The 61356-nt window shown below is 38.1% G+C and overlaps 3 protein-coding genes across 4 annotated transcripts; 1 reads left to right on the top strand and 2 right to left on the bottom strand.

Annotated features, from left to right (window-relative positions):
* Positions 1–8283: 8283 nt before the first annotated feature.
* On the top strand, positions 8284–30066 carry LOC122533683 (probable family 17 glucosidase SCW11). Its single transcript, XM_043663624.1, has 3 exons — positions 8284–8463; positions 24041–25151; positions 29778–30066. Exons 1-3 carry the CDS (start codon positions 8445–8447, stop codon positions 29806–29808), a joined length of 1161 nt encoding a protein of 386 aa, XP_043519559.1. The 5' UTR covers positions 8284–8444; the 3' UTR covers positions 29809–30066.
* A 21391-nt stretch (positions 30067–51457) lies between these two features.
* LOC122533480 lies at positions 51458–52639 on the bottom strand. The gene has a single exon (XM_043663235.1). It carries the CDS (start codon positions 52594–52596, stop codon positions 51739–51741), a length of 858 nt encoding a protein of 285 aa, XP_043519170.1. The 5' UTR covers positions 52597–52639; the 3' UTR covers positions 51458–51738.
* A 47-nt stretch (positions 52640–52686) lies between these two features.
* On the bottom strand, positions 52687–56897 carry LOC122533485. Of its 2 annotated transcripts, none has more exons than XM_043663275.1 (2): positions 56717–56897; positions 52687–53234 (listed from the first exon to the last, which is right to left on the bottom strand). In XM_043663275.1, exon 2 carries the CDS (start codon positions 53212–53214, stop codon positions 52936–52938), a length of 279 nt encoding a protein of 92 aa, XP_043519210.1. In that variant the 5' UTR covers positions 53215–53234; positions 56717–56897; the 3' UTR covers positions 52687–52935. The 2 variants fall into 2 exon arrangements, with proteins under 2 accessions (XP_043519210.1, XP_043519201.1); XM_043663266.1 differs by having other exon boundaries at positions 52688–53234; positions 56573–56886.
* Positions 56898–61356: the final 4459 nt, after the last annotated feature.

Raw genomic sequence — 61356 nt, forward strand, 5'->3', positions numbered from 1 at the left:
AGACCCACCACGTGGAGGTGACTACGCACGGGTCTCATTATAATGTATTGTAAATCAGTACTGTTTCATATATTTCTCACATAAGTTTCAACTTGTATTGAATTTAAGTAAAGAATTCGTAAAGTAAGGCATAATTGTTTGATCGATATTGTGTTTATTTAAAATATTGAATTATTGTTTGAATAATAGTAAAGAACTATTCTAATTAATAGTAAAGAACTAAATTATTTTCCAAATTTTAGATTCAAAGAAAAATTCTGATAACGTATTTCACGGTAATTGTTATAGAATGGTAACTAATAAGGTGTATCTTATACGATATAAGTTATGAAAATTGGACTCGTATTCAGGTTCAAATAATCATGATCAAATATTATCCCAACACCAAAGAAACCAAACAATGTAACTTACCAATCGTTGAAGTCGGAGTTGTAGATTGAGGTTTGGTTGCACACATATTATTTAAAACTCACTCCTAAATTTTAGTCGATGTGCACACGACGAAAGTTCAATTGATAATGAATCTCTGAACCGCTGAAGGTTAATTTATTGTTTCGATCATCAGTAACCCGGAATTGTTGATAATTTTTTTTCAGTACTTCGAAACGGTTTCTCTATTATACCAATGAATAGTTTTTAGATTTCTTTCGCAAGGTTGCACTTTCACAAATATCTTCAAAAGTCAAATGTAATAATTTATCAGTTTTTTAATGTGTAACTGACCAATACTAAATTTACACTTTCATGCTATTAATTTCTAAGTTATAACTGCATTGATGTATATTAAGTAGAAATTTATGTAGAGAAAAGTTATATAGTCAAAAATTGAATTAAGCAGTGATCGTCGTTTCAGAGTAATCGCGCAACATATAAAAATTTTCACTCATTTATTGTTTCAAATTGCAAGGAATATATGTATCAGGTAACTGTCTTTTCCGTTATTTGTAAATAATATAATTTAATTATTATAAATGAATTGTTCAAACTATGAAATAATGCTTGGAAATTCAATCACTGATTGAATTGTTATAAATAAATGGTTAATTCGTTAAATAATATACAAAAATATCATCGAAATGCATTATTACAATTTGAATAATTCATTTGAAACAATTGAATTTTTAATAATTAAATTATTTTATTTCCACAATATTTCTAGACGCTATTTTATAATTTTCACAATTTTTATATTACGATTAAATAATTAAATTAATTATTTCACTCAATAAGTCAACGTCATTTCTCTTAAGTACATTGTTCAAGATTTTTATAAATTATTAGTTAAATATTTTAAATAACACTTGGAAATATTACAGAATTTATTGTATAATTGTTGCAAATTATTGGAAATATTAGATAATGTTTAAACAATTAGAATATTCAGAAATATTATTTAAAATCTCACTCCTAAATTTTAATCGATGTGTACACGACGAAAGTTTAATTGGTAATGAGCCTCCGTACCGCTGAAGGTTAATTTATTGTTTCGATCATCAGTGACCCGGAACTGTTGACAATTTTCTTTCAGTACTTCAAAACGGTTTTTCTATTATACTAATGAATAGTTTTTAGATTTCTTTCGCAAGGTTGCACTTTCACAAATATGTTCAAATGTCAAATGTAGTAATTTATCAATTTTTTAATCTGTAACTGACCAATACTAAATTTACACTTTCATGCTATTAATTTCTAACTTATAACTGCATTGATGTATATTAAGTAGAAATTTATGTAGAGAAAAGTTATGTAGTCAAAAATCGAGTTAAGCAGTGATCGTCGCTTCAGAGTAATCGCGCAACATATAAAAATTTTCACTCGTTTATTGTTTCAAATTGCAAGGAATATATGTATCAGATAACTGTCTTTTCCGTTATTGTAAATAATATAATTTAATTATTATAAATGAATTGTTCAAACTATGAAATAACGCTTGGAAATTCAATCACTGACTGAATTGTTATAAATAAATGGTTAATTCGTTAAGTAATATACAAAATATCATCAAAATGCATTATTACAATTTGAATAATTCATTTGAAACAATTGAATTTTTAATAATTAAATTATTTTATTTCCACAATATTTCTAGACGCTATTTTATAATTTTCACAATTTTTATATTACGATTAAATAATTAAATTAATTATTTCACTCAATAAGTCAACGTCATTTCTCTTAAGTACATTGTTCAAGATTTTTATAAATTATTAGTTAAATATTTTAAATAACACTTGGAAATATTACAGAATTTATTGTATAATTGTTGCAAATTATTGGAAATATTAGATAATGTTTAAACAATTAGAATATTCAGAAATATTATTTAAAAACTCACTCGTAAATTTTAATCGATGTGTACACGACGAAAGTTCAATTGGTAATGAGCCTCTGTACCGCTGAAGGTTAATTTATTGTTTCGATCGTCAGTGACCCGGAATTGTTGATAATTTTTTTTCAGTACTTCGAAACGGTTTCTCTATTATACCAATGAATAGTTTTTAGATTTCTTTCGCAAGGTTGCACTTTCACAAATATCTTCAAAAGTCAAATGTAATAATTTATCAGTTTTTTAATCTGTAACTGACCAATACTAAATTTACACTTTCATGCTATTAATTTCTAAGTTATAACTGCATTGATGTATATTAAATAGAAATTTATGTAGAGAAAAGTTATATAGTCAAAAATCGAATTAAGCAGTGATCGTCGCTTCAGAGTAATCGCGCAACATATAAAAATTTTCACTCGTTTATTGTTTCAAATTGCAAGGAATATATTATCAGGTAACTGTCTTTTCCGTTATTGTAAATAATATAATTTAATTATTATAAATGAATTGTTCAAACTATGAAATAATGCTTGGAAATTCAATCACTGATTGAATTGTTATAAATAAATGGTTAATTCGTTAAATAATATACAAAAATATCATCGAAATGCATTATTACATTTTGAATAATTCATTTGAAACAATTGAATTTTTAATAATTAAATTATTTTATTTTCACAATATTTCTAGACGCTATTTTATAATTTTCACAATTTTTATATTACGATTAAATAATTAAATTAATTATTTCACTAAGTACATTGTTCAAGTTTCTTATAAATTATTAGTTAATATTTTAAGTAACACTTGGAAATATTACAGAATTTATTGTTTAAAATTATTGGAAATATTGGATAATGTTTAAACAATTAGAATATTCAGAAATATTATTTAAAAACTCACTCCTAAATTTTAATCGATGTGTACACGACGAAAGTTCAATTGGTAATGAGCCTCCGTACCGCTGAAGGTTAATTTATTGTTTCGATCGTCGGTGACCCGGAACTGTTGATAATTTTCTTTCAGTACTTCAAAATGGTTTCTCTATTATACTATTGAATAGTTTTTAGATTTCTGTCGCAAGGTTGCACTTTCACAAATATGTTCAAACGTCAAATGTAATAATTTATCAATTTTTTAATCTATAACTGACCAATACTAAATTTACACTTTCATGTAAATTTTTTCGGTGACCTTTGACCCGCTTATATTTCTCTAAGGTTAAAGTAGAAGATAGAGATATAAAATTTGAAGGCTTAACTTCAACTTTCTCCAGGGAGACCTTCTTCTTCCTTTTTTTATCTCGCATAATTGGAAATACGTTTTGGACGTGTGATTCGGAGAAGCAAGAGAAAAGTCCCTCCATGGAAAACACATTTCAAAGAACCGCTGTCTGTCGGAAAGGATTCAATCCGGCGTTGAGCGATACAAAAAAACGGTTCTTTCACGGGGAAACATCAAAGCATTTGGGGGTGGTCGCAAGTCTGGTGACTGCTGCAGACTCTCGATGGAAGTTGAAATTGTACTGTTGAATGCAAAAAGGGTTCCAGAACAGGTTTCCGAGTAAAATACTTAATTAGATTCTTTTCTATATTCTTTTCTATTCTCTGTGGTCGTTCTATTCTCTGCAATCTCGTCGCTGTTATCTTCAAAATTGACGGAGTTTTCAACAAGATTTTTTACGTTAATATTGACCGATTTTCAACTAAAATATAGTCTTGTGTATGTGTATAAAATACATTCAAATATTGATCAATCTGAATGTAGTACAATTTAGTGTAGTAATACAGATATAGTACAAAATATTCAAGTATTCAGTCGGTTATGTGCTCTTTCAGTTTTGCAATTATAAATTTATCATATAATGGTTCAGAAGAATGAAATATTTGGGAAATATTTGAATCAAAGATACTAGAATATTTACATCGTTTTGATGCTGTATAAAGCAAACATTAACTAGGTAAATATTAAATGAATAATACGAAATAATGTCGTTCGTATTGTAAACTTACTTCATTCATTGACATGATATACAACTCGTCAATAAAATTATAAAGAGGGAGTATCAAATTTTTTGACATTATACTTCCGTAGCAACTTCACCGCGTATAAAAAATATTTCGCTTTTAAATACTCGGAGAGCATTCTCCTCGAAACTAACCTTGCATCCAACAGATGCGTCGAAAACCTCGTTGTCTTTTACCCAAAATTGAATCAACGGTGCAACGTAATTCTGCGACGGTCTCTGTGCACAGATTGCAAAATATTCAATCAGAAGTCGAACACGTAAAATAGAAAAAGAGAAAAAGGAGGGAGAAATGTAACGCAGACCATTCGTTCGAGGTTCTCAATTTTCAACTTCTCCATCGAGCAGGAAGAATGTCGACCTTCGTGACGATCTTCGAGAATCGCGAGATATCGACCATCGAGACGCAGACGGTAATCAATTCGTCGATTTCCCGTCGTCTGCCGATGTCAAAGATGTCAGACATTTACTGCGCCGAGCAGATCAAGATTCCGCCGACGTTCCCGCACATTTTGAAACAGTACGCGAAAGCCGCCATCCGAACGCAGCCGTACGATCTTCTGCAATGGAGCTGCGCTTATTTTCGTGCTCTCGTCAAATGCGACGTCCCCCCTGTCAAAGTAAATGCCACCGGTCGCCAACCGTGTTCGCTCGAGACGCACGTCTCTCCGTAAAAGGAGAAGACGTTTTGTTGTGGGTAAAGGATGACGATGATAGCTACGAAATAGGATAAGATAGTCGCGTGGAAAATTCGCCACGGCCGAGGTTTAATCTCGCTCGGTTTGTTTCGCTGTCTTCGTACAGCGTAGCATGTCGCTGACGTGTATCTTTTTCGCATCCCTATTATCTCGCAGAAAGGGGGATGATTAAACTACTCGCTACTGACGGACGTGTTCGTTCTTCCTCGAGTGGCACTCGCTCGCTCTCTCGAGTGGCTTTTGTCGAGTCGTAATCTTTCTCATTGCCTTTCGTCTCGTGCACCGACGTGAACGCAGCGTCGTCGATTTGTATCGCGTAATTAAGTGGGATAGACGAGTAAATCAATCCGCCGCGGCTGAATTTAATTATTCAAGCTCGGTTAATGGCGTTTCGTTTGGCTTGCATCGCCGAGTCCGTTTAATCCGCTCTCTTTCTCTCTCTCTCTCTCTCTCTCTCTCTCTCTCTCTCTCTCTCCAGGCCAACCAAGAAACGCGTAGCACCGCGTCAGTCGAATTAGATTTTCCGAAGCAATTAAGTATTTCGTGCGGTGCACGATTAATTTATATCGATCCTCGAGCACGGTAATTGACACAGTCGGTCTGTCTCTCTGCGATGGTGCAAGCGATTCTTTGTGAAAAAGTGAGCCGGGAATTTGGAACGAAGGTTCGAGAGGGAAAGTAGAGGGATATTAACCTGTAACTTTCGATTCGATGGCTTTACGAGATGAAAGACTGCGCTTTAGGAATGAGGTCTGAGAATTCTCTCGGAAAAAAAAAAAATCCAAATAATACGATAATAGGTGGGAAATCAGAGCGAAGACTTTTGCAAAAGAATGCGCGTAATCTTACGAAAAATTTTACGTACATAAATATATTCGACTGTGTACCCAATACATGTAGCTTTTTTTCTTTATATTCTACAATCGTTTTTATGAAATCGCTCGGACCAAGTAGGACTTTTACATGAAATTCAGTAATGAGAAAAGATATTACTACTTTGAAAAGATATTACTTCCATCTGTTTTTTATGAAATCATTCCGAGGAAATACAGTGGAAAAGACGGGTCGTCCAGTCCAGATGAAAAGGACGGTTTTTGCATATGCAAAAATTTTATTTCGCATTGTTCTTCTTTTCTTTTTCTCCTTTTTTTTTTTTTTTTTTAACCAGGATCGCAGAGAGACCCAGTGTACATCAAGATTCTAAATGAAAGCATTTAAATTGAAATATCGATCGATTCAGGCACCATTGAGGATCGCCGCACCGTGCAATTCTTTTCTCGTCGATAGGATTTCCCACGGATTTTGTCAATTGGTTCGGCTAGAGTCTAAATTTCCCAGATTTAATCGCAGTCGATTCGCTTAACGAGCCGGGCTAAGGAAAATCGATTAACTCGGTTAATCGAAACCGATCGCTATAAATTAATCCGCCCCGATCGAGAACGCCGGTCGTTTATTGGCCAGCCGCGACAGCCGATCGAACAGCTCTCTGTTTCCAGGACTCTTTTTCTCTTTTAACGCTGATGCATTATAGACGACGTCCATGACCGGACGCGAATAGAATTCAGTTATGGGGACTCGAGGAGCCTTGAACTATCGGATTCTCCTATTTTCCTAGTTGAATCTCTCTCTCTCTCTCTGTCTCTCTCTCTCTCTCTCTCTCTCTTAGGATTTTTTGTTCGCGGAGAAGCGACACGACGCGGGACTAACCTCGATCTGGCATAAAAGCGCCGATGTCCGTGACCCGAAACAATACTCGGAGGATTACGATCCGGCCGAGACATTGCTCGCCAATATTTTTATATATTATTATATACGGAGCGTTCCATTTAAAGCTTCGGCGGCTTGTGAAATAAATGTAACATCGACTCGAAATAACTAATCGATTAAAAATAATCCTCGCTCTCGGAATGGTGTGACAAACGTGACAATTGCCGAGTTATTGAATATTTGTTACTGTCACGCGTAGTAAATGTTATTCAGTTCTATTTTGCATTCTGTCATTTGCATCGTCCGCGATTGAGATTAGCGAAAAAAAAAAAAGAAAAAAAGAAACCGAATGAAATTAAATTGAAAATTCCCAGAGTAACTAATTTAAAGTTCTAAATTGTTTCCAGCGTCCAATGATACCAGTTAAGAGTTGACTTAACTGAGATATTATTTCGTTTCGAGGGAGGAGCATGACGCTGAATCTTATTTAGGCGGTCGCGCCCGTAAGATTCCGAAATGATCTTGATGCTTTTGTACAATGGAATTGTACGCTTCCATTTGGATAGACATGCAGTCTATTACATCTCTCTTTTTGTTTTTATTAAACATTATTTTGTTAGTAAGTTTTCTGTATTCAAGGAATACGAAGAGTTTGAACGAGATTTCATCCATGAAGAATCAAACAATAATTTATCTTAATATTAACATTTTACGAGATAATAAAAGAGACGAGATTAACTGTATTGTTAATTGAACATTTAGAAATTGTTTCCAAATTTCTTAAAAAAAAAGATAATCTCACACATTAAAAAGACAGAGAAGCATCTCAAAATTTCAGTGACGCGTCCACTTGGATAAAATTTATGAACGTCGCGAGAAACGTCTGCCTCGAGACAAATTAAATTTTACTGGATACATTTCTTGAGACAATGAATACGCTGTTCAGCAGATAGTTAATGTTTCAGGAACCTGGAACGAAATTTATGAACGTCGCTTCTCGTCGCATCTCTCTCGAAACAAACCGACCTTTGCTTGAAACATACTTCGAGATAGAAGACAGTTTACGCAAAACTTTAAACGCAATACTCTTGTATTTGTATTGCAATCATTCGTGATCCAGATTCTCGCCTCTCGTGCCCTCTCTTATCTCGTCGAACGAACGTTAAAAATATAAGCGGTTGTTAACCATCTCGGCAAAAGAACAATTTTCACTTTCGATACCGATCTCTCGTTTATTTCTGAGTAGAGTGTCACGCGATCTTGCCGACGGCCTGTGAACCCACGCCCTTTCTTCCGCTTGCGTAAAGACAGATCGATTTGTCGACGCGACGACTGGCCGGTCGCTACTCCACTCCGCCGCGCGTTTGTCAACGTTACGAGCGTTTGTCCGTGACCTGAGCGTAACATCATTCCGTGCGACCGGTGACCGTGAATCGTTAGCCTTGTGGTATTTTTCTTAGGAACGATTGGAGTACCCTCCCTTCAGTCATCCGTCAGGTATCACGCCTGGCTACCTGAAGACCCTTTTGAACGTGTTCGGTCACGTGGAGCGAGCGTGCGTGAAAAGCTTGCTGGAAAGCTGGCAGGGTGTCGCTTTGCCCGAAACCACGCTCTTCCGAATTCTGCTGATAGGGAAATTCTTGTCGGTGAAAGAGTGCGACTTCTACGGATTCCTGGCGATCGCATGCGGATTCCTCGGCAAGGTAAGCCGCCGTCTGGCCTGAAAATAGCGTTCTCGCTACGAGTTGTATACTTAAAATAGAGCGAAACCATCTATCAAACCACTTTCATCCCTCGCGTGTTGATCTTTATCGTTTTCTCCTAAAAATAGTGGTTTCTTTTTCCTTTTTTATACGAGTTGTTATAGATCGATTCGAATCGTAGATCTCGAGGGAAGAAAAGCTTTTGTGCAAGGGTACTTGCACTAGGAATAGATTTAGGTCTATTACTGACTAGGGGTAGATCAGAGTCAGCGATGGTGTCGGTACGATTTTATTTTTAATTTTTAATTTGGTACAGATACAAGTAGGTATTAGGAATCACGAATGCCTGTTTGATATTTACGCAGTGAATAATAATCTTTATTTAGCCGCGTGAATAATTAATACACGGTAATTGAAAAATAACGTAATCGTAACCTAATTAAATTCAAATCAGTATTGATGATGATAATTGTCTAATTATAGATAATTAATATTCAAATGTTGACACGTTAGATTAAAATTTATTTGTACTATTCTTCGACTAACTGCAAAAGTACACCGCGTTGAACTTTGTTCAACGTGAGTTCAATAGAGAAAATTGTTCAATAAATAAAAATTATTTACATAGCCTTTGTATTACATAGATTTTATTGCTGTATTTGGACACTCACGTGGAAATACCCATATTAATATCGGTTGACGTTGGTATCGGCTTGCCATTTTAAAATTTATATTGCCGGAGCAAGCTGCGCGTAGATTTGCGCGTACGAAATTGTATTTGCATAGATTTCGTTTGTTTCCATGCCAGAGGAATATGTGTATCCGCATTCGCGACATTAATCTCGTGCAAAATTGCCCTTCGATTCGATTTCAAGGAAAATGTTCAATTTCCTTAATCCCTAATACCTCCGAGATAGCAAAACCTTTTCACTTTTGGTTTTCTCCTTAATAAAAATTTCATTAACATATTGATGAAATTTTCTTAATTAAAGTAAGACGAAACACGGTGTCGTTATGAAGCTTAATGGGCAACATTGATCGGGTTTGCGAGTCTTCTATCGTCGCTTGACGGAACATAAAGAACTTGGAGCGTCAGACAGATATCGGATAATCTTGTGGAAAATTCACCTCTGGCGAGAAATTTTCGATCGGGTGCGAAAAATATTCGAACATATATAAAAGAAAAACATCAAAATCATTGAAGTATAAACCGATATGTTGTGTTTATTTAAATTACAATTCAATTCGCGAAGTGAATCAAACAAATTCCGACGTCGATTCAAGGAGAATCGGTATCCGCGATTGATATCGAATGTGCCCAAAATTTTCGACGCGTATCGATGTCTTCTGGTTGGGTGTTTCACTATCAAATTGATTGAATATCATCGATCCTAGTCACTATCTAGTAAGCTGACGTAACTACGTACATGTAATACATTTCTTTTTTTTCGTTTTTCACCCCGTTCACCCGATCAATCGTTCGCGCGAGGTCAGCTCTTACCGCAAGCCCGTTTATTAGTCTAAAATATAACCTCTCTCTCTCTCTCTCTCTCTCTCTCTCTCTCTCTCTCTCTCTCTCTCTCTCTCTCTCTCTCTCTGTGGAAAAGGAAGAACGGAATTCAATCGTTGGAAGCGTAACAAATGGGGACAGGTCGAGTCTTTGTTACACAGAACGTCACCATTTATCGGAACAATTTACAACGAGCCACGCTCAACGACGAAACATTCCGAGACACGCTAATGAAATTTTTCTCCAACCATGGAAAAGTGCACCTCCGGGGGCATACGCGTTTGATCGTATCAAACGATCGGTCCAAGATACACAAAGTTCCTTCGCCGATGTAACTCATTCACGGAGCTTAATGCGAATCGATGAATCATCGTTACCGGCTGAATGAAATTAATCACCGGCCATTGTTGCTGGCCTGCAGTCTCTCGCGTCCAATTCACCTACACGCCCCTTTGTGACTTGCCCTCCCGCAGAATCTGCTCGAAACGATGATATACGTGTGCGAATTGCTGACGGAGGAGCCAGAAGGCGGCTCGGCCATGATACCAGTGCGAACCTTCGTTCGCCTGTACGAGTATCTGGCGACGCTCGATTGCAGCGGCGAATCTCCCTACGCGATAATGGACGACGACGAGACGAAGGAGATTTCTCTCCCTAGCGAACTCCCTTCTACGTTCGATTCGAAACTGTATCTCTGGCCGTCCGCCGTGGAAGAGGTAAAAAGAAGAATTTATATCAACGATGTCCGTGAGTAATGTCGTCTGTTTTTTTTTCTTTTTCTCTCGAATTTAACAAACACTGCCATCTGGTGGCAATAATTTAAAAACAAAATAAAATAAAATTTTGTATAATATCAAAAAACGACGTTACTTATGGCCATCCCTATTATAATATATACATACGTTTACGCGTTCTACGTGTTTTCCATTTTGGGAATGATTTACACTGGCAACGGCTGGAGGAATTATTTATTACGTCAACGGACCATTTTAATCATAATGTTTTACGACTATTTACTTCAAACTTAATACCAGACAGATGCAGACGCGCATTTGTGGAAAATTTGAACGTGCAGAAATGTGAAAAATGCTCAAAATAAAGTGATTAGAACGTTCGATTAGATACATCTTTACGAAGATTTCGTTTCTTTTTTGTAAATTGCATGGAAACCCGCGGGGTTTCTGTTTATCACTAGCATTTCACCGCGCTTGGATCGTTCGTTCAATTCATCAAGAGGGCAGAGACTTTCTTTCTTTTTCTTTCTTTTCATCATATTTTGCAAAATCGTAAAAACTTTATAACGCTTCCGCATCAGGGCGGATGAGAACAATCTTTGTACCTTCGTCGTGCAAAATATAGTAAATTCGCCTTAAATCCTGTTTTTCATCGCAGCCGTGAAACGTCGCGCGTTTCAATTCGTTGCGTCGCGCGAGGTATACACCGTTCAACAGCGAGGAAAAAAAAAAACGTTATACACCTGCGAGTACGCGCGCGCTCCGTGACGTGTCCAATGGACAATTTCCAGTTTGGTTGGAGGATTATTGACTGTGGTCCAGTCCGGTGGCTCATTCGGCGGCCAGAGCCAGACCGAAATAATTTTGTTTTTTTTTTCCCCAGCCGCTGCGGGTCGCAGAACGGGTGAATGGGAACGGAAAAGGTTTACGCGAGAGCGTGCAACCGGACGAGTTGGCGAACTCTCGAAACTGGCGAGCACTCTCTCGCCGATGGCCAAATATAATTTCGTTAATAACAGACCGATGCGGATGGAGTTGGGTGCGCGGATCGAGAACGCCGGGACCGCCGGTATATAATAATTACTTGATGTGTCGAGCCGGATGTTTACAGCGCGTTTCAGCGGACCCTCCGTAAACGGGCGAGTCCTGAATGCCTGGCGCAAATTTGCAGAACGTCGTTCCGATTGTAGCATAGTTTAGCGGAAGCCACCCCCTCCCCCGCAGCCGGTTTTCCGCGGCCGTGAGTTGAGTCAACTCAGTCGGAATCGATCGAGTCCGGAGGGCGCAGGATATCGACACATGTTCAATTAACCCTTTCGCGAGATATCTCGTCCGCGATTATGTTAATTGGCCCCGGCGACGACGGCCATTTTTGCGCCATTCTGCAACGCCGTCGAAAAATCGTAGATAACACAATTTTTTAAACTAAGTCGGACTCTTTGATCTAACTCTGACTAACTTTTGTCAACTATAGACATTTTAGATAGGAGTGTGGTAATACGTCGATTTGAATTCTTCAATCGTAGATGTCAAAATGGTACTGGAATATAAAAATGGTATTGATTGGTACGAATAGAAGGAGAAGAATAATTCAAGATGGATGAGAATTTATTTGAGTAAGAGTACTTGTTCCATATTGGGATTTTTAGAACAATTGATATGTAACACATGCTAAACGTTTCTAAGAACTTTATGAAACGTTAGTGAAATGATTAACAATGATCGAGGAACATTCTTTCCATTGTAAGAATGGAAAATTGCACCAACTCGTACATTTCGTGTATGCAACTATTAATATGTCAAAAGACTTTTTGTTATATAAAGCACTTATTGTTTTAAAACGATATAATATATCCTCTTCGGTATTTATAACTAAATTGAGATATTTATTCCCTTATTCGGAATAAAATTCCTTTGGCCAGTAAAGAAAATGGGGATGCTTAAGATGAGAATATTGATTAGACTCAAAAATTTCAGTTCCCTAGCTTTCAATAATTTTACTTACTTCTGGTCAATGTATCATATTTTCAATTTCAAAGGAAACTAGAACGTGGCCGAATTTTTGAAAATATATCAGAAAGACGGAGGAGGAACACGATAGGATTAATCAATCAAAGCAACGTCATACTGTTTAGTATTAATTTAACGTTCGTGCCAGTCAGTTTACGTTAATATAACGTAACGTAACGTCTGTCTCGCTCTTAGTTTTAAACTGCAATTTTCGCGGACCAGCTTGTCGTGTGTAGCAACCGTAGCCGAACGATTAAAACGCCGTGAATTATTAACGTTAGCGACAGTGGCGATGAAATCGCTGATTTAACGCTGATACAGAAGTTTACATGAGTAACGACGACGGTCCATTGTCGTGAGTAATGAAATAACTCAACGCAATGTCAACATAATGCTTATATTGTGAATAAACGGGGTGCAGAATTCGTCGACGCGAGTCGACATTGTCAAGCGAGGTATCTCATCCCCTCATGCACATGTTCCGCAAACCGATGCAATGGCGTTCGTGGGTTAGCGAGAGGGTCAACAGCCTTCGCCAACTGTATTTCTCTTCTTTCCTTTTCCTCTCGGACCGAGCCAGTGTCACTTTTTTAATCGAACTCCCATCAGGAAGAAGATGCAGGCAAGCTGGATGTGTGCGGGCTTACTCCCAGCGAAAGTCGATCTTCCGACACCCTGCAGGTTTTGAAGGATTACTGCGGTGACGTACAGAGTCCCGAAGTTGACGAAATACACAGCCAGGGGCCGCCGATTTCGGTGGGAAAGGGCGCGGCCGACGTCGGATCGAACCAAGAAAAATTACAGGAGAAAGAGGTTCGTGAATGTGGTACAGTGGCTCACGAAAGTGATTCGAACACTTCACGGGAGAACTTTTACATATATGTGTGTGTGTGTGTGTGTGTTTTACATATATGTATATATATTACGCGCGTTATGTAAAATACTTTGAAATTTCGTTAACGTTGAGAGGTGGTTATCATGACTGATAAAATTTGAAATCAATCTGGAAATGTGTAGAGAGGTTAAAAAATATTTATCTATAATAACTATATTTAGACTACGGATTTTTATATATTTTCGAACGTTCAAAGAGATAATTAAAGGAATAGAGTCGAATTTGTTTCAAAGACAGAATTAAAGAAGCTAAATAGAAATTTGATTCTTCCACTAAAATATTATAACAAATACCAATTTGGATGTTTCATACAATTTTGCATATTATGCGCATTGTATGCCTAGTTTATGCATTCTCAAACGCGTAAAGATAGTCCATAGTCTAGTAATAAATCGATATACAAATTGAATTGTATAAGCCATCTGAAGCATGAGTATTGAAAATGATCCTACTGAATATTAAGGATTAATTGTTTAAATGCTTTCGTGTGATAACAACAGTCAATAATAATAATAAAAATAAAACGGATAGTTGGTTGTATATCCGTAATTTCTATGTTTACGTATTTTCAGAATTGCTTCAAACTTAGACAATGTAATCACGACAGTCGAGTCTCGTAAAAAACGTCGACGAAATTTCAAAATGCCTCGCGCAACGCCAGTGACATATTCCTATAAATGTTCCTATGGGTCAATACTTTCGTGAGCGGCTGCGAATAAAATAAAAGAAAAAAAACGGGATGTCGGCAGCGGGTCACATGAAAAACGCAGGCTGTGAATAAAAAGCACCCGGCATGTTTAATTATGCCACGGTAACGAATGCTAAACCGCGCGAATCGGATAGCTGATTTTCTAGCTCGGACGGACGGTTGGAAAAACCGTGTGTCCCTTTGATTTCACTTCGGGGAAACGAGTTTGCTGTTTGCTCATCGTTCGTTAAACGTTACGATTTTTCAGCGGCGGCAGAGCAAATGGTAATCTTGAAATCGTTGCCCCCGGGGGCCCACGTGTGTTTGCTTTCAGGCCGCGGACAAATTAATCGCGGTTCAGCGCCTGATTTTTCCTACCGGGCTTTCATAAGGTTCATAAGGTTAGGCCCAGCGCGTTTCCCGGCGAATGTGTTTACGCACCCAATTATTTTTGCAACGCGCGTTAATTCGTTGCCACGGGCTGTATTTTCGGGGACGATCGTATAATTTTTGAAAGCAGGTTTCTTTACCTTTTCCCCGGGATAAAAGCGATGTTTGCGAGAAGGATTTTCGAGGCTGAAAATTTTGTGAAACGCGTTCTATCGTTCATCATCGCGTGACGCAACGTTCAAACAAAAAAAAAAAAAAAAAAATCAAACAGTTCTTTAGCACACACTAAATCTCTCGCAGAAAATCTCGACTTTAGTCAGCTATGTCAGTTGGGAATTTTATTCCTCGACGAAATTAAATATCCCTAACATTGAAATCGAAACAATATCAGGCACAAATTTTTCTCACGATATTCTCTCCGCGTAAACTAGTTCTCTCGAACACGTCAGCGACGTGTTTCCGCTTAACCTCTTGCGCTGAAATATTTCGCCCAAAATTGCAGTATTTTCTCAGTTTTAAGTATATTGAAACATAACAAACAGGCAAAACAAACAATAAATTTACTACTTCCTAGTAATTTCTGTCCAGTGATGTACCGATGAATTCAAATAGGAGGCGAATTATTGTGTACGGTTTGGTCACTCGTTACGGTCCGTGAACCAGTTACTAGCGCAAGAGATTGAGCAGAGTGTAGATCTTTTTTCTTTCGGCAGCAGGTCGGCGAACTGAAAAGTGGCAATGAAGTTGAAGTTGACAGTGGTCGCGATCAAGCCATTTCCGACTTCCATTTCGTGGACGCGGATTATAGCGCTTACGACGACGACGACGACGACGACGCGTATTATGGAGAGGAGGAGGGCGAGAAAACGGCGACGTACGAGGAAATCGACGACTATTTACCCCTCGGCCTCGAAAATATCCTTCAAGGTATTTGCGAGTGTCTGGAGCCAGTTCGCGAGACGGAACGCGTCCCGACGCCTCCGCCGCCAGACCCCTTCGACGAGTTTCTAGAAAGAATGAAACAGCAGGTCGAGGAAGACCGTCTCGAGATGTGTTTTCGAGTGGATGGAATCGGCCCGACCGTCTCGGCAAATCGCATTACAGCCGTGAATCTGTGGCTGGCAGACTGTGCTCGTCGCCAGGATGGGCTGGTCGGTCCGCGAAATATCCGACACTTTCTTTGTCCGGATCTCGAGGATCGTAATTTTGACGAGAACGCGGATTGAATGCGATCGATAATCTTCCACGCAGGGGAATGTGATCTCTCTGTCGTGCAAATAATCGTGATCGAAATCTTTGATGATCGTGAATTATATATAATCTTGTATACCTAATTATATATGTGTGTGTACGTATATGTAGTTGGACGATCATAATGGCCCGCGAAAATATTTGAACGTTTGTTACAAGAAATTTTTGATAATCGTGAATTATAATATGATCTAAAAAATATAACTCTTGTATAATAATATAACTCTTATCTAATATATGTATGTGTACGTAATTGAATGATCATAATATGTACAACGATTTAATGACTCACGAGGGTATTCGAACACTTGTTAAAAATTTTAACGAATGTAGAAGAAATGTATTTGACACTACGGTTAGGTGATCATAATATGTTAATCTGGTATCATTGAAATTCTTGTTCGGTATTATGAGATACAGTGGATCACGAAAGTGTCTGTTTGGACACGCAGAAGAGAAAGTTTTCATGAATATAAATATATATATATATATATATATTTTATGAATATAAACTTTTGGATTGATATTGGAGTAATTTAATAATAATAGACGTGTTAGTATTAAATTATGTTAGTAAAGTTTGCAACCCATTTGAGAATGCATATAGAAGTTACAAAATATTAATTAGTAGACAGTGCGAGTACTGGTCTTAAACATATAATTGATCTCAAACATGGTTTCATTAAATATTGTAGTTTATTAAATACCGATCGAGTGTGTAATATAGCGATTGACTGATCAAATATTTTGGTGATTTTCGCGAAATGTAAATTGTAATTTCAGACTCGCTCCGAATTATCAACAATACAATCACGATGACATACGTTGAAGTTGATGAAGTTTCTAAAAAATATTCGAATATTTTCTTCAGCCCATGATTGAAAGTTCATTTTAGAAAATCACTTTTGAGACAGGATACGAGGATACGTATGAAATTTCATGTAATGATTATAAAATACGAAATGTACAGGGCTGAACGATAAAAATTGAAAAGTGAAGCTGAATGTATTTAAATACTTCTCGTAGCCACGTTAATATCGATGAAAATTCGTTTCTAAAAACGTGACGTATGAAGGAACATGTGCAGACCTCTCTGCACATTCGCCATTTGAACCAACGAATAATTCACGTGCCAGAGATCATTAAAACATATACACGGTCCTGTACGAAAATCATACGTAGCTGCAGAGTAAAACATCGGCGTGCCTCGGCCCGCGCGTTTTATTTTGCGCCACGCCGCGAGAGATAATAACCATCGCGAAACGCACGCAAACGTGCGCTGTTTACCTTTTAACTTGTCGCATAAATTACCGCCGGGGCAGCAACGGTTGAATTTGTTCGTGATGCTGAATTCTTGTCTTTGGCTCTGCCGGGATTCGTCGAAATTCGACGTGTTGATCGTTCGTTTGCAAGCTTGTTTCTCCGCCGTTTCGACGTTTCGCCGGCTCGGTTCCGCGTAATTTCCACGATTAGAAAACTGGGTCGTGAAAGGGTGGGGAAAACGCTTTCTCAAATAAGCCTGAGGAACAGCTAAGTGAACTCTTGTTCCCCGAACACCGCCGGAAGGAACCGCTTTTTGCCTCGCTTCTCGACATTTTTCCAAAGAAGCCCGCCGCTCTCGGAATCCTTAGACCTCCACCTTCTCTTCTCTCTCTCTCTCTCTTTGCCTCGAGATTGTCGTCTGTTCTCTTTTTCTCTACGTCTACTCCTCTCTGTTCACGCACGAGAGATCGAGAGCTTTTAGAGAAGTCGATCCGTTTTCTGGCAACGAGATAAAGTCGAATTTAGACTTTTACGCTTTTGACACGCGTGTCGCGAATGATTCGTTCACGTTGAAAGGCATTGGGCATTATTTTCATTTGAAACGAACATCGATCGAATAATTCGTAACGAAAATTTTAAACTTGTACGTAATTCAAATAATTTAAATCTCTTCAGTGCAGAGATTTATCGTAAATTTTATTTTTATTTTTCTTATCTATTAGGGAAAAGTCTCCACTTTTCCATTGTATAATTCATTCACAGTGAGAGGTATCGAGATTGTTTTCATTTATATTTCATCCGGAATGAATATATAAACTGACTGGTGAACAGAACGCAGTAAATTTTGACGATTTCGAATGGACGTTCGATGAAAAGTCTAAACTCGTTCGGCAGATGCAGAGAATGAAAGATGCAGAGATTTCACTTGCAGTTTCTTCGAAATGAACGCTTCTATATTTGGTGAATGATGAACGAATGATTCATACATCTAGTGGAAGGTCCTGTAGCATGTCTAAAATTTGAAGATGTGAAAATGACAACTGGAGTATCTGTTGTAATGTTGTAATAGACGAAACAAATTTATTTAATTACGTTTCTAAAAACACGGAAATGCATAAAATGCATAAAACGCAGCTACGATAAATGCGCGAATACATTGTGGCTTCATAAAGAAACAACGACACGGTTCCATTACAACGATAAACAAATTTAAAATGTTGGAAATAATACGTGTAATTTAAAAGATTTATACACCACCGAATGGTGATCTGTCCAAGATTATGTCAAATCAGCAAACACGCAATGTAGATATTCGGCTCATTCGTTACGAGCTTATCATCCACATTCCTACATTTCTCTCCAACAGCAGCAAACAACAACGATAAAACGACAAGAGCGAACGAACGAAACGACTTATGTCCGAAACGAAAATAGAACGAAAACAGATTGCTACCGAACTCGGGATATGTGTCCCGACTTAATCGAGGCTCGTGGCTGCAAATACGGCTTGCATAATTCCGCCTACTATACCAAGTTCCACCCTTCCCATTTTTTTTTCTTTCCTTCCTCTTTTTCCCTCGACTTCTTTCGTTCTCTCCACCGCTCTTGTCGGAGTTCTTTTTAGCGCGAAGCCCGCGGCACCAGCCAAAGAGAGGAAGAGAGAAGAGTTTCTTTTCCGGCGCGGTCGTGTCTCGAGGTAGCCGCTTTAAATTAGTTCTTCTTCCTCGGAGCGATGCTTTTCCTCGCCGGCGAGGGATGGGCGCGCGAGACTCTCCATCGCCGTTGGTTTCCCGTTGGTTGTAACGCGTTAACGCGCGGGTCGTTGAACGATTCAACTTTTATTGTGGCGCGCGTGCTGCGTTTCTGAGCGGTGGATTAACGATCGTGGCACGGTAATGCCCGGTTCGCGTGAACGCCCACGCGCGGACGAAATTTTTGCCTGTACGAATGTCCAGGCTTCGGTGAGAAATTGCGCGCGATTAGGCGTAACGCCGCGGCGCGAGTTGTAGGCGTGCCTTGGGCCGGCTGCTACCTCGTATGAATCACTCGACGTTGAATATCGAACGCGGCCGGTCGAGTCAAGATCAGAGGCCCTCGCGTTGAACGCCCGAACTTGCGCCGTTGCACGCGCCGGTCTATCGCTTGCGAAATTCTCCGCGGTAAATGGGGAATTTCCTGCCTCGAGCAGCCATCTCGGATCCTGATTTAACTCTCCGCTCATATTGCATTATTGGCCGTTATTAAATTACCCGATTACGGGATCTTTTATTCAATCGAAATTAGCCTCTTTATCAGTCCGTGACGTGTAAAGTAAAATAAAATCAAATATCTCGGGTTTCAGCTATTTGCTGAAATTTTCGTAGTTGTCCGCGACCCAACGATGTTGTCCGATACATTTTCTCCAATTTACGTGGAATGTCTGTGGACGAAAGTATAAAATCCTTAATAGTTGAAGCTTCATTTGTTTTTTTTTTTTTTTTTTCAATTATTGCGAGAAAAATTCGTCACGCTGTTAATGAAGCAACGTGCACGTACGCACGATGAAGTTTAAAAAACGACGTCAATCATCTCGTGTAGCAGAACCTGCTGGCAGTGTTTACGTGAAAATAAATATCGCACCCTATCAAACCCTTACGACACGACCGTGAAACGTTGACGAGCCAGATAAACGAATCCTTTTTACGGTTTTCTCTCTCTCTTTCGAGGGGAAGGGGGGAGGAGGGTGTAAGTTGAAAAAAGGAAATTACACGGTGAAAGAGCGAGGCAACGAGTAACGCGAAAGATAAGCTGGCCAGAGTTGAATTGGCCTCACCTTTCCACGCGTTTTCCTCCATTTTACAACAAGAGAGGAGGGTGTGCGGGCAGCTGGCGCTTAGTGGAGGATTTCCCCGGAAATTTATGTCCGGATCGAGCGCAGCCGCGCTACCCGCCACGAGCCACGCCATACCATGCCACCCTTGTGCCACGCCACGCCTCGCCGCCGCCTCGCCGATTTACAACTTGTGCTCTCACCTGTGTGTGCGAGCCGCTTTCCAACGCGCGTAATCGAGCAGTTACGCGGAACTTTGTTTCAGCCCGGCGAAATTTCCCCGAACTTGCGCTTTATCGGGACTGTCCCCGTGACTCTCGATCAGCCTGGCGAAACGAATCTCTCGATTTATCGAAACGACGCCGCTCCTACCGATGGTAGAAAGCGGTGGTGGAAAGAGCTGGCGAAAATTCTGAAACTTTTAAACTGGTACTCGCGGACGGGGTAGAGCGGCTATATCAAACTTTGTTTTATTCCTTTTTTTTTCTTTAGACGAAAGAAAGGGGGCGCTTTAGAGAAACGAATCTCGTGTCGTTTGAAACGGGAATCTGTAGAGAGAATAATTTCTGCGTGCAGCTCGGTATCCTGTGTGTGAAAAGGTATTAACTCGTGTATGTAATTCGCTAAATTATTATTAAAGTTAATAGTTACAATTAAAGTCACATGTTACGCGAAAGAGAATGATTAAGCACTTCGTCTCTCGTATAATTTTACGGAATCAAAAGTTAAAATGCTTCCTGAACTAATTATTGTCCGACACGCATGAAATTAATGGTATCTACTTTTTTTAATTAGAGAATGTCAAGCTGTAGAGAATGAAAACGTTATGTAAACTAAAATAAATAGTTATCGTATTGTCTACTGTACGACACTATATTTGTACATAATTCGTAAATTAAAAATAAAACGAAACAATTCAATTTTGACCAATCTTTTGCAAGTAAGGATCACTGTACTGTCCAATAGCCAGATACAACGTTATTATCTGTGTCTATACTGTGCAGTTAGGAAAATAACATCGTTTCGAGGAAAATCGTTGATATTTCTACACGACTTTCCACTCGAACTTTTATCTGGGAAAATCTTTATCGGAACACGAGAGTTTCGAGAGTCGAGGAAGAAACAGAGAGAGAGAGAGAGAGAGAGAGAGAGAGAGATTCCCTCGTGTAATAAGCCGGACACAGTGAGGGATCGAACGAAACGATGTTCCTAGTTGGTGGACTCGCGGAGTCGAAAGTGCTTGGCCGTGTTCATTTCTATGTTAATTTAACGCGGCCTATAAATTCACGGGATTACTTACTTTTAATACAAACACTCGGCGCTGTAGCCGGAGATTTATTAAGAAGTTAAGGAAAACGCCCGAGTGGATCCTATGAAATTAATTTCAGCTGGTTATATCACCCGTTAAACATACCTGCGTGCGTGCGTGGATTTTGATGAAACTCACCCGGGTATCTAGATTGCATAATGAAGGATATCTGTTTAAAATGTTTCGAAGTATTTGGAGAAAGGAGAAACACGACATTTGAAGATCACAGAGGGAAAACGTGAAAATTAATTTTGGCGCGCGTGCGTATGTACGTTTCGCGTGCATTTTGATGAAACTCTTTGGCTAGCCAGATTACATAATGACAGATATCTGTTTAAAGTGTTTTTCACCGTGTGTGTTTGGGGAAAAACGACGATAAATCTCCATTTGAAGATCGGACAGAGAGAAAATATGAAATTAATTCTGCATCGTTCATAAGCGGAACGTTCGTATCTGTCGTGGTATTGTATATGGATTTTGATGAAATTCTTTGGGCATTTAGATTACGTAATGAGGAATATCTGTTCGAAGTGCTTTGAAATGTTTGAAATTCACGTGAGAAAAGCTCGGTCACACGCCGGAACGTATGAAATCAATTTTGGCTCGTTGTAAGCTGAACGCGTATGTGGAATCGCATTTGCGCATTTCGATAAAACTTTTTAGGTATTTAGATTGTATAATGTATTTGAAGATGGCAGGAGGAAGATACGATAGGTCTCTATTTGAGAAGAGTATGTACAGAGGAGAAACATGATAACTTCATTTTTATCGATTCTCTTCCTTCGATGTCGTTCAGTGGATAAAAGGAAGTATGTTAGGAACGATCTTTTGAACATATTAAATTTTCCAGTAAACAAATTGATTCTAATAACCAATATTAGTTTGCTCAACTGATGTTATCAATATTTTTCAAGTGTTCAGAAAAGTTTTCAAATGTTCGAAAAGACGCTTATTCAATTTCAAAATCAAATGAAAGATGGCACTGATTGACAATGATTGACGACATATTGACTTTTAAAATTGATCTGTACAAGACGTGAAATCTGTTGTATGCTTTTTATGCAGGGTAATTTGGTCTCTCTATCGCTCGATAATTAATAAAGAGCATTTTAATACGAATAACGATCTAATTTCTACGAAACCCACACTAAACCCACAAAATAACTAACGTTAGAATGAATCGATATTCATAAATGTCTGTGAAATAGTCAAGATAGAAAGCGCACATATTCAATCTTCCAGTCGAATAAAAATATCGTCTAGGTAATATGAAACTAGTTGATAGGATATTGAATTTTAAAATTGCTTTTCAATAAAAGAGACTGGACGAGAGAGTTGTCGTGTTTCTCTTCTGTTATTTTCAATTTCAGTTTCTACATAAATGGAATAGACAAAGTATTTTGTAAAACACAACACAGGAACACGATGAAAAGATTTTCGTAATTATATTATTTGCCAATTTAATTTACATATATATAGAGATACAATTCGATAAAAGAAGTACTAACATGCGTGGGTCGGAATGGAATATTCATCATATGTATTTAATAATACATTATATTTATATTATATAAATTTTGATAACGATTGTTCGAGGTTCTCTTTTCGAGATAAACATGTCATTTGTATTTAACATTAATATTATTCATTTATATCCATCACGTGTACCTAAAATTAAATCTGAATTAATTTCACAGCTGATTATCATAATCATTTAACAATAAGTCGATCTTCCGTCGTTATAAAAGTTTTCGCACGCTCTCTCGTCGAATTACAAAAAACAAGTGCCTTGTAAACTACACCTGAACGCGTACAAGTTATAAAGTTTACAATTTGTGAAACTTTTGTCATGTACTCGACAGCGGCACGGTGCTTTCGAGAGTTCAAATTACGCGACTCGGCTCAAATTCACGAAAATTTCGACTTGCGCCACTATAATTTTCAGCTTGTCACGCGTGACGGTGCAGCGGACGTGTTGGAGAATATGAAAAATAGCGATACGTGTTTCAGACACGAGTTTAATCGAAAGTGATAGCCTATGTAGACAACTTATTCGATAGGAAGCACTCTTCGTGAAGTTTGCGAGTGGGTGGGTTGTCCTCGATCGAGTGGTTGTCTTTCGATCTCTGATCCAAAGTATGTAGTCCTCCAAGAACATTTTTCTCTCCGTTTCTACCACATTCTCAAACATTTATTCGCACGTGTTCTTAATCGTCGTGTTCCTTCTTCTTACTCCTGACCCGTTAAACGGATTATAATCGTGTAATATTTTATCGTCTTAATAATCGCTTGGCCTCGTTCCTGTTCAAAGTTATCAGTAATCTTGTTAATTGCCCTCGATTATATATCTTATTGTCTCACAGTCGTGTAGTTTATAATTTTCAACGGGTGTTACGTGCCAGGGTGTGTACTTATGCTAATAACGTCTCGGATCTTTTATCAGGTATCTTTTTGTTGGATCTGTACGAATTGTGGTTCGTTTAGACATGAAAATAAGGAAAGCAAATTGCAGTCCTATTCAGATTTAAATTGAAAGATTAACAAGCACGCAAGAATACTTTTACATCCGACAATTACAATAATTACAATAATTTCCTGAGAAGACGAAAGAAAAGATCGTAAGACAAATGCTCGATATAATTACTTGTATTTCCTTGCATCGCATAGGGATGATTAAACTTGTATAGTACTAACGAGTAAATATAAATTTGATTTCAGACGTGGCGGCGTCGGTGGAGGTTCACTTCGAGAACAAGGACGGCGGATTTTTCCTGAAACACATACCGAGGCAGTACTATCCGGTCCGTGGTGACACAATCTCAGCGATATCACCGTCAACGGGAACACTGTCCAATGGGATGCCGTCTCCGCCTCCAGGCTCCGTCCTCTCCAGAGACAAATTCACAGTTTTTCAAACCAGCGAGCCAGTGTCCGTTCGAGCGACCTACGGCCCATTTAGCACCAAGCAGACCGTGCCAGCTCGCTATATAGTCCCAGACCCGTTGGACGCTTTACCTGGCCCGGAAACCAGGCGAAACCTAACAGCGGCGACGATACTGGACGCGCAGGAGCTCGGCGCGCGTCATCTGGACATGTCCGCTCATCTGGTTGGGAACAGCGTGCCTCGTGACTCGCCGGTGCTCAGAGTGCTCTTTCACGCCGGAAGCGAGGCAGGCGGAAGGCGTCAGTTGCTGCTCGCTCGACACCAGCGAGTCTGCGTGGTGTTGCACGCGAGCCTGGCTGCTCCGTCGAGAAGCACCGCTGCTAGCAGAAGCAACAGCAACAACAACAACGGCAGATCCTACTCCTCTTCCTCGTCGTCGTCTTCTTCTTCTTCTTCTTCCTCCTCTTCCTCCTCTTCCTCGTCTTCGTCCGCTTCCGCGCTGACAGCCGCGTGCAGCCCCGACGGGGAGAACGGCGTCTGTTTGGCGCAGATCACCATACCTGCCGATTGGTGGGCACCGTTACCTCCACCGGACGCTTCCGGCCGGGTCAAGGTCACCAAGAGCCTGCCAAGGCTCGTGCAGGTCGCTTACTCGGTGCTCGAGCCACGAACAGAGGAGACTGGTGGCTCCGCTGACAACACTGGGGCTGGCTTCTGCAGGCCGAGAGTCCAGATTCAGCCCGTCACGCCGCTCGGTCAGGTGCCTCTGGCACCGAATCGGGCCGATTACAAGGAGCTGAAGGCCGATGATTCGCTTACTCTACTGGTTCCTCATGGACCTCTTTACCCGAGGTCTCGGCTACACGTTCCAGCATTCTTGCATCCGTCCAAGGTTACCGATCCTAGGCAGGATAGGCCGCCCGTCGTCATTGCTGTCTATCTCAGGTGAGAGAATGGAATTGTTATTGGCGTTTGGAGTTGTCGATTTGATTAAGAAATTTGTCGCGAAAGTTCAGAAAATTCAATCAAATAATGGAAATATAAAGCGTACGATATTGCAGTGTACGTTTTACTCAGAATGAAAGATATCAAGTGCTTCTAATTCGAGACCGTACGTGCTTTTTGCTGAAATTGGGCTGAGATTTGGTAAAATAAAAATTTTAAAAAAAGGGCTCACGCTTTAAATGCCTTTCGTGTCGTAAATGGAGATTGCTTCTGCGAGATTTGGTAGCAAAGATTGACAATTCGCAAAAGTTGTATTTTTCGTAGTGAATTATCGAGTTAATAAATTTGTAATGGAACAATTTTATTAAAAATTTATTTTTTCAAAATAAAAACATATTAGTATATTAGTAAATTGATCGCGTATATTTATGCGAGCTCGTATCTTTATGCGGATAATTAAAACAAAATTTATCCTCGCTTTAGTGAATATTCCAGTTACCGCTACATACTTCGAATATTTTCTATATTTTTGCATATTACGTGCACGCGTTACGTGTTTACGTGCAAGGTACACCTCCACTCGAAAGTTTGAAGCACCCTCTGTTTTTTTCTGTAAATGCAATAAATATATTCACACATCCTTCCAAAAAATAAAAATATCGCAATTATAATTCAAGATAATAATGTCATAAATGGAATATGTATTTACGTAAAGAAATCATTATTTGATATGCTCTACGTTTCGAATGGGAGTGTATATTTAACCCTCAGTAAGCAGAATTTCCACAGGAGAACAGGATTCTAGAGAAAAGATTAGTTAATTGCGACTCTATATATTACTCCAAAATCTAGAAACTAATAACTGTTATATCGATGGAGCAACAACTATATAAAATAAAATTCCAATTGTCAAGTTACGTGAGTGTTATACACATAAAAAAATAAAAAAAAAATAAAAAAAATACGTTTCACATGTCGGAAAATCAGCGAAAATTAAGCAAACGATATATTCACAGAACGCAGGTACGTAGAACTACATGTATTTGTACTCTACATCTTCCCCCATCCCGCTATACCAAGAAGTCTCTGCAAGATACATTGCAAAGCGGTTAAAAATATTTTAAACGCTTGAATGTATCTCACGGCGGAACGCAGCAGTTTTCCCTCGTCCCCGATGGAACGAGGGGTGGAACTTAGTTACATAATAGCGAATTAGCGATAACGGCGGTGGCCGACTGCTTTTACCGGGGTCGTGCACCGCTCGAATTCGTTGCGCTTCTTTTTGGACGTAATTACGAGCCGTTGGAAAAGTAATTACGAAAAAGACGAAGCACTTTTCGCAACCGGGGAAACTTGCCAGACAACGAGCGTACTGGACATTGAGCTCCCGCAGGGAGTCAAATGTTTGCAGGGGCAGGTTTTTTCGTTTTTTCGTTTCTCTCTCTCTCTCTCTCTCTGTCTCTCTGTTTCAAGTTCAAGATAGTCGCCGCTGGTACGTACATACTTGTCGCCAACATCCATTTCGTTTTTTGTTAATACGCTCACGGAAAACACACCGATGAAATATACGGCCAAAGAGCCGCGCTGAAACCGGTTACTGAAATTCACTTTGCTCGCTCGTTCGTTCGTTTCTTGTTTTATTGCGCGAGCGCAAGTACGAGCGAACGTACTCGAAAACTGTTTTAATGCACCCTTGGGAAGACAGTTAGAGGGAATCTGACGAAAAAAAGAGAGAGAGAGAGAGAGAGAAGAAGGGAAGAAAGGGAACTGGAACGAAGAGGAGGAGAAACGGGACAAAAATTTTCTAATTGGATGAATTGTCAAGCACCCCGCGTAAAGTTACAACTTTTCCAACTGTTAGTAAACTCTCCAACAGTTTCCTGCTCCTTGTCCATGACGTTCCGTTCGTGCATAAACGATTCACCAGCCACGACACGGCCATCGGTTCCGAACCACTTTCTACAATTTCATTCCGACTCTTTCTTTCCGTTTTTCTTTTTTTTTTTTTTCGAGTTAACGTTGTTATTCGATAATTGCTATCAGACTTGGGTTCTTGGGTCAGTTAGTTTTCGACGACTCGGGTTTATGAACAGAAAAAACTTTCGTCTTTTTTTAATACACAGACCAGAATATATAATACGTACCTGCGAGACGAAATATTTAATCCTTAATTGGCATTAGGTTCTATATGAATTAATTTTTGAACTTTTAATTTGATTCGGTTTTTTATTATTAATCTTCGTCGGAGGGGACGTTGAATAAAATATTTTGCACTTCAGTAATCTATCGTAAATTAGCAGTACTTTTAACCCAATGATAGTATTTGAGGGTTAGTTTAAATAGAGTTTGGATTTTTGTGTATTTATGCAGAAATTGGAAAAAAATACATAGAATGCATATAATGTATAAAAATATATACATGTGAATGGAATGTTTATTAAAATAGATGAAACAAAATTCTATTTAGTTGTCAAAATTTTAAATTGTACAAAAGTCCACGCGTATCTTTCATTTTAGTATTACTCATTTATTTATATTATTTCTATCTTTCTTTTTTATCATTAATCATTTAAAAATATAAATAGAAGTAGAGATACCACAGTGAACGTGTATCAGTTTTAATTTAACAGTTTTGAAATTTAAGTTTAATCTGTGTCAAATTGATGGATAGTAGCAAACTTTTCTCCGCAGTATTAGGGACAATAATAATGGTCAACAGACAGTGATATTAAAACAGTTATTAATTTAGCAATACAATTAATAATGTAATAATACATGTGACATATTAATTAACAATATAATAATAGATGTTCACAGACAAATAATTACGTCAATTATTAATTTAAAATTACACGGTCCACTTAAAGGGAAAAGGGACGTATGTGTAAATACACATATAATACACTTCTTGTTGCACTTGCGAAACGCATGTATTTACACACTTTTCTTGACCGGAATTCTGTAATATCTGGAATATCGAGATATCCAAGAACCTCCGAGGATCCTGGAAATCCATCGCCTAAATCGAATCAATTTCCCCGGGGCAATTTTTTTCGTTTCGAAATCTCCTAGTTTTCAGAAAACCCCGTATCGTATTCAAACGAAGCGTGGTACCAACCGATCGGCGCAAGAACAGAAATTAGATCGTATCGGAACTAGTTTCTGCGAGACGATTTGCACTCGAGTTGGGGATTAGCCTACCCCCTTAACGAGAAATCAAGAACCCTATCTTGGCTCTCGCTTAGAAATTCGATTACTGCGGGGGAAGTTTACACGCGCGTTCCTCGGGAGGTAAGAAAGGATTTCTCGTCGTGTCTTATCGTGAGAAACGTCGATTTATTTTATGTATCGCGGCCTCGACACTCTCCCAGAAGAATCTCAAATTTTATTTTTACAAGTATCAGCCAAGAATTTTATATAATCGGTTGCGGTTACACGTTTACAGCTGTTCACCGACCGCGATATCTGCAAAATCCCCGCGTTGGTTATCGCGTACAGTTGCTCACGAAAGTGTACGACCATTTATAGAAACTTTTTTTTTATGGATATACTTGAAATTTAACACTGCAGTCGGACTGGATTATATCGATCAAATTTGAAACAAATGTAGAAATATACAGAAATTATGAGAGACACTCGACACAAGTATATAATTCATACAGACTTAAAACAACTACAGATTTAAAAATATTGTATCATATAACACATTTATTACATTCTTAGATATTCATGCCAATGAATAGCTTGCAACTTCTATGTACATTTTCAGATTGGTGCTAAGTTTTGCCAATATTCATGAAACGTCAGTTACACGCGTAATATATACGCGACAGTTTTCCTCTGATAAGAATCCAAATAATTTCGCGAGTCGCTGTACATATATTTTCCTTCATACACGTGAGTGTGTACTTTGCCACGTCGCTAGGAACGAAGGACCAAATACAACTTCATAACGACGACACATTAAAAAGTGTAATCAGCGAGTTTCATCGAGATACACTCTTAATACACTGCACGAAACGTTCTTTGACGAACGAAATTGTAGCTACTTTTTTTAATTTCACCTCACATGCGACATGCAACGGAGACTCAGTTTCTGTCATAATTATCGGCGGAATTATCAGTGACAGGTTGATGCTTAATCGAGCGAGCGTACCTCGCGGCGTGCCGGTTACGCAATCGACCGGGACGTCGTTTCGTTTCGGCATCGATCGCGAGCTACGAGTACCAGTCATTGAATAAATTGTGGCCGTTGCCCGACACCGGTCGTTCGTCAACGCGATCCGGAATGCTTCCTCCACCCTTCTACCCCCGGTTGCCTGTCCAGATCGGCCCGATATCAGCCGCTTTGCACGTCGCCGATTTGTATGTAAATGCCAGTCGATGGCCTCGCGGAAATAACTTGATTCGAACTTGTAATTGCATCGACCGAACGCTTACTGTCGCGTTCTGAGTCCAGGAGGGTTGCTTTTGCGAACCAAGCGCGCCGCCGCCGCCGCCGCTCTCTTTTGCGTGGACGGTTCTTTTCAAAAGTCAATTCTTGTCTCACCCTAATGGTGGTACAGGGTGATTCACGCTACCTTGACGAACCATATTTATATTTTTTTCTCCCTTTCTTGTTTTTAGAGAGGAGGTTGAAATCACAGCAAGAAGATGAATGGTTCAAGATACTTGTAACTTAAAATTATCGATGGAAAAATCAATTCTCTGTCACTTTCAGTAATTTTACAAGCGTTTCTTCTTGTTGAGAAAGATGAATGGATTCGAGAACAAATAAATCTGTACGCATCATCTAGAGATGAAAATGGAAATTTTTGCCATACATGCTATATTAACTAATCAGTATGCGAATGTAGCTCTTCAACGTTCTTTCGATATCGTGGCGTACGTTAGCAGTGTGTTTCTTTCTTTATTTTTGTCGTTGCGTTCGTCGTTCTGCATAATAATAAATATTATTATTACATTCTCCGTGCACGCACAACAGTTCCCATGGAAACCTCGTGCTGTTTCTGAACACACCGAGTCTTAAAAGATATTAGAGTTACACGGTTGAAATTAATAAATTTAGAAAATATTTTCATTGTACGAAAGACAAGGTATATCTTTCCCTGTCTCTCGCAAAGTTGGTCTTACAAAGTTAAAATTTAAAGCATCTTTCAAACCAAATTTCATGCAAAGGAGAGGAACGTTTTCGCAAATTGAACAGTGCAACTACAAACTGCACATTCATTATTGCACTTATTAAAAAACTCATCAATGTATCTCATCTCCTCCCTGCAAAATCCTCCCCCAACTTCAACCAAAAAAAGAAAAAAAAAAAAAAAAAGGAAAAATCTATATCGGTGAATCACCCTGTATGTAGCAGCGTTTGCTCTTTCCCTCCATTTTCGTCAGCCTTTTCTCTCGCGTGAATATCGCGACGAAATTACCTTTCGGTAACCCTAATTCGCAGCTAACGCGAGGTTGACTTAACTTAATTAACTCGGAGGGGTTGGTTTGCTTCGAACAATCTCCCCTTTCCCCCCCTCGGGCAGGTGTAATTCGATTTGAAGGAGAAAAAAAGAAAAAAAAAAAAAAGAAGAAAAGAAAGACGAGCCGGTGTTCTCGTTCCCCTTGACCAAGCTGGAAAAGTCGCTATCGATCCTCCATAGCTAGGTCGTTGCACGGGAACCCGGTGGTGAACGAGGCCGATGCGGAAGACTTACTCGGTCGCCGGGGGTCCCGCAAATCGAATCTACCGCTTGTTTTGCATCGTCCATCGAATTAAGGGCCGTTTTGCCGCCCCCTCCCCACCCACCCCTCGCGCTTGCATCGTAGCAGCCGCTAGATTCTATTTGCACCGGGGATAGACAGTCTCTCGATAATTCACGCTCGGCGATTGTCCGCGATCGTGTACGCCGGTGTGCCGCGGGTATCGATCTCGGTGGTAGTCGGGCCAGCAATTGATTTCTTACGTAATCGTTTGCCGAATGTAATTCGATCGTAATCACCGTGACCGTTGGGCTGGATTTTTCCGTATTAATCCCTTGCGCTGGCAACTGGTTCGCGGACCATAACGAGTGACCCAACCGTGTACAATAATTCGTCGTTTTTCTTTTTCTTTCGAACTCGTCGGTACGATATCGCTGGATAGAAATTATTCAGGAGTAATCGATTTATTATTCGTTTTGCTCGGGCTACGTTTGTAATATACTTGAAACTGAGAAGCGGTTGCAGTTTGGGACAAAAAATTCTCGTCATTCCGGCGCAAGAGGTTAATGGGAAATTGAAATATTCAGATGCGCGCCGTGAAGGAATCACCCGATCGATGATATCCGGGCTTGTTTCATTTTTGCAGATCCCTCGTCTGCATTCTTCAACGGCGTGATTGAATCGTCAATCAGGAACTCGATGACTCTGAATTGCTTGACTAGACTCAAGAGCATTCATTGATATTCGTCTTGCACCCGTCACGATAAATTCATAGAAATCTATCATTCGTACGATATTTTTCCTTTACTTTCTAATTATAAATACAGGTTTATCGTAGGACCATTAACTTTTATATGCATACTATATGTATTAAATCAGATTTACCATTCTTGATTAAGAGTTTGATTACCCATTGTACTCGTTAATCGCGATTAATCACCTAGTTTCGTGTTAATGACAATAACGTCGATCATTAATCGGGCTGTGTTTCGCCGGAGAACGACCGAGGTTTTCCTGTGTATCGAAAATATAATACAATGGTACGTGGGAAACGTTACGGGGGGGCGCAGCGCGTCGGAAAAATGATTCGTTCCAATTACGCTCGCGTGCAACAGTGAAGAAAGGGCAAAATGAGAAAAGAAACGGGGATATTACCTGACCCCAAAGCGGAGAATAACGACGCAGAACAAATGTTGAAAATGTAGCTGCGCATTTTTGCCCCCGGCCGGCCCCGACGAAAGAGAATAAAACGAGAAAAAACAACCCGCGGTCACGTAAAATTCTTCTCGTTTCCTGCGTCTCGTCGAATTCGCGGAAATTCGCTGTCGACACTCCTGGTTACCAGCGGGATAATTCGTTTGTGTTCCCTTTTCCGCCTACGGGGAGACCTCAGGGGCAAGGATTTCGGTAGAAAAACATACGTGCCTCTGGTATGACGTAGTAACACCGCCGTCATGGGTGGTTCTACGTACGAAAATAAGCTGAGAACGTGGAGTGAAATACTTTCTTTTTTTTTCATATGTCGCCTCGTCCCGGGGAAAATCGAGTTTGAAAATTCGCCGAGTGTACTTGGTTAATTCCGAACTGGACAGGAGTGAATAATCGAGAGAGAGAGAGAGAGAGAGAATGTTATTCCGCGTGTGAAAATAAGTGGGATATGTAGAATCGAATTTTTTTTTTTATTCGCGAGACATTTCCGTTTCTGGGAAAATTGAGGTTGAAAATTTGTCAAGTACACGCGTGCTAGATCAATTTTGAAATGGCATTGGCAAGTATTTTCTTGTCTCTGCCTCTCTCCTTTTTTTCGAAACGAGGTCATAGATTCTTTTTACATTACTTATCTGTCAATTTGATTTTTCTTGGATACTGAGTCGCGGACAATGGAATTTCATTCCATATTTTAGAATAAAAGTATCTCCCTAGTCGATAGTTACACACATTGTTGTGTAGAACATCCTTTTCACGAGAAAGAAACGTGGCAAATACACTTTATGAGGAAAATGGAATATTTTAATATAAAATAGCTAAAATATACAGCGATATAGAATAACCAAGGGTTAATGAAACTTTGTTGAAGCCAAAAATATGAAGTATAAAAAGTATATATATTTGCACAAATTGTGTAACATTTACATTGCCTGTGTAACACACAAATTAAATCTACGTGTATCTGGATCGTGGCTGGCAAAATTGTGATACGTAAAATTTGACGAAAAATCATTAGACAAGTCACACTTTAATTTTAATTGTTATACAGTAGCTCACAAAGGTATTCGAACTCTTGTTGTAGAAGAATTATCATGTGAAAACACGTAAAATATTTATCGTAAAAATTTAATATACATTATGAGTAGCGAATAGTCTGCGAAATATTATGTATATAAATTCTATTAAGTATCGTGTATATACTTGTATATATTTATATACTTGGAGCTTCAAACTTCAGTCTCATTACAATGTCAGTGAAATTTCCAAATATTTTACAATATTTATGCAGGTAATTATATTCGTAAATATTCGAATACTTTCGCGAGCAACTACCTACGTCTAAAATCGAATGAAACGATCATTTTAGAACTATTTTCTTGTACACGTCAAGCTTTTGTTATACCAAAAATTATAGAAATTATCGTGTTTCTGTCGCAACGATCGGTCAGGTAGGGTCAAACTAGCAGCGCCAATCGAGGCTTCGTTTCCCGCGCGAACCTCCTCGAACGAATCGCGAGCCGATACTCGATTGATAGCGCGAAGGCGAATCGCTGACGAGGAGAGAGGAGAGGAGAAGTGCATAGATATTTATCCGACGTGGCGTCGGATAGGCGGCAGTTATCCTCGCGCATCGTAACTTGCACGTAACGCCGACCCCGTGACCCGGTCACGTAACTGGAGCGTGAATTCTCGGGTGCAAAGACTCAGAGAGAGAGAGAGAGAGAGAGAGAGAAAGAAAGAGAGAAATGAGCGTAGGCGGGCTGGCGTCTCGACGCCAGGCAAATGTCCTCTCGAGTGACGACGAGCGACGAACGACGAACGTTTTTTTCCCATCTCGTCTCGACGTTTGACACGTTCGCTCCCGTGTCTTATCTTCCTCCTTCTTTATTCGTTTGCAATACATATACGTATGTCTTGTGTGAATTTTCGATCACGTTGTCGTCGAACGGCGTTGGAAATTTATATGTTCGTACATCAGACGTTGTACGATCATTTAACTCCGTCGAGGGCGACATTTCGTTTTGCAAATTTTTTTTAGCCGATCTCTTTACCATCGGGACTGCGAAAAGAAATTCCGAAAATTCATTCTCGTCATTGTGTCTCGCGTAATTTTGTAGTTTAAAGAAATATTTGTAATGATCTAACTTCTAATTATTAAAATCGAAGCGTGCTGAGAAATGATGATTTTCTTAGTAGGGGATTTTATTTACGATATTGATATTTTCAAGCACCGAAGTTAATTATATTCAAACTGCGAATATTCGCGAAACATTAGATTTCCATAAAGACGACGACATTTCAAACACATTAGTGCGGAAGTACGACACGAGTTCGTAGAAATGTCTCGAAAATCTCTGTAACTTCCTATTTCTATAACTCAAATTCAATGAAGCTCAATCTCTCGGTGCTGCAAGTGTAAATATATAATTTATACCAACAGTAAGCGAAACACTCGTGCTAGTCGATATTAAAATATTCGGTGGAAAGCGCACAATGTGTAAAAATAAAAATTCGTAAAATATTTCTGCGCGAAACGAAGATCCTTGTCTCGTGAGAATGAGCTTCCCTTTGACGACCCTTGGTTGCGTTTAATTACGACGCAGATTAATTTTTTTCGTCTCTTTTCGAACAAGGTGGATTAGACGGTGGCGCACGTGATCCGCGCGTAACACGTCGCGCTCTCCTCTAATTAAAACGCATTAGTGGACCGGTTCGCAGCCGCGTACTCTCGTTAATCCATGTTTTCGGGGCGTTTTAATTACACAACCGCTGTCGATGCACTGCGTAGATTTCTCATTATTAACGTCTCGATATTGCGCGTCTCCAGTCTTCTCAGAGTCCAATCATTCAAGTTACAATCTTGCAACGCGACGATCGCTGTATTTCAGACGAACGCAAAGATTGGTCTTCTGTCGTATGCATTATATATACTCAAAATGATCTGGTACAGTCTTTTAATTCGATTTAATTTAATTTGTTGGTTATTGGTATTAATTGGTTATCTTGGTATTAATATTATATTAGCTATTTTTGAAAGAACAAAATTTAGCGTCGTCGATAATGCTTTAACATACGAACAGAATATTTGCTAGTAACAGCATGCCCTTGCTTCTAATAATTCGGTAACTCATTCCTCGAGTTGATTTTATGAAGCCTGTTCGGAATTTCGAGTTGGAAAATATTTAAAATAATTTTCGGTCAATAGGAAATTTTTATTGCACATTTTATAGAATAACAAAGACATTAGAATATACACATATATAGAAAAATTGTATTAGAGAGATAGATGAAAATGCAAGAGATAGGAAAATGTCTACGAATATACGAAAAATCAGTCAGATATCTAAAGAACGGAGTGTTGTAAATTACAAAATTACAAATCGATCATTTTGGCTAGTCTGGCTAGTTCTAGCATTAAAGGAAAGATCTACTTTAATACACTCCACTGCATATATCTCAATCTATCAGTCAGAGAGAAACCAAAAGTCAATCCGATTGCAAATACCATTTTTACTATTTATAACGCGCTCGAGTAAAGCATCGATACGAGATAGGCTAGATATTTTTTTCACAATGTGATTTCCCAAAAACCGTGCGAGGGAAACGCGATCGCCACGAATCGTTCTCGCGATTTAAATTCCTTTGATTAATTTTTTTTTATCGAATTCTCTCTCTCTCTCTCTCTCTCTCTCTCCCTTTCCCCCTCTCCCCCATCTGGATTTCTGTATTATTGATATTCACCGCGGCGTCACGTTCGATATATGTCTTTGTTATCGCGTCGTGTTGGCGCTTTTGCACAGGATGACCCTCGACCGAGTAATCGAATCGGACGAGCGAAAAATATTTTTCAAACATACAAATAGGAACAGGCCAGAGATTTTGCTCTGCGAAGAGGGCGGAGGGGGGAAGGGGAGGGTGGGAGCGGGGAGGGCCGCGGACCACTCGCGTTTCGAGAGGCACGTCGAAAGGGATGATCGACGTGGGAGGGAGACGCGGCTGTGTAGGCTGCCGTTCCGAGGCGAACGATTTGTCTAAACGAAACCTTCGCTGGGCCATATTTCATCGTGCACGGAGGGAAAATTCAATTTCCAATCCGGTACTTTGTAATCGAGAGGATAAGGGACGCCGCGACGCGGCAACGAACGACGAGACTGGAGGATTCCAGTCTGTATTTCCATTTACGTGCCAACGCTGGAGAAATCCTTTTCCTTTTTTTTTTTTTTTTTTTTTTTTTTTCTTTTTCTGCTTTGACTTCGTCATTTTTTCTTACTGTATGTAAATTGCGCAAAATCTATTGTACACGAACAGACCGACTAGGACTACTCGGTCAATTATTCTTCGTCGTGTATCCCTTCACTTGAGATTATTGTTACGTTATACATAGATTAAAATCAAATACACGTAGATAGATTCGTGTATTCCCAGTATTTTTAACATTGTTTATTGCTGATTGCTATAACGCACATTTCATCCGAAAAACTGGCCAAAAAAATATTTTTGTTTAAGTGATACATTTTAATGTTTTATTTTACGATATCTGAGCGATTGAAGCTTCAATTTCTTACTGAATTTCATTGTTCTCGAGAGAAAGATATTTTTAGATTACTTACATACACACTTGGCAACATAGGGACAACATATCATTCGATTTAACCCTTCCCCCTTCCCTCCATAAAAAAGAAGAAAAGAATTCCCCAATAGAATGCCCCACTGTGACGTTTCTATCTCTAGAAACATTTTAGAAGAACTAAAATGAAATACAAGATGTCATTCAAAATCAAAGAATTTTAAGTAACGTAAATAATTGGACGATGTATTATAAAATGAAAGATGCATTTTCCTCGCACTTTGTTGTAATATAATACATTATGCAAGTTAAATATTTTGTCCCGTAGACAAAACGCGGCGGTCAACGTGTTTCAAGCGATTTCACACCTGTCGTCGGCAGGTAAAGTCTTCGCGTTGGATTTTCAAAGAGTGTGGAAATCGTAGAGAACGTTTATCCGTTCGAAAAACGTGCTACGTGGATATTAACGTTTAGGTACCGTTGCATTCATACGTGCTCGATTTTCGGTGTGCAATTCGACACGCGTTGCACGTTGTGGTGCTTTTACGCAACGTGGAAGGATTTGGTAATCGAATGCCTATCGCGTCGATATTTCACACTTTCGAGAAGTCCTCGAACTGGAAATAAGATTCGTTTAGGCTCGTTTGGATTTGATGACGTGGTATCTTCTCATTTAGAAGACAAAGGAGTACTCGTTATGCTCTTAAATCTATACGTGAAAGGAATGAATAAATCATAAATGTATTCAGCATAATAACAACTCTTATTACAGTGAGAGTGTAATGAGAATTTCTGCGTATATTTAAACTTTCACGAGCATTATTGAAGAAATGGAACTTAAACAGAAAATTGCTTATTTTACATATTCTTCGTACATGATCAATTTCTGAATATTTTTGGATCTTTAGGTAATCTTTGGATATTTTATATATTTTTGAACACTTTCTTGGGTATTTTTACACTTATATATTTTTATATATTCATGAGTATTGTTGAAGAAATGGGATCTAAACAGAGAATTATTTCTTTCACATACTGTTATCAATCAATTTTCGAATATTTTTGGATATTTAGTAATCTTTGGCAATAGTTTCAAACATTATATGCACTTTTGCATCATCAAACTTTGCATAATTGCACTAAAAATCCGCAGTCCAGTAATAACTGATGCTCCTCTCATTCTTGGAGCATCCTGTATTTCCGTTTTCACGCGATATCACGGAAACGCGCATGAATGAAACGAGATAAGATACATTTGCATTTCTCATTCACGCTACGAGCAACAGATCTCTCGTACGACCAGATTACTTTAAATAATCTGTCGTAGAAAAGTTTTCAAGTTAAAAGTAAAGTTAGTCCTTTTGATTACGATATATCGATACATACCATGCATCACAGAATAATTATTCGTTTACTTTTCGAAATACACTAGCTCTTTATTTCTTAACAAATACTTTCATCAATCTCCTAGCTTTCACTTCAAACGAAACTATTATAACTTTTTCCTCAACCTTTATCAAACTGCCTGTCAATTCGCCTCGGCACATTTCCCTCAGGTTTTACTTTTTTCTTGTCAATATTAGAAAAATTAAAATTTATAGCATTGATCTGATAAGATTTAAATATCGTATGAAGCGTGAACGCTCCAGTGTCAAGCTCTCCTATTTGATGTACCGATAGAATTCAATTTTAAATCCTGCAAAATTCAGGGTTTTACGGGATTTAAATCTTAATGAAAGTGGGTAACTCGCGTGCAAGCTCGCGTTGTGCAGAATTTATATGAATAATTTATAATATCACCGTGAAAATCACAGTTTGTATTCAAGAGTTTGCATCTCTGAATTGTACGAAAAAAGAAGAGGAAAGCTCGCGTTGGTTCCATTTTTCACTCTTACTCGTCTTCGGGGACTCGTTTGCTATTTAACTTTTAGCCCATGCTTTCTTTCAAACTCCTGCTCCACAGAGAAAGAAGTATTTATGACAACGGGGGATCATGCATGCAGTTTTCATTCCTCGGTAAAGGCTTGGCATTTATTTCGTTCGTATTGAAACACAGACTCGACAAGAGTCTTTGCGTGAAAGCCACGTGAAAGTGTACTGAAATACGCGAAAATGTACAAATCTCTGCGGATCTATCTTTACAAATTGCATGTATGTCTCTGGTTATCTTTAAAAATAACGTACACATATAGCATAGGATCTCGCCTCGTCTGGAAACTTCCGCGCGTTCGCAATGTACGCGTGTAAACTACAAGGAAAACCGTATTCGTAAAACGAAAAAACGGAGAAGAAAGAAAATAGATTGCTAGGAAAATGGATAGATAGGATTCGTGGAATAGCTTCTTCGAAACGTCGCCGATCATTGCGTCGTGGTGCAGTGAACACGTTTCGAATGATACGACCGAAGAATGCGATCTCTGTTAAATGCAGCAAGAAAAGCTGGCAGGAATTTCATAGGTATGGATGTTGTAGATCGTAGACGGTAGACCGTAGATCGCAGAAAACGCAACAGGTTGGCCAGTCGAACTTTCAGAGGATCCAGTTTCGATGTAATTAAGCTGTAATAAAAGAGATTGTACTACGCGCGGACGGGTCCATTCTATCGCGTTCGCGTTACGATCACTTCCGCAAATTTTACGAGAGGATCGTCAACGATAATCGTTCCGTTTCATTGCGATCTTCCGCAGATTTTACGATTGTTCGGTTTCGTCGTTACGTCTTCCGCAAGTTTCGCGTGACGTGAGCGTTGTTCCGCTTCAATCGGTTCCCAATCCCGTCAAAACGATTGGGGGCCTTGAATTTACGTAAAACGTAATAAAATAATGCGCTCCTTTTTTTATATTACTCGGATATGAAGGATTAATTTTAATCGAGCCAACCGGTAATGGTTGATGGGTCTTCGTCGGTACCGGGAGAGTAATTCTGCCTTGCGTAAATGAATAAAAACTGGTTACTTTGGTATAATGTGTTTCTAGTTCACATATTTTATTTATGTATTAACTAATTGTCTTGTAATTTATGATAAAACACGTAACAGTTGTATTAATACATATACATTATATAAAGTTATATTTTATATATTTATATATATTACATATTTTATATATTTATGTATATTACATATTTTATATATTTATATATATTACATATTTTATATATTTATATATATTACATATTTTATATATTTATATATATTACATATTTTATATATTTATGTATATTACATATTTTATATATTTATATATATTACATATTTTATATATTTATATATATTACATATTTTATATATTTATATATATTACATATTTTATATATTTATGTATATTACATATTTTATATATTTATATATATTACATANTACATATTTTATATATTTATGTATATTACATATTTTATATATTTATGTATATTACATATTTTATATATTTATATATATTACATATTTTATATATTTTATTATACGTTATATATATTTAATACAATACATAAATATATGTACAATTATATTGTAATAATATATATACAATGTTATAATATAATTGTATATATTGTAATAAATTATATTGTACATATAATAAATATATATTGTATATATTTATATATTTTTATATATTTATAAAAATTTTATTTTTAGAGAATTTTATATATTTATATATATTACATATTTTACATATTTTATTATACGTTATATATATTTAATACAATACATAAATATATATACAATTATACTGTACTAATATGTATACAATGTTATAATATAATTGTATATATTGTAATAAATTATATTGTACATATAATAAATATATATTGTATATATTGTAATTAATTATATTGTATATATAATAAATATATATATTACAATAAATATAATAATCCAATATAAATTATATAAATTAATTATAATATAATACATATTATATAATAAATTGTGGTAAATCACAATGAATATAATTATACGAAATTGTATAATAATAATATATACTGTATTATTATATATACTGTATATATACAGTATATATTAAAATAATACATACTGTAATAATTATATATACAATAAATAATATAAATTAATGTAACATAACACAATAAATAATAACAGACGATTTATGATAAATCATATACTGGTTATATAGATTTATAATAAACGAAATTGTGGTAAATCACGATGAATGTAATTGTGCGAATGGAAAGTTCTACAGAATTACTCGAAGCTAAACTGAATATTGCGATTCACATATGTACAGATATTTATTCAGGTTGATGAAAGAAGGATATTCATTTTGCTCGACAATGGCACCCAATGCTCGTGACTTTTACCGGATGCACAAATAGATGATTGACCGTGTCTGCCGCAATACGAATGATTTCCACGACAGAAATTCGTTTCGAATGTGTTACGAATCTACAACAGAACGAACAATTTCGATGTGCTGTTTCGCTTCGCGGTTACGCGTCGCGATTCGACACGTTCCGGGTGTTCAAACAGCATGCTTTAATTCGCCGAGTTGGCGACACTAATGCAATCTCTAATGCAAATTTTATACTTTCGTCCCGGTACAAATTTTATACTTTATTGTTAACATTGAGTTGAACTCTAACGTAGTATTGATAGCAAGTGGTAACGCAATTGACCAAAAAAAAAAAAAAAGAAAATACGTCTTCGAAAGTGAAAAAATATATATTCGTAAAATGTCATTTCAATTCTTTCGTTTGTTTTAGTTCATCAAAATTGAGAAGGGGAGGAAAGAGTTGGAAGAAAGTGAGAAACGATTTAGCATAATTAGTATATCTTGTTTCATTTCGTCAAAGTTGTTCGATTACTCGAGAAAAAAACTCTGTCATTCGAAGAAGCATCATTCACATGTTACACTCAATTAATTCTAAGTTGAGAGGGGGGAGGAAAGAGAGAAGGTAGAAGAAGAAAGTGAGAAGGTTTTCTCTGCGATCGATTTGTCTGATTAGTACGTCGCGTTTCACGGATCATTCAAATGCTTTTCAAGCTGCTCTGCCAACCTTGAAATCGATCGTTAACGTCGCGACTGTTCTCCTCATTCCCAGACATTCATTCCGAGACTGTCAAATCGTGAAAGTTACAACTCGGAGAGTTACGCTCTTGCCAGCTCAGTTTAAAAACTGAAAGAAAGAAAGTTTGCAACGGTTGTTGCGACTCGTGCTTTTAAAATCGTGTGCACGTATGTATATACAGGGTGGAAAGAAAAGTTTGCCCGTGGCTATCACACCTTGAATGAATTTTTTTTTTTTTTGCATTTATATTCTGCTCATTATAAAAGTAAAACTTTTCCAAGCAACCATAGGACGCAAATTAATAGTTTTCTTACTAAATGTTTCTTCGTTTAACACTGTCCGTGCTAACAGCGACTTTATGATTCTGGACGCGTAGATATTTACGTAATGTTTACATTTCGAATAATGTTAACAGTTAGTTTTATCGTTTGATTATTTAGACTCGCACTGATGCTGCAATTAAAAATAAATATAAATCGAATGTTGGTGAAACCCAATAGGACAATTACGTAAAATAGGCATTCACGCGTCCAGAACCATAAAGTCGCTGTTAGAACCTTTTTTGTCATTTTTCAAGAGAAATTAAGTTCCTTCGTGATGAGTAGAATACAATGCAAAAAAAAAAAGCTTTTCATCTCCATCAAATTGAAGGTTTAAAATTCATCTGTGACAGCCACGGACAAACTTTTCTTTCCACCCTGTATATACGTGCAACTCGAGTAACGACGACGAAATTAAAATTCGCGTATCGAAAGAGAAATCCACTCGGGATGGAGTGAATGCTCTTTTGTTGCACAGCAACGGTTTGTGTCTCAGTTCGAAGCGGACGATTCTGCTGAAAAGTGCACGCAACGATTCGTGTGTACAATTAGAAGGAGAAACGATCGCGACGGGGAAGCAGTTTCTATCAATCGTATCTGAGATCTGCCTCGAGTTCTCAATTCCAATTTCCTCACGTTACTCATTCAGTCAGATAAGGCCGAATCTTCGAAGAACTCGCAATTAGCCTTGTAATTGGATAATGAGGATTGTTCGAATGTAAGAGGAGAAAGTGATTGGCGGTAACGAGAAGAGTAAGATTGAAAGATGTTTATCTTTTGAAATCGAGGGAAAGACGAGCGAACACAATTCAGCTTTCAAATTTCAAATATCAAGACCTTAATCGTCAAACGGTGATTTTTAACGAAGTAATTTCGTAATACGTGTCGTTTATAAAAGTAGAGCGTATCTTTTGTAAAGATGGTAGATCAATTAGAAACACCGAGTAATAAAATAATTATTATCTTTGTCCTACTGAAAATTAATCGAGCAACTGTCAATTTATGTGTACGTAAGAAGTTATTCTTTGTAATCAGAGACGATCGATAATCATTCTTTTGTCAACGTGGAACGCGTTGTTAGAATTTACAATACGTCTACGAATTTTATCGTTACACGCTTCCTGCTGTGACTCGTGTAATTACTCGAAGACGCGAGGAGTAAGCAGGGGAAGAAGAAAAAAGATCGATCGGGATCGAAGCATGCGGGAAGCGATTGCGAGAAATCGTGGTAAGCTCGTAACGAGGCCATTGCCGGTGTATTTTCTCAGTTATCTAGGAAACACGGTTTCATCCGTTCATGGCATGGTGTTTTTTCATCGTTCTGTTCCTGCAGTGTGCGCTACATAACAAACTCGACGAGACAGCTAAAAGTCGAGCACGATCGCTTTGCAGGAATACTTTTCAGGCTAGCCGATGACCCGAGCTATTTCCCTTCTACAAACGGTAAACTTGGAGATATAAACCGTACTGGAGATATAACTCGAGCTATAAATGTAATCGTAAAATCTATAAATCAGTCAAATTTTTTTTTAATTTTTTTTTTACTACTACTGCATACCATATTTCTTCTCTGTACTTTTCTGTTCTGATATTTGATGCAACATCTTGCGAATTAAAGTTTGATTGTCGTAAGAAGAATGTTACTCATGATGTAAAAATGATGTTGCTCGTGATATACGATAAAAGAATACAAAATACAAGTCAAATAATTCTTTTCCTGATTTTTATTCAACGTTTTCTCTTGTGCTTTTGTTCTATTTAAGTTTGATTATCGTAACAAGAATATTATTCTTGATAGAAGAATACAATACATAAATCTATAAATTAGTAAAATAACCCTCTAATTTTCTTAATTTTTATTTGATACACTGTTGAATACAATGTTTCTTCTCGTACTTATCTTCATAAGTTTTTTCTGATATTTTTAATTTTTATTTTTATTTTTATTTTTATTTTTATTTAACATCCTGCAAATGAAGTTTGATCATCGCAGGAAAAACATTGCTCACGATAGAAGAATTGTAATTGATAGTAGTTTATCACTTTAAATAATACGTTTGCTTTGAAGCACACAAGTATAATATAGCAATCGTGTCAGCAACATTATTTAAATAATCGAATCAACGGAATGCATGTCTCAGCAGTCGGTTATTCTTCGCGTTATCCTCGAATGAAGCATTCTTCTAATATCTACTTACAAACAACTAGGCATTCTTCGATTCTCGAACTTAATATCGTATTATTCCTCAAACAAAATCAATTCCATACGAAACGATTAATCAGAAAATTATTGATCTTCTCATGGTGATATACATATAATGGATTTATCATTAATGATCAGCGCATTACATCTCACATTCTTCTAACACTTGCAAACAACTAGATATTCTTCAATTTTCAAACTTAATATCGTATCATTCCTCAAACAAAATCATTTCCATACGAAACGATCAATCAGAAGATTGTTACTCTTCTCAAAATCAATTCCATACAAAACGATCAACCAGAAAATTGTTAATCTTCTCATGACGTATAATGGATTTATCATTGACGATCGGCGCAGGTAGTGTTTCTTCGTCCTCCACGTATATACATACCCGAATAAGAAACAGTTTGAGGCTACTGGTACGCATTTCCTGCACCTGTCGTAACACCATGTTGACCATGGGCATGGATACGTAAAACGATGCACGCGCGCGCGCGCGCGCATTGCCGGACGTCTTGCATAATTGCTCGAGAGAGCAGTACGGTGTGATTTTTCGCGCCTGATCGCTTACCTTGTATCGTGCCATTACACTTCCTCTTTTTCGTTCACCGCTGGTTTTTCCTAGTGAAATGCAGCTTGCGCCTCGCGCATAATTTTCAATGTAAATTGATACTCTGGAAAACGTACGTATACGAGCTGCATCGTGTCATTACGTCGCACCGTAACGTGCATCTTGGAAGTCCGGTTTTTGTTTTTATCTTTGAAGTATGCTCTGTCAATGTAGAAGCAAACTTTCTTCGCTTTTGTACGAAAACTTTTCGTACAAACTTGAACTGTATTTTTTTAATTTTTGAAAGTTTTCGTACAAACTTGACCTGTATTTTTTTAATTTTTGAAAGTTTTCGTACAAACTTGAACTGTATTTTTTTAATTTTGAAAAGTTTTCGTACAAACTTGAACTGTATTTTTTTAATTTTTGAAAGTTTTCGTACAAACTTGAATTGTATTTTTTTAATTTTTGAAAGTTTTCGTACAAACTTGACCTGTATTTTTTTAATTTTGAAAAGTTTTCGTACAAACTTGAACTGTATTTTTTTAATTTTTGAATGTTTTCGTACAAACTTGAACTGTATTTTTTTAATTTTTGAAAGTTTTCGTACAAACTTGAACTGTATTTTTTTAATTTTTGAAAGTTTTCGTACAAACTTGAACTGTATTTTTTTAATTTTTGAAAGTTTTCGTACAAACTTGAACTGTATTTTTTTAATTTTTGAAAGTTTTCGTACAAACTTGAACTGTATTTTTTTAATTTTTGAAAGTTTTCGTACAAACTTGAACTGTATTTTTTTAATTTTTGAAAGTTTTCGTACAAACTTGAACTGTATTTTTTTAACTTTTTTTTTTTAAGGTGTCGAACATGTACTTCTTTTCTCTTTTTTTTAAGGTATTGAATATGTATTTTTTCTTTTCTTTTTTTTTAATATAGGAAATTCTACTTTCCGATTATTTGATCGAAAATTATTTGTTCGCTGCGTTGTTCTCTAGTTCTTGCGATAGCAACAGAACTATTTATTGTAATAATTCCGCGAACATTCGTGTTCGAGGCGCATTTCCGTACAATTAAAAACGTTACGTTGATATGCCGCACACGTTCACGGACATTGCCTCTTTTAGCCGTGCTCGTCGCTATTTGCATTCGAATGTAAATTAGGTTGACTAATACCTCTCGACGGAACGTCTTGAAACCTTTATCGAAGTCATTCCGTGACTTATCGCGTGTTCTGGTAAAAAAAAAAAAAAGAGAAGGGATGTAGGATTGTTAGGCAAATTTAAATATATAATACACGATTGTCATTTAAATACAATATAATCAATTGTTCAATTGAATGAACTGAAATAAAAAGACTTATTTTCCAAGCAAAGTCGAGCATTCTATTTCAGTTGGCGATAAATTTCCTAGCTGTTTAAATTTAAAAGTGTTTAAACTTAATGAACTGATTATATTCATTCATACATATACAGTGAAGAGCATAAATGAACATCGATGACAACGATGACAAATTGTTGATAGTTCAAACTATTTGCAACTTTGTAAAAAAGAATTGTACAACAATCTACCTGGTCTCGTTTTAAAGCGTAAAGCTTCTATTTTAACCATTCAAAGTTTCTTGTTTCTAAAGATGTTTTTATAAGAGTACTTTTACTCCAAAATTGTAAACATTTAAACATTTCCAAAAATATTGAAAGATATTTAAAAAATCGTGGTCTTAACGATTGAAATTTTCTCTTTACAATCATGTTGTATAATTTTCTTTTTTTTTTTTAATTTTATTAAACTTTAAATGACGAAACGTTGGGATTTTTCGACTGATTTAATTCTAATGTTCAAAGTTCAATAAACTAACGAATAAAAATCTTATAGCAAGAGTTTTTTGAAGGGTCTCGTTGTGGAGGGAAAACTTCAATCTTTAAGACTACGATGGATTTAGTCGTGAATAAAATTTTTCAGTGCTGTTGCATACGTTTGAATTGTTACCACATTTTTTTTTTTTTTTTTTAAGAAAGAACATTTTTCTTGGAAAAGAAAAAAAACGAATTCAAAACAGTCAAAACGAACTGTTTTACGTTCCAACCAACTATATTATCGATAATTTTTCATTTACATTAATTGCGAAGCAAAACTGACTCCACGGAAACAGTGACTATGATACATAGTAATAGAATTTTCCCGGAGAATCTAGAATATTCTACAAAATATTCTTTTCTATTTTTCAAGTATTCTGCATGCAAATACTTGATAAAATATTATCTTCTCGATATTAAAATTCCACACGAGTTTTGCTCGTCATTTCGCTCGTTAATTGTCCTCAGCAATTAAGCTAAGTTTCACAGCTAATTCTGGGAAATGCTACGTCGACTGTAATTTCACACCTTTATTAAAATTCAAGGCTCGATTAGTTTTCAAAGGCGTCGGATTATAGTCGATTATTGTCTGAACAAAGCGAGCGATCAGATTGTTCTCGTGCGAAAACGAAGGTCGTGAACGAGTCTTCAATTAGCATTAGAGCAAACCGACGATTAAAACAGAAAATGTTCATTAGAGACGTTAAAGTAAAAAAAAAAAAAAAAAATAGAACAACTTTATAATACAATGGAGTACACTAAGCTTCTATTTATACATTTTACAAGAAATTGTTTAAATAATCTAGGACCTACAAAATCTAGAAAATTTCTAACAAAAATCACATATTGGCCATTTTGACCATTTTTGTAGTTCTAGTGTTGAAAGGGGGCAGTTACTATTCTGTTACTATTGCTTAATTTAATTGGCCTCGCGAAAAACGATCTGTAGAAGCAAAAGTAGCGCTTTGGACGACATTCGAGGGCGTCGAGCCCTCTTGTCCTCTGAATGAAATAAGCGAGCGAATTTTCTGAATCCGCTTGCGTCCGCGAAGTGTCTAGGCGCTATCCGTGCACCAATTTGCATTAACCGTTGCCTCAGATGTCCGTTAGTAAATCATTAATTTCAATGCCGACTGCGAAACGGTTTTCGCTGGAAAATAGAACGTTGCGTTCAACGATGCGAATTTTTACGCGGATTCGTTTATTTGCGGCGAGCGGGCACGTAGAATCGGAGCGAACGATACAATCGAAGTAATTGGATCTCGCGCTCTTTTCTTTTTTTTTTTTTTTTTTTTTTTTTTTCCAATTTTCTTTTTTTTTTTCTTCTTCCAAGTATCGTGTTTGTTATCTGTTGCAGCGAGACGAAACGTTTCGTTGAGAGAGAAAGAGATTAGGTACATTGCTCGTTACACTGTGCAGTATTATATTCGATGATACAGAATCCTCAATACGGATCTTACCTTGGTGTTGGTAAATTTTCTTAGCAGGTCGTGACAACCGAAGACAAATTTAACTGAAATTTAATTTATTTTAGTAAGAAATTTAATTTAATATGGATCATTGGACGATGAATTTTATCACATCTCGATTAAAATCGATTTATACGGATTATCCATGTGTCGAAAGATTAATTAACGATACGGTGAGGATAATATACAGGGTGATTCACGTAACTTGGTACACCTGAAATGACTTTTAAATCACGCGTCTAATGAAAAATTGTTGAATACGAAAGTTGTATGGTTTTAAGGGAGGAAAAATATGGCGTGTCAATTTTTTATGGATTTCGGAAGTTTCAAGGTCATTTTCATTTTTTTTTTTTAGTTGGACCATATATCTTTCTAACGTAAAAAATTGGGAATTTCGAAAATCACTTCATTTCGAAAAAATATTTGATACGCCATATTTTGCTTCCCTCAAAACCATACTTGTATATAACAATTTTTCATTAGACGCATAATTTAAAAATTATTTCAGATGTGCAAGTTACGTGAATCAACCTGTAATACGTGCATAGTTTGTATTGACTTTAATCGAGACCTCGACACTTCATGGACACCGATGATCTAACATCGCAATCGTTTCATTAGAAATTCACACTTGATTCGAATGACAGGAATTTATACGAGTGTACGCGTGTTCCTGTAACAAAACGACGAGAACGATGTATCAATTTCTGTCCGTGTATGAAATTCAAGACAATGTAAAAAGAGCACAGTAGAAATGTGACAGCCACGATCTGTATAAAAATATTTCGTGAACGAGCAGAACAATATCGCAATTCACGGAAGCATAAGTGATATCTTATCGGGCGAAAATGACTGCAGCGAGATGAAGATAATACAAATTTTTTGCATTCGGAGACGAGAGATCGAATTTCTGTTACAAATATCGGTAAAAAACCCGCGTTTTAAATTTATTTATCTATTATTCTATTATAATCTATTCTATTATTCTGTTATATTAATGGAAACTAAATTCTTCGAATATCATTGGTATGATGTCATTGAAACCAGGTTATATCAGTATAGCCGCATTTCGATATAGTATCTATATAGTACTGGTGAATAAAAAAACACAAATTAGATCAAATCGTGTTATAACTTTTATAGCTTCTAATAGTATTCCCATTCTTTTACCAAAAGTTGGAAATGTTTCTCTTCGACTTTATCAATCGAGCAATTTCAGAAAATGATTTTTGATCGATCCTTTAAATTCAAAGAGATTGTGTTAATTAAGGAAATTACATAATCTCTTGCTTCTCCTTTGTTGCTTCGGTTGCATTAGCATTTTTTTCCATTTCATCTGTATATCGGAATTTTCATTTTCACTTGACATGGTGCAATTTTTAGCAATATTTGTATTATCAGGGCTGTCCACAACTAATATCGGTTTTTGATAATTTTATTTCAGCTTTAATCTATAATGTAGTTTAACAATAAGCACGCTAAATGATATATTTAACTAGAATGTAGATTATGTTATGACAAGTTGAATTATCGTCACTAGATTGTTTATTAAATTTGAAAGCATTACTCATGGGTACCTCTGATACATCGGTATGCGATCTCTGTTCGGAATCTCCGTTGCTCGGTTTGATTTTCCTTGGCGAGCGTAACCTCGCGCAGAGATCATAAATCGCGAATTTCTCTGTACTTTCACATCAACTCCCTAGTTTCTCCCCTGCAGTGCGAGGCCGCAATTTCAGGGTCAAAGGATACCCCTGTGACCTTGATTCCTCCGACCATTCTCTGGTCACGAATGTTTGTTTATGGTGGAAAGTATATTAACAGAATCGATATAGTAACCGTGTGACCGCCTTACCAAGTCGGCCCCCTCGTGCCTCAAACCGGCTGATTTATTTATGATAATTGATACGTTCGTTTGACAATTAAGAGCAATTAAAGCCACGGATACGCGCGGTGGTTTCTTACGTTTCTTACCTTGAATTCTAATTCATATTTTAACTTTGTTCTTGTTTTAAAAAAAGGAGACACAGTTCCGCGTTTTGCTCAAACTTGAAGTATCTGTTATCAACGAAAAGAGCGTGAATTATTGCTGATTGTGTTGAATTATTTCACACTGGATCAGGATTTCAAGCTATTAGAAGAGATTATCATTGACGATGCAATGAACAGTAAACGTTTTTATTTACATTTATCATAAGACTCCCAATCGTCGCGTCTGCGATTCTGATAGAGTTGAATTTATATGTGAAACTTAAATTTTCAAAATCATATTCTTTACATATCTGAACGTATCTTTTACTAGCTACACGACTACAATAAAAAAAAATATATATATATATATATATATATAGTTATTAGTAGAAAAGAAGCATCGATGACCTATTGGCCATTCATGCTAGGCGAAAAATAGTTTTTGCATCATAAAACAATTTGAAAAGATATTTAGGTGGCTTAATGGACCATTTCCTCTTCTTCTCAACAGTTTTATCTCCTTCTTATCTCCGTATTTCATGCACCGTGTAACTCGACCCTGTAAGAAAATTAGGCCTTTTACACCATTTACTCCCGCGCACTCAATCTTTTTATATTTACCTTCTATTCAGTCATCCTCGTTACAGAAGGCAATTAAGTTATCAAAGAAGCCCCGATCGCGCGTTCTTTCTTGTCGCGACGACACGGTCTTTCTTTTTATACACTGCGATTTCACATTATCATCGGCTCACATTAACCTGATTATCCTCCCCTTTAGGTCCTTCAATTTTTGCTCTTCCTTCCGTCGAACCATTGAACCGTTCTTTACGGCACCGTGCGTCGACGCGACGCGGGAAACTCGCAGCGGCTAACATTGACCCAGATGATCGTTCTCTTTTCTTCCTCGTCATAGTGCTTCGCGCGTGATTGATCGCCGGGTGAAAATTTATCGCGTTGAGAGTTTCGAGAGAGAGCAACTTCTTTCTGTAGATTGGAAGTTTGTCCGCGCGGGGGGAGAGATTGCACTTGAAGTGACGGGGCGCATTTTGCAGCCTCCTTCGTCGAGACTTCTTCGTCCGAAGCAAAAAGTCAATAGCGCCGACCTGTTACGCCTGTGTTTTCATTTGTCGGGCGATTTTTAAAGATTACGGGGAAAAAATTAGCCGAGCACATTCCGTGCCTTGAACTCACGCCGTTCCTCGACGACCGGCGCAAGAATTATTTCCAATTATTATCGTGGTTTTTGCCAGATTTTGACAGTCAGACTTTTGATGTCAGGTTTTATTAAATTAGTAGACTGTCGATTTCTGTACAAAATATCGAAAGTAAGATACTTGCTGTTTAACATACAAAGCAAACTTCTGTCTAGATTCTGTTTTTTTAAATTATGCTCTTGATAAAAGTCCGCAGTCTAGTTAATTAGCTTCAACAGCGTTTAGAGGATATGAATAAGAGGTATTCGCAGAATTCAATCAGGCATTCGAAGAGAGTATATATTTTTATTTTCAACGACTCACAGTCACAAGACCTAATGCTTGCGTAAATAATCGAAGGCTGCATATTTTCGCAGCTGCCGTTCAATTGTCAAAATTAAAGATTCCGGATGAGAAACCGATTCCTTTGAAACGGCGCGACGAATCGGGCGAATCGCGAAACGACCGATCTTCTCTCCGCCGAAATTCTTTATATTCCACTACTCTACAATTTATCGACTTATTTCGAATTTTCAAGGCCACTTGAACGTCTCGCCGCAGGACGCCTCGTCTTCCAAGCTCAAGGGACAGTATTCGTCCTCGGTGACCCTGTCCAAATCCCCTATGTCCGCTCTTGGCTTGAACGGCAGCTCGGACACCAAAATGCCCTCCAGCGGTTCCTTCTCGTCCGCGTCCTCCTCGAACTCCCAGAAATCGTCGTTAGAAACGTAGTCCCTGATCACCGACTTGAAATCCCTCTCGGTGAACGTCACCGTCCTCACGTTCCGCCTTTTCGGCAGCTCTGGCCTCTCGCGTGAAATGTCCCTAGGGACGGGCAGCCTCCTGCCGCGTTTCGTCTTTCTGGCCGTGCCCTTAGACGCCTGTGAGACTGACCGACGACCACGCTCCTTCTCCTCGAGGTCACGGTCGTCGTCATTAATAAGCTGCCGAGAATCCTTCTGCCCGCTCTCGGGCAGCAGCTTCCTCCTTTCCGCGGGCCTCGATTCCGCGACAGTTCCCAGGAATGCATTTTTATCGGCCGATCCCCCTGCATTGGCCTCGTTTTCACTGGTGCCACCTGTCATCCGTTCCTCGTCGCTCGTCCCCGACGTGGAATCGTTCTCTGCAGCCTCGACCGCGCGCGCTGCCGTCTCCGCAGCTTCGAGTATCTCTCGCGGTGGCGCAGTCGTCGAGTCGGTCAGCGAGGGCTCGCTGTTATCGGCCGAGCCGCTCTGCACGTCCGTTCTCATTCGCGGATTCTTTCGATACTCCTCCTCCAGGTAGCTGCGGAATTGATCCCTGAAGTAGCCGTCGATAATTTTCCACACACTGGTACTGTACCAGGTGAGTATACCGACGAGGAACACGCCGCGAACGATCAGCCCGAGCATGGCCAGCCGCGAATTTCAATTAACGAAATCTGTATTCAAATTTGCAAATTACGGTTTCTCGGGAAGCGGAATGAAACGAGCAAGAATATATATTTTGCGACCTAGAGAATCGATACTGCGTTACGAGAGAGCAAGACGAAAATAAATATTTCTGTATATCGATGTTGTCCTCTTCGATGTCGAATCGTGTTACGCGTTTTGCGCCGATGCAGGGTCTAGGGTTCACGTTTCAGGAAGCGAAGCATGCACGAGCTACGAACGTCGAATCGTTTCGAGGAAAACGCGATCGCGTAATATCGATCTCGACGAAAAGGTCGAACCTCGTCCGAAGTTCTCCGTTTACTCCGTTTCTCCGAGATAGTAGTCCTTGAGGACGCCGAAAGCCTCCTGTATTTTTGGGAATCCAACGGTGACGAACACCAGAATCGAATTGGCGATGACGAACAGCCGCATCATTTCGAGGCCGTCGCTAGATCGGAGCCACTCGCTGAACCCTTGGTTCTCCGCGTCGTTTAAACGCGCGTCGTCCTTCTCCTCGTTCTTCTTGTCGTCCGCGTTGCTCGTTTCGTTCTGTCGTCCCTTGCCAGCTTTCGTCTCATGGTTGCCGCGTTTCTTCATCGTTTCTATCCGGTTCGCATCTGAAAATTACGAAAACTCCAGTTCTGACGACTCGTTTGAGACGATGCGATTCGACATTTGACAAGTGGGCGAAAGGGAAAGACTATCAATTCGAGAACAATCGAAAGCTCTAAATATTTATTATCGTTTTTAATTAATTTCCCTCGCGAACGTTTCGAATTTTTAGAATTTCACAACTTATCTTGCAAGCAAAGCTATTTATTTGCGCGATGACTCAATCTTAATCTTCGTCTATCTGAATTCTGCGCTTTGCAATTTTCACGTTCGATGTGTCGATATTTGATTGAACACGTCGAAGTGGCAAGGAGCACAATTTAGCGACTGTTTTCCAAAAGATGGAAAGAAGTTGTAGCACGAGAGAGGGTGATTACATATTTTCGTGCCACTTGCTCAGCTATATTTCAAATTTCACTTTGAACAAGTATTATAAAAGACAGACCAAACTTGTGGGATGATTCAACAGATATACCGTTCCATTGGAAATAAAATGATACTTTTATCCCATTGCGAGTTATTCCTGTTAATGCGAGTTTATCGCGAGAACTATCACGTGGAGGGCTAATTTCGAATCTCTGTTTCCCTATATCTATAACAAGCACACCAAAAATACACTGCCTGAGGAGTTGAGGAGAGTTCACGATAAAAATAGAGCTGCTGTTTAGTTCACTCTCGAATGTACTTACTTATGGTGTTATTACGCGAACTAGACTCGATCTCAATGAGTTTGAAAATTGTAGCGTTTCCACGATTCTCGTTTTCATCGTTAAATCTCTTCCACATTGGGATGAATTGTTGATGCAACGTAATTAACGAAATTCGTCTCGTAACGATTTATGCATGACGCAAAGTAACACTAGATTATCAATTAACATCATTATATTATCCATCCGCTTGTTGCTCTGCCCATCTTTAAAAACTGACAGATTTATTTTATAAACGGTCGGATGTTCAGATTTCACGATTTTACGATCCGAATATTCAAACAAACGTCAATGAAACACGATATTCGATTGAGGAATTCTCGTGAAATATAAATATAAATCGCAATGAATTAACGCCTCCGCAGCGTCACGTAAAAATTCAATCAAGCCGCGAGATAAACGAATATACTTGTGCATACAGTTTGCTTGTTTAAACGAAAAGTGACAAAAAAAAAATAAATAAATAAAAAAACGCTAGAACATGGAGATCGAAACAGGTCGAAGCATTCGACATCGGCGTCATAATTTTCGACTAATTGGTCCGTTTCCGTCACCTTTTCAATTCTCTCATAATGTAGAGTCGCTGTGATCGCCTGCACGACAGTTTCGGAACAATCGATGCGGGCTTCAGCGAGCGTACGCCTGGATTCGAGTACGCCCACCCTTAGCCTTGTCTTTGAGAATGTCAGGCGATCCACGCGCATTAGCTTTCGCGTGCAACGGCGACACACATGCAACGGGCCAGAATGTTCCAGACATTCCGGCACGTATGTACGTGGAAGACGCGGAGTACATCGTCATCTCACGTCTACACATCGTGATTCACTCGCGCGTACGTGGTACAACACCGCGCCGTGTAGAGAGTGTAGCACTTAAACACGCGAACGAGCGGCCGAACGATAAAACCCATGCATTTCTACGCCCACGCGTCGCTTGAAAAACTCCTTATCTCCGTTTAGATCGATAATTCGCACGTATCTTTTTGATCTGTAAAGGAGAATAATCTCTCGGAAAATAACAAGTTTCAGTCATTGTGATACATTACGATCAACTCTTGTTGTTTAATCAACGCGTCGATTAACATTCACGTTCCGTCTGTGGGACGGCGTATTTAATTTCGGCGTAAGATATTATGTTACAACGGAAGCGTACTTTTTTTTATTTCGAAATTTCATCTGGTTATTTATGTTAAAAATTCAAAATTCATTAGCAATATTCATCTCGTTCCGATTATTCTAAAACAGAGGCGTCTAACTGGCGGCCCTTGGTCGTTAGCGCTATCCCCTCCACTACATCGATCTCCCCACTACAATTGAAATTTCACTCTCTGAATGGGGAGATGCAGTGGAGGGGGTAACCGCTAGCGATGGGACTCTCGGGCCGCCAGTTACACACACGTCTCTGTTTTAAAATACATATTTGTATTTTAATAAAAATTAAATTCTAAAATATTCTGAAATATTTGTGGAAATAGAACAAACTACGGTCCAACGAAGTTGACTATCGTTTAACAAATGACCAATGCTGATATACATAATGAGCGTGTCAGTCGGATTTCGAATTTAGCAGAGGAACAACCACGCGAAATCTCCGTTATAAAATTCCTACGCGAGATACCTGTACACTATAGAAACAGACTTCCCACCCTTTATTACAGACTTGTTTCTCCTCGAAAACTTGGACCTCTCTATTGAGCTTCTAATTACCGAAGTTTGCTCTTCCATTATTTCCGCTGGAACTCGCATAATGTATGGCAAAAGTTGGGAGCGCCACTGGCAAAAATAGTTAGCCGTTAACCGAGAGACAATTATAAGATTCTTCATCGGTGAAATGCTGCCCGCTCCGTTCGTTCCGGGTCCTCGTTCCTCTCTTCGTTCGGGCGCTTTGCATCGTCGTGTATCGATCGTCCCGCCAGACTTTAATATTACATAAGTCTCGTTAAGAGAGAAATTTAATTGACATTAAATGAGTATATCGACGCGAATGTCGAGCCCTTCCTTTGAGCAGGGTAAAGAAGTGAAATGCAAAGGTGACAAATTTGATAGAACGAGACGAGGCGAAAGATTTAATATTCCTTGTCTCTTCTGTCGACCCAGCGAAACTCGACTATCGGTCTGGTGCGAGTTCAATCCCCGAAATTGCGCCGCGACTGGATCAGCATATTGTAATTGTCTCATGAATAGATACAAGCGTGAATAAATGTTAGCTTGTTTTCGTACGTGAGCAGGTGAATTTTTCTCTCCTCGCCAGGCTTGAAACTGTGTTCGAGCCTTCGACTTTGCTCGCGGTCGAAACGCGATTTTAAAGTTGCCCCCTAAAAGTTAGCGCCGTCGCGTTGTATGACCGAACAATTTGATAAGATAGAGGCTCTTTTATCGTCCGTTCTCACGTGGAGCAGAAATTGAAACACTATCGCTTCATAGATATATCTAACGGAAAATTGTCGAAATTGTCACGCGTGGTATCACTCAGCGATACGTTAGATTCAAGGGATCGATAAATAGTTTCTCTAGCGAGACACGTGCAATTTAAGTCGTGATGCAAATGGGTTAACGATATTCTATCTCGATCGTTGGCCATAAATCGCCTCTTCGACCTCAACGAAACAAAGGGAGAGACAACAGGAGGCGAGTTACCTCCGCGAGTACGATGTTTCACAGTTGGACGATCGTTTCTCGCCCGCTCTTTTCTCGTCAAAGTGGGGACGGGTGTGTTTCACGAGGTTCGCCAAAACCAAATCACTAAATCCCGAGGTTTCGATCGGCGACCGGCGAACTCACCGCGATGAATCAGTTTTCCGTCGATCACCGGCCGATGTGTTCAGCGAATCACGCCACTCGACGTCCGGTTTTCGCCAGCCCTCGAAGCTTATCACCGCACCAGTGTTTCCGTTTTACTCTGGAGTTTTTCGTGGCAGGGCGCGTGAAGCGATCGTTACCAACTGGTTGCCAGTTTTTCTCCCCCGCATCGGCGTGGATCGCGTCGATAGGGCTTCTTCGAGTTGGTAAGCTGATTACCAGGAGACTCTCCGCTCCGCGTCAGCGGCTCCTCGAAGCTCACGTACGAAGAAGAAAGTTCCGTAAAATCTTCGTGTGGCGGAGGAAATTCGTAAGGGCGGGAGATATTGATAGAATTAACCCTTTCGCTCTGGCGGAGAGCTAAAAGTGTTGCACGCATTGATCGAGTCATTTTCCGAGTCCGTTCATCCATTTTGAAATAGAATCTTTTTTAAATGGCCTCGTAACATTTCGACGGGGACCCAGAATGTCCTTTTTCAATTAATTTTGATTCGTCAAACGAAACTCTGAAACCTAATCTAACCTAACTAGAAATCTAACCCCTAACTTAAATTTTTAAGAGATTAACAGTTACGCCCATAGATTGGGAAAGATTTTTTTATTACAATAATTTCTTATCGTGTATGTATATATTCCATTGTCGAATCTTCTTTGAATTTCTTGGTAACATTTTGGCAGAGGCCTAAAATGTTTCTTTTTTTTTTTTCAAGCAAAAATCTAAACTTAAATTTTTAATTTTGATTAACAGTTGTACAGTGTAGTCGATTTTTTCCGAATTACAATAGATTCGGTCTAAATTTAGTTTTTAGATTTAATAGATTAAATTTAATAGAATAAATTTTTTATCACAATTTATTACAATTTTATTACAGTTTCATAATTTATTACAATTTTATTACAACTTCATAATTTATTACAATTTTATTACAATTTCATAATTTATTGCAATTTTATTACAATTTCATGCAATTTAATTTCTTATCGTGTAAATAACTGTCGAATAGAAAGCTCGTCTCGATGCCCAAAGTCTACTTTTAACATCTGATTACCCCATTGCGTCGATGGATTGCTCGCAATGAAAGGGTTAGGAGAAACGTATGGCAAACTTAGTTTAGGTTTCGTCGAAGAAAATCCAGGAGTTAATACACTGGTGATCGAATGGCGGTGGTTGCGTGTGCACGATGATCGATACGTGTTTTCAAATACGATGTGTTATCTTCCATTTGGACCGCGCCTGTTAAAACAAGGGACGCTTCATCAATCACACGCTTCGCGATATGCTTTCTGCAAAAGGATACCAAAAAAAAAAAAGAAAAAAAAGAAAAAAAAAGAAACGACACGACTTTCTGTCGCCTCGCAACGCTGCCGTAGGTTCTGCCACCCACTCTGCTCTGTAAATTTTCACGAAGTTTTTCACGTCAATTAATTATCAGTTTGAAGCACTTAGAACTTCGGAAGATTAAAACAGATCACTCTGCGTTCTAGTTTCCAGAGGCCACGTTGTGAAAAGTACGGCAATTATAAAAGTGCATTAATGCGACGTTTGTCATTTGTGTTTCACGCGCGTTCCATCGTGTCGATGTTTTTCAATTTGTTTTAGTCGTTTTATTTTATTATTATTATTATTATTATTATTATTATTATTATTATTATTATTATTATTATTATTGTAGAATTTGTTATTGGACCTGACATATTCGTTACGTTCGCAGTACGCATGTACGTACGTACGAAAGTTTTCGAGGACGGGATCGTGTGCCGTGGTACTTCGATATTCAATAACGTTCCTCTAATCCGCTAGTTTGCGTAACTGTGTCACATCGTTAGAAGCCAGATATGTATACGAAGCCAGTTGTCTTTTTCATGTCTAGGTTCGTCGACTTTGGAATTATTAAGGCTACCGGGAAGTAACGTTTTCCCTCGTCAAAGGTTGGGAAGTTCTGATTTTTGTTGTTACACGTAAATTTTCCTTTATAAAATATACGAAAGAAACACGAAAATAGATGTTTATTAACATGGAATAAGATAATACTGTGCAACAAAATATGACAATATTGTAATGTGTGTAACATATTTAGTGCTTTGTTAGAGCAGAAATAAAAAGGAAAGAAAAGGTGTTTCAAAGGAAGAGTAAATACGTAATGTACCTTAAAAAAAGAAATGATAGAATTGCAAAGTATGTTTACAGGAGAAACAAGCACCCCTAAATGATCCTGTAGATAAATATCATTGTCTATGATTGTAGATAACTATCACTGTCAATATACATAACTTATTATTTTGAAAGAATTTTTGACACGTGTCAATAAAGTTTGTTGAAACGTATAAATATCATAGACATTACGATAATTTATAATTTTGCAAACAACAACAAAAATACGAAATCACAGTAATGTCCATAAAAATCATGATGACAATGTGTATCAAAATATTGCCAAATTTCAGGAGTCTTGTTTGAAAGCAGTATCCCAAGTAAATCTACAAATATCTCGAAAAGAGATCGTTACCCCCAATATTAGTGGATGAATGTAACATAATGCACGCAGGAATATTTGGAGAAGTGATATCAACAGAATTCTACCGACCTTCTGTCAATTAAAATTGTTCGCGATTTACTTTCAATTAATTCTTCATTTTTCGCTGCATATTCTTTTTACGGGATTCCAGATTATTAGAAAGTCGCAAACGAGTACGACAGCAAGCGAGAAAGGGAGAGCCTAAACGAGCGCGAAGTTCCCTTCGTTAAGCTATATCTCAAGAGATTGTTCTTTCTTCTTGATGGAGGAATTGAACTCCAACGTAGTTGCCTCGTTCTTTCGAACGACAACACTGGGCGAAAACCCGGCGTGAATGCATCTCCGCTTCGTAATTTTCTTCGTGGCTGCGTAATTTAATAAATATTGAGCGTAAACGGCCATTTGCAACGGATAATTCGCAGACTTGTACGCGACGTACATTTGGAATTGTGATCCAGTTCCCTTTGTTGCCATAGTCGATCCGTGGCCATATTTTCTTAACAGAATGAGAGAGAAAGAGAGAGGAGAAGTCTCAGTTAACGGATGAAAGGCTTTCCTCACGGTCAGGGAGTACAGTTTATTGGCCGTTTTGTTGAGAAATTTCCAGGTCGCTCGTAACTAATGCTCCACATACGAGGAGAGTCAAGAGTCTCTACGAACTCGTTCCTCTCGTTCTATTTGTTTCACATCCACCAAAGACTCTGGAAGACATTCCGCCAAGTAACGAGAAATAATTACAGTGGCCAGGCACAATCTATATATTACAGACAGCAAAAGCAGCGAAAATATGTTCGAGGTTATCGCTCGAGTTTGATAGGAATTCGAATTAGGCGAAAACTTGTATAAAATATAGTTATTATTTCATGCAATTGTTTTTACGAAATAATACAATTTTATGATAAACATTTGTAATAGAAAACTTTTAAAACACAGTGGAAAGAATCATGTGATTTGAACTTGAATTTAATTCAAAATTAATGAAACTGGTTTTCTCTCGTATTTTATTTTGACATTTTATTAAAAAAAAAAGAAAAAAAAAAGAAATTAGGTGGGAAGAAACTTTTGAACAATACTCTGTATTATCATTTATTTCAATTCTACGACAGATGATCTCTCTCTCTCTCTCTCTCTCTCTCTCTCTCTCTCTCTCTCTCTTGTTCCGCTTTCGTTGAGTATAAAACTCGAATTTATTTTCATGGAAAACTTGATTTTCTTAAATGCCATTGAAACTTATTTTCATAAAAACAATCGAGCGCAAGTGCTTTCGTTCACGAAACGAAATGAAACACTTAAAGGGTTAAGGTCGTTCGATGAGATAAAGATCTCTCGCTCGATTTGCGAAGCACCCTCGAGGAACACGGTTTATTACTCACGCCGATAATGACAAAAACGAATCAAACAGTTATCGATCTGTGACGATATTGCTGATTGATAAGTTTTCCTCTCGGACTCTCAGGATTTGTCACTCTCAAACACAGCTCTTGATTCGCGAGCGTTGTTGCTCGTGGCTCGGCATTGTCCGAAGAAAGGAGTGCAAAAATTTGTAACGACGTGACGCGACGAGAATACCGCTCGCGAAATCTACATTTGTCAAGTGGCTCACCTGTTACGCGCACAATTGGCCCGCGTGCTGCGGGCGCGCGTTGCATTACACGGGGACGTGATTCGTTTGCAAGATCGGTCGGCAATCTCGTTTGCGCAATCCTAATTGCCCGTCTCTCTGGCCAGTTAATTGCCAACAATAATGCGAGCGCTGGCAAATTTTACTGCAATCGTGCAATATAACAACGTAATAAGAAAGTGTCAAACTGACGCGTGATGGATGAAAGTGTTCGCAGACATCATCGATAACCTCTGTAACCGGAATTTTGTAATTAATCGGTCGAAGATTCTTGCTGATTTCAAATTCAAACTTAAAGCTGATAGTAATTCTTTTTAAGAAATGGTAGCTTGTTTTAAACTTGGTGTTTTTGAATTTGATAATTTTTTTTAAATTTGATATTTTAAATTTGATAGATTTCTTTGAATTTGGTATTTTTATTAACTAGTAGTAGTTTGTTTAAATAAATGGTAGTATTTTAAAATTTGGTATTTTAAATTTGATAG

Source organism: Frieseomelitta varia, unplaced genomic scaffold (assembly GCF_011392965.1).
Source record: "Frieseomelitta varia isolate USP_RPSP 00005682 unplaced genomic scaffold, Fvar_1.2 scaffold_146, whole genome shotgun sequence".
Lineage (NCBI taxonomy): Eukaryota > Metazoa > Arthropoda > Insecta > Hymenoptera > Apidae > Frieseomelitta > Frieseomelitta varia.

Excerpts from the sequence above, each read along its gene's own strand:
- LOC122533485 (XM_043663275.1), bottom strand. The coding sequence starts at position 53,214 with ATGAAGAAACGCGGCAACCATGAGACGAAAGCTGGCAAGGGACGACAG.
- LOC122533480 (XM_043663235.1), bottom strand. The coding sequence starts at position 52,596 with ATGCTCGGGCTGATCGTTCGCGGCGTGTTCCTCGTCGGTATACTCACC.
- LOC122533683 (XM_043663624.1), top strand. Across the intron at positions 25,152-29,777 it reads GTCATTGCTGTCTATCTCAG|AGAGGAGGTTGAAATCACAG; the intron begins GTGAGAGAATGG and ends TCTTGTTTTTAG.